This window comes from Sceloporus occidentalis, unplaced genomic scaffold, assembly GCF_023333645.1.
Source record: "Sceloporus occidentalis isolate IW3139 unplaced genomic scaffold, rSceOcc1.0.p SCAF_31, whole genome shotgun sequence".
Classification (NCBI taxonomy): Eukaryota; Metazoa; Chordata; class Lepidosauria; order Squamata; family Phrynosomatidae; genus Sceloporus; species Sceloporus occidentalis.
The window spans coordinates 1,197,788-1,269,876 of NW_028317011.1; the positions used below are offsets into that span (position 1 = coordinate 1,197,788).

The 72,089-nt window shown below is 39.2% G+C and overlaps 4 protein-coding genes across 4 annotated transcripts in view; 3 read left to right on the top strand and 1 right to left on the bottom strand.

Moving 5' to 3' along the window:
* Positions 1-4,165, top strand: part of LOC149298677 (neuronal acetylcholine receptor subunit alpha-3-like) — a 6,767-nt gene extending 2,602 nt beyond the window's left edge. The window contains exons 4-6 of the mRNA XM_089487038.1: positions 237-346; positions 809-1,814; positions 4,043-4,165. Of these exons, the coding sequence (XP_089343164.1) occupies positions 237-346; positions 809-1,814; positions 4,043-4,165 (1,239 nt within the window). The remainder of the gene's footprint in view (positions 1-236; positions 347-808; positions 1,815-4,042) is intronic.
* A 12,023-nt stretch (positions 4,166-16,188) lies between these two features.
* On the top strand, positions 16,189-24,771 carry LOC149298678 (cathepsin L-like proteinase). The gene is made up of 6 exons (XM_089487039.1): positions 16,189-16,222; positions 18,566-18,708; positions 20,107-20,289; positions 20,834-20,996; positions 21,870-21,975; positions 24,663-24,771. Exons 1-6 carry the CDS (start codon positions 16,189-16,191, stop codon positions 24,769-24,771), a joined length of 738 nt encoding a protein of 245 aa, XP_089343165.1.
* Positions 24,772-27,853: 3,082 nt separating this feature from the next.
* Positions 27,854-36,274, top strand: LOC149298679 (17-beta-hydroxysteroid dehydrogenase type 3-like). The gene is made up of 8 exons (XM_089487041.1): positions 27,854-28,022; positions 29,383-29,429; positions 30,661-30,736; positions 32,031-32,098; positions 32,263-32,307; positions 34,588-34,650; positions 34,864-35,013; positions 36,155-36,274. Exons 1-8 carry the CDS (start codon positions 27,854-27,856, stop codon positions 36,272-36,274), a joined length of 738 nt encoding a protein of 245 aa, XP_089343167.1.
* Positions 36,275-37,155: 881 nt separating this feature from the next.
* Positions 37,156-42,775, bottom strand: LOC149298680 (hydroxymethylglutaryl-CoA lyase, mitochondrial-like). Its single transcript, XM_089487206.1, has 9 exons — positions 42,713-42,775; positions 41,744-41,827; positions 40,232-40,339; positions 39,726-39,821; positions 39,121-39,269; positions 38,821-38,884; positions 38,364-38,552; positions 37,636-37,761; positions 37,156-37,257 (listed from the first exon to the last, which is right to left on the bottom strand). The coding sequence occupies exons 3-9, from the start codon at positions 40,298-40,300 to the stop codon at positions 37,156-37,158; spliced, it is 795 nt and encodes a 264-aa protein (XP_089343332.1). The 5' UTR covers positions 40,301-40,339; positions 41,744-41,827; positions 42,713-42,775.
* Between the last annotated feature and the right edge of the window lie 29,314 nt (positions 42,776-72,089).

A 72,089-nucleotide genomic window follows, 5' to 3' on the forward strand; every position in this document is an offset into this window, starting at 1 on the left:
GCTTGTTTTTACTTAACAGTCACTGAACATATTATTTTTCATTGACTGCTCAGGCCAAACACTGATTTAACAGTCTAGTTGCTGTTGCAATGCACAATGTAAATAAAAAAAGAGCAAAAGTTGGATACAGTGCACTAAATGCGAATGAAATACTTAATTATCAGTGAAGAGGCTATGTGATTTCATGTGAAGAGGCTATGAGTTCATCAACACATTAATGTGCGCTTGTGTTCCAGATATGGAATGACTACAAGTTGAAATGGAATCCTAATCAATATGGAGGCATTGAATTTATTCGAGTACCTGCAGATCAGATCTGGAAACCAGACATTGCCCTCTATAACAAGTAAGAATCCTTAGCTGCACATATACACGATACTTCCCATTGATTTGTCAGTTAATTAACAGTATATCTGCTTTTGCTTATAAGTAGGCATTAGTTGGACCACTAGTCAGGTGAAAGTATCTTGTTCTATGAGGTCCCACTGTCGTAACCCATGACATATTTGATGGCATTTGGTAATCTATGACTTAATCTTTTATATTATACTATTGATTTGGTTAATTTGGATCAACCAATGGTAAAGCATTTCACCAGGTTTAAAGTGAATTACTGCTAACTTGGCAGTAGAAGGAGCCTTATGAATATAAAAACAAGACTGTTCTAAGATTATATTTCTCGCCTTGTATATGTGTACGCTTTCACATTCATATGTTTTTTGTGTAAGGATGCCCACTTTTTGCCATCGTTATTTCTCCTGAGACAAGCCTTTTCTGTAATAGTAATGTATCTATTTTGTGTTTCTAGTGCAGTTGGTGCATTTCAGGTAGATGACAAAGCCAAAGCTTTGTTGAAATATACTGGAGATGTCACCTGGATCCCACCAACTATATTCAAAAGCTCGTGTAGAATAGATGTGACATACTTCCCATTTGACTATCAGAACTGCACCATGAAGTTTGGCTCCTGGACCTATGATAAAGCAAAGGTTGATTTGGTAATGATTGGCTCTGCCGTAAACCTTAAGGAATTCTGGGAAAGTGGAGAATGGGTCATTATTAGTGCACCTGGATACAAGCATGAAATTAAATACAACTGCTGTGCGGAAATATATCAAGACATCACCTATTCATTGTACATAAGACGCTTGCCGTTATTCTACACTATTTACATGATAATCCCTTGCCTCCTTATCTCTTGTTTGACCATACTTGTTTTTTACTTGCCTTCAGATTGTGGAGAGAAGGTTACATTGTGTATGTCTGTCCTTTTGTCCTTAACTGTGTTCCTCCTAGTCATTACTGAAATTATTCCTTCTACATCATTGGTCATCCCACTCATTGGTGAATATTTACTTTTTACAATGATATTTGTAACCTTGTCTATCGTAATTACTGTATTTGTGCTAAATGTACATTACAGAACGCCTAAAACACATACCATGCCACAATGGGTGAAGAAGATCTTCTTACAAATGCTTCCAAAAATTATGTTTATGGCAAGACCAGCAAAAGAAGAATCAAATGCAGTGAAACCGCCATTAATCACAGACATATTCAACATTAATAGCATAAGCAGTTCTGAGATCCAGAGTTGTAAAGACCAATTGTTTTATCAGGATAGTACGTGTCCTTGTGGGCACGTGAAAAGATTATATACCTCAGATATTGCATGTAATGTTACAAGAGGTTCCAGCCTGGAATCAGTGGACAATCTGGCTTCGAATTCAGTATTATCCATGGAATTAAGGGAAGCAATTGAAAATGTACATTTCATAGCAGAGAACATGAGAACCCAGAACGAAGCTAAAGAGGTAAGGGGATCTATTGATATTATTATGTTTGCACATACATGGATGAGCCTAAAACTAGGTCAGCTGGCCTGCATATATCTATCTGTTAATTAATTATAATTATTTGATTATAAAGCCCCATAAAAGTGAGAGTACTGGGGTCAGTATATCTGATGTGTATATGTAGATTGTCTTACCCTTCACCATTAAGAATAGTGTGACTTTATTGAACACGACTACACTATTACAATCTGGTAACCAATGTTCCCTTTAATCTTTCTTAGGTGGTGTGCGCAGAAAATTTCTCTTGTGCAAAAATTTTCCCAGAGCAAAAATTTTGTGCGCACAATATGCTTCTGCAAATGTTACATTTAAATTGTTATTCTATATTTTTGGTACAGCTCGCTCATGGTTAATAACACTACATTATAGTGTGATAATGTAGTATTAGTTACACAACAGTATTACTTACTGTAATGTTTTTTTAAAGGTGAAATTCTCACTGCATAAGTAAATTATGGGCGAATCACGAGTAGAGGTTATCCAAAGGATAAAAAAAAATTGGGAAAAACTGTTGTGCGCAGGGGCATACCTAGAGTATTTGGCACCTGGGGCGGATCCTGTACGTGGGACCCCCACACACACACTCTTTAAAACTGTATAGCTTCTATCGTTAGGCAAACATTGACAGGGGTACAGCATAGCTTATCATTATTTACTAAGGCAGACATTGACGGTGGTACAACATAACACCTATCACTATATACTGATGCAGACAGTGACCATGTTACAGCATAACTGCTATCATTATATACTGAGGCAAACATTGACGGTGGTACAGCATAACTGCTATCATTATATACTAAGGCAAACATTGACGGTGGTACAGCATAACTGCTATCATTATATACTAAGGCAAACATTGACGGTGGTACAGCATAACTGCTAACATTATATAGTGAGGCAAACATTGAGGGTGGTACAGCATAACTGCTATCATTATATACTGAGGCAAACACTGACAGTGGTACAGCAGAACATCTATCACTATATACTGAGGCACGCACTGACGGTGGTACAGCATAACACCTATCACTATATACAGAGGCACACATTGACCGTGGTACAACACAACACCTATCACTATACATTGAGCCAGACATTGACAATAATGCAACATAACCCCAATCACTATATATTAAGCAAAACATTGATGAGGTGTAGGCCTACCACTTTAGTGTCTAGCCTGGTATCTATATATATATATATATTTATATATATATATATATATATATATATATATATATATATATATATAGAGTGAAATGAAAATTCTGGACCTGAAAATTTAGCATTTACTTGACTGAAACCGAAAATGACCCCCCCACACCTTCAAAAAAAACAAAAAAACCCACTTTTATTAAAAGTAACACACCAATATATATATGATAAACAGCAATCACACTCCTATCATGTCCAGGTTCTAGCATGTACTGGTTGCTTGGGCATGATAGGAGTGGGATTGCTGTTAGCAATCATATATATATGTTAATATTGTTATCGAATTTTTCTGTCCAATGTTGGTGTGTTACTTACTTTTAATAAAGGTGTGGTTAACACGCCAAAATTTAACAAAAAAATATAATTGCTAACAGCAATCTCACTCCTATCATGCTGGAACCTGAGCATGATAGCAATATGATTACAGCCTCCCTATGCCATGCTATCCCCCCCCCCACACTTACACATCCATGCTATCACACACACACATACTCATTCACAAACATTCAGTTTAAACTACAGCATAACACCCATCACTCTCACACACTTACTAATTCACTCTCACAGAATGTTTTCCTACCTGTCACTTTTCCTCCTCTTCGTTCTTCCTCTTCTATGTCCTCTCCTTCCAGTGCAGTGGAGGCGGTGGGCGTGGCTTCAGTGCTGTGCGTCGGGATGTGACATCAAATCCCGACGCACAGCATTAGTTGCCGCGCAAATCGAAAGGGAGCAGGTCTGCATTAACAGACCTCCCGCTCCCTTGATTTTTTTTAAGACGGTTAGAGGGAGATCCTTGATCTCCCTCTTACCGAGCACCTCTAGTGCCCCCCCCCCGTTCGGTACGCTACTGGTTGTGCGCACAATTTTTGTTTGTGTGCGCTCCCTCTTAAAACTATGTTCGCGTGCACAAGCGCACAGCTTAGAGGGGTAACTAATCCTAATAATACTTATTATTATTTTTTCTTTAGATCCAGAATGATTGGAAATACGTTGCCATGGTAATCGATCGCATCTTCTTATGGGTATTTGTCTTGGTCTGCATTCTGGGGACTGCTGGACTCTTTTTACAGCCCCTAATGTTTGGAGCTTGAAAGCATTTGCAATCTTTCTTGATTATGTTGAGAAGTTGAAATATATTTAATCTGAGTAAATTTACTATGTGTGTGTTAATCTATTTTTGCATTTTGTTCATGGTAAGGTACACCCATATATATGAAGGCCTTCCTGTGGTAAAACTGTGAGCAACTGATTTGGAATGCTCCTCATGAGTCTGCCAAATTGATTCAGTTTTGCCATGATCAATATACCTCCCTTAGATGTAGGAGTGGAACAAGGTCAAGTAGGGCTCAGGGGGAACATTTTTACAGGGCGGGGGCTTTGTGCAGAACTCATTTTTATCCCCACAAAACTGCATGAAAGTTACTTAGCTCACTAAATCCTTTTGGTAATCATGGTTGCAAACAGTGCTGTAAATACAGGGGTCGCAGCGGTCACAACTGCAATGGGGCCCGTGCTCCTAGGTGACCCCATGCGACCAGTTGATTCTGTCTCCTCGTACCAGTTCAAAATTGTGCAGAGGGGCCATTTCTAAACTTTTGAAGGGAGATGGGAACTGTGACAGAATGACCTGTCATACAGGGCCCCAAGGTACCCAGAGATGGCTCCAGTCTGGCTGCCCAACAGGCAGGAACTCCATTGTGTAAACTAATCCCATTAACAGGATGGCTGCCAGGGGGATATTCAGTAGCTAAAGGGGATTAAAGGTTGGGTTGTCTACATGCACCTGTTTATCAATGTTGATTTATGTTAATGAAGTTCTGTGGTTATATGAGTCTATGTTTTACATCAATAAACTGTTCATTCCTGCTGTACTCAATTCAAGGTAGTTGTGTCTACTTATTGGGTACACATAGCAGGGTTCCAAGGTGCGCATGCTGACTGGTGCTGGAAGTGATTCTGGGGACAACAGGAGGAAACATGTGGGTGATCTCTGGGAGTTACTACAGCTCTCTTGGTGAACCCGTTACAGGAACGTATTTGGGTCAGTGTGCGAGCAGCTGGACAGAAAGCTGCAGGGGACGTAAGCGTGTGCACGAGGGAGGGGGTATGTATGAATGTGAGCATGAGTGTCTATGTATAAGCGGGTGTGAGCATGGATGTCTATGTACAAGCGTGTGTAAGCATGGATTTGTGTTAACATGGGTTGTGTGAGAGAGAATGTGTGTGTGTGTTAGAATTAATGTGTACGTGTTTATGTTGGAGAGGAGTTTGCAAGAGGCAATTATGGCACAGACAAACTGTTTGAGGGCAATGATGGCACAGATAAGCTGTTTCGAGACATAAACTAGCTGAGGCAAAGATGACACGGGCAGGCTGTTTGGGGTGTTAGGATTACACTGATAAGCTACTTGGGGCCAGTGGCGTCGCTACAGGGGGCAAGGGGGGGCAATTGCCCCCCCTAGGTTATTCCTTGCCCCCCCTGTTGCCCCCCGCCGAATTTGAAACCACCCAGGACAGTCCTTGACTGCTAACGACGGCATGGTGCCGTCGCTAGCAGTCCCAGTCAGGTGCTAACGACGGCACCATGCCGTCACTAGCACTATCTTACCTTGATGGAGGTCTGTGGACCTCCATCACCACCTACCCCGGCGATCTGCCCCTCACACTGAAGGGCATCACCGGGGCCACCCGATCCGCCCGGTGACGTCTCGCGCAATTACGCGATGACGTCACCGCGCAACTTTATTAACAACTGACAATTGTCAGTTAAAGAGGTATGGAGGCATGCTGCTTAGATGCCTGTATCTCAGGCATCTAAGCAGCTACATACCCCCAACATATACCATTGGAAAGGTAATCGCCTGGTATATAGATTGTAAAAAAAGAATAAAAAATATTAAGTAAAAAAAAATATAAATGTAAAAAAAATGATTTGGGGGCCTCTTAAGGCAGATAAAAAAAGATCAAAATTGCCTAGAGACCCCCAAATTAAATTATTTAAACATAAAGTAGTTTAACTTTAAAAAAATAAAAAAAGTTTAAGTATTCTAGCTAAATGATCACTGTGGTAGCCAATGTTACCACAGCGATCATATAGCTATAAAAAGTCACATTCCCTTTTTAAAAATGGCCGATACTAATTTTTAATCCTATGATCCCTTTGATCATGGGGTTAAATTTAGCGGTAGAGGGAGGCAATTTTTGAAATCCTGATGAACTGCAAATATTATTAAAATCAGCCATTTAGCCTGTGCGGTACGTGAGTAACCATATCATCCCTGGAGCGCCTTGCATTTTTACGGCAAAACGTATTTTTGCTGTAAAAGTGATTTTTTTTCTCCTTTTACCATCATTTCTTTGGGATTTTAAGGGGAAAGAATGGTGTGTGCTACTGTGAGTAAATGTATGGAAAGAATGGCGTGTGCTTCTGTGAGTGAATGGAGATATGAAAGGCGTGTGAATGATCAGTAATTAGGGTTGAAGCCTTGACGTGGCATTACTGCTCACGTAGGAAGTTAAATTATGGCACAAAAAGTACACATTTGCAAAAACGACATCCCTTGGCGCATCAAATGAGGGGCTGCATGTGTTTCTAGTACAAACCTGGAGTGCGCAAGACACAAATGAACATGTCGTTATGGTTAGAAAAAACATATTTTCAAGCCAAAGCGACATATTCCATCATTATTTGTGCACTCAACTTTTGTCCTAGAAATACATGTAGCCCCTCATTTGAAGCTCCAAGGGGTGTATTTTCTTAAAATGGATGAATTGTCTGAATGAGGGAGAGCATGAGTTAATATGTGGATGATTTGTCTGAATGAGGGAGAGCATGGGTTAATGTGTTTGTGTGTATCATAGATGTATAATTGTGGAAGGGCAAAGATGGCACTAGCAGGATGTTTGAGCCTTGGGGAACAGGATGGCACAGGCAGGGTGTATATGGGAAAAAGATGGCAAATCTTATGTGTGTTATCTGGGTGCTCGCCAGGTTCTATGTGGGCAGCGTGGTTAGGATATACCATTAATGCCGTGTTTTTATGTGAATTCCAATTGATCTGTACCTGCAAAGCTTGGTTTGTGTGTTCTTCTGTAGATCCATATCTGCTATGCTATGTTTCCATACATTATTTATGTATACCTGCAAATACAGGGTGTGTATGTCTTGTTCAGTTGATTACTACCTGCAATGCTGTTTCCATGTATTGATTTGATCTATACCTGCAATGCTACATTTCATATATTATTATTGTATACCTGCAAATACAGGATTTGTATGTCTGATTCTGTTTATTTGATATATACCTTCAGTGCTGAGATCACAAGTGAATTTCAATTGATCTATACATGCAAAGATGGGTTTGTGTGTTAATGTGTTGATCTATGCCTGCTATCGGCAGCAGGGTCTAATATTTATATATATATATTTATATATATATCGGCAGCAGGGACTAATATTAGGCCCTGAAATTATTTAGTGGAAAAGTGAAGGTATTGTGTTGTTTTCAAGGATTAGTCGTACTAAATTGTGGCTTCAGGCTTCCCATGTTGAATGATCAAGTATTGTATTGTCCAATAACAAAAGTATCATTCCATAGCACATTACTTTTGGCAATATATATATATATTTATATATGTGTGTGTGTGTGTGTTTTTTCAGTGGTACGATTTAATGGTGGAAATTATTAATGCCCCCCCAGTTTGACTGTGGTATCTTGTATGCCCCCCCCTATATATTGTTTCTAGAGTCGCCACTGCTTGGGGCAAATGCACTTACAAGCTGTTTAGCGCAAAGGTGGCACCATGGGATACATTGCTTGGTGAAGTTGGGGGGCACCGGGGCATTTTGGCACAAGGGCCCTGTGGTTTTTAGTTACACCCTTGATTCCAAGGGCAAGAATATATTTAGCAAATTAGATGTTACCATCACCCATCAAACGAAATGCAAGAAGTAATTATACGGTGTGACATAACATGCAGACAGTTTTAATGATGTATGGATCATTGTAAATTCAATTTTAAACATATCTAGTAAGATATACATTTGTGTGGAATTACTGGAACAAAACCTACATGTAACTAAAACAGGTATGGCCAAAAAGAGTGCCATGTGCCATGCTCATTAGTGCTCTGTGATAGCCCTAGAGAAATGCATAGCCTGCCCAATGTGTAACCCCATTTAGATCATGCTTCTCATGGACAGACATCTTTATAATGTTAATTTGGAAGTGAAATATTTGTCAGAAAACCATGTAATGAGAGAAATAGTTGAGCACTCAAACAGCTCATGCAACGTTATCTTATCATACAAACATCACAAAGATCTAAACTCCTGCAACCGTTTGAGATCAAGTTGTAGATAAATCTAGAGGACATTGAACAAATCATTAACAGCTGCCAGCATTAAAAAAACATATTATGATTGGGTTTATCAATCGACCAATGCTAATAATTTCCTATGGAGAAATAACGGACATGGTCTCCTATTGTACCAACTAATTGCTAACTTGAAAACACTAAAGAAGAAAGGCTCCAGATCCAATAACAAGAAGACCACAGTGAAGAATGCAACAGTGACAACATTCTGTACCCTGAGCAAAATAATGATAGATAAAATGTAACCTTTATTATAGTATTACTAAAATTAAAAATTAAGATATATGTTACAAACTGAGTGGGTGAGCTGCAGTGGGCTGTATCCACCCTGTCTAATACTAGTGCAGTGGGGCTAGCAGATGATTCCCCCAAGAAATAAAAATGTTTTGTAAAATATGTAAAATTTAAAAAAAGGTCACCTCATCACATAATTTATCTAATATGGTAAGTCCCACAACCAGGTTAGGACTTCACCATGTCCATAGACATGTCTAAAAACATTGCTTTTTTGCAATATGAATAGATTATTTTTCAAGCTGGTGTATCATTTTCCTATGTTCGTGCTTTTCAAGATCTCTGCTTGAGGTTATTTACAATGTCTTAAAAGTGGTCTTACTGCTCACATGACCAGTAGAAAAGCTCAGTAAGCAGGAATGAGGCATTGGTGGCTATAATAACAACACATCCTTTAATAGGCTCTTTTTTCTTTTTAGTCATGCACATTGCTGAGCTACTTATGACTTACTGATAACATTTGTTGTATTTGTTTTTTCATTTTTTCAGCATAATAAAACTTATTTTCACTATTTCATATGATGCGCATTAATCCATTCCATTATCTGTAAGCAAGATGATTAGCATCATCCTGTTCTAAACTTGTAAATTGCTGATCACATGCCACAGCAACTGCCCCTGCAATTGTACAATATTAAAACCGTATCATCTCTATGAAATACACATCTGTGCAACCGAGACAGATTGCAGTGCAGTATTCACCTTCACTTTTATATACATTCAGGGCTGGACTAGGAATGAAAATAAACCCTGGGAATAATTTTACACCAGCCCCATTCATATGCCATTTTTTATTATTTATATGAGAGAGAATGTGTGTTAGAATGAATGTGTACATGTTTATGTTAGAGAAGAGTTTGCAAGAGGCAATTATGGCACAGACAAACTGTTTGAGGGCAATGGTGGCACAGACCAGCTGTTTGGGGGCAACGATGGCACAGATAAGCTGTTTGAAGGCACAAACTAGCTGAGCCACTGCTTGGGGCAAATGCACTTACAAGCTGTTTAGCGCAAAGGGGGCACCATGGCATACGTTGCTTGGTGAAGTTGGGGCATTTTGGCAGCAGGCCCCTGTGATTTCTAGTTACACCCTTGATTGCAAGAGCAAGAATATATTTAGAGAATTAGATATTAGCATCACTCATCAAACGAAATGCAAGAAGTAATTAAAGGTGTGACATAACATAAGGTGAAAACTGGCCTGCCCAGTGTAACTGCCAGCTAGATGCACGCTGCCCCATGCTACACTCTTTTGCAGCAGGTGGCTGCACAGTACAGCGTCGGATTGCCTGCATGAGTGGCAGTAATGGTAAGTGGAAGATGGTTTACGGTATTGCCAGTCTTGACCTGCTGACCATGCTTTACCACACTGGTGGAAAACTACACATCCATGGTCACTTACAGTTATAAATAGACATTCAGGCTCACATACACTTTATGTAGACATTCATGCTCACATACACTTATATATAGACCAGTTGGGATCCTCAAAAACTATTAATTCATAGTGCAATATAAAAGAACCAATTTCAGACTATGTGGCCTTTAGACCATGTGACTCAGGGGAAGCACTAAGGGTCCTCAGGTATGGTGATAAATAAATCAAATGAGAACAGTCAAATTGCATTAAAGTGAAATCACAGTTTGGGCTTCTTAAGAAGCACTGTATATTTTTTTTTGAACTTAAAATTTTTATTGTTTTATATTTTTCTTTTCGTACAAAAATGCATAGAATAATACATGGTTACATCATAGTGCTCGCGTCGCAAGACAGATGTTACAATCCGAAAAATCAAACATTGAGAGCAGATACATAAAGGAAAACAATACATAGAATCGATCGAGGAGTCGGCTCGAATCCATACATATGAAGACAATATAACCATGTCGAGAACATAAATCAGTAACCAAAACAGAAAAAAGAAAGAAAATGTCCCAACGGCAGGGTGTTGCGGTTGATTGATATGCGAATAAGGCGCTCGTGACAAATGAGAATGACAGACTCGGATTTCAAGAAGCACAAGCGGCGAGTATGTGGTTGCCACTGAATCATGGAACAAGTGTACCAATAATAAGCAATAAAATAAATAATACAAAATAATGCAGACTGGATTCCATACCCTAGCATAGTACAAGTTAAGAGCGCCAACAAGTCTCCGATCTGTGTTGGATCCATGGGGACCATATTTTATCATATAAAGGAAGCTTAAGCTCGTTTATAAAAGAAATTTTTTCTAAAACATGTACTTTCTCCAGTACTGCATGGATGTCTGACATGTGAGGTGTAGCGGGTGATTTCCAATAACGGGCTATGAGGGATGTCATGGCCAAAAAAATATGAATAATAAATTTACGAGTTGGAGAATCCACATAATCTGGGAACATATGTAAAATAGCTATCTCGGGTTCGAGGGGAAGGAACACCCCCAAAGAGGAGGAGATAAACGTAAATAATTTTTGCCAGGTGGATAATATAGAAGGACACAACCACCAAACGTGTAACATGGAGCCGATATCCTGGCATCCCTTCCAACATGTAGGCGAACTGGAAGGGAATAAATGGGAAAGGCGAAGTGGAGTGAGGTACCATCTGCAAACAATTTTTTTCTGCAATTCGAGGTGGTTAGTGCAATGTGTGACCCCTCTCATAGCCTCCTCAGAGACCAGCCACCTTTCCAGCAGAAAGGAGGAGCCAAGTTCCTTCTCCCAGGCAAACATATGGGGAAGCTTATGGTCCCACATACGGGATACGAGTGCTGAATAGCAGATGGAGAGCATACCTCTTTTAGGAACACAAACGAACTATAGGATGAGATGAAACGATATCAATTGGGGGAGATCTAGATCGGGAATTCAGCAGATGCCTGATTTGAAGATATTTATAAAAATCGCGTGTCGGGATTGAAAAACGGGTTTGTATGTCAGTGAATGTACATATGTCGTGTTTGTGAAATAAATCTCCTACGCGAAGAGGATGTAAAAAATTCCGGGAGTATATGTCGGGGTCTGGAATGAGGCACATGAGCGTAGTTAGCGGAGTGGCCTTCGTGATGGAGGATAAAACAGGTAGAAACAGTGACACTGCAGACCAGACATGGAACGTACATACTGTGGTTGGAGGGAGAGGAGGGAGTTTGGGACGGAGACGAGAGGACAACCATAATAGCTGACTCACTGAAAGTGGGGCTAACATGGAGTTTTCGAGAGGCACCCAACTAGAGAGGTTTTCCCTAGAATGAAAGATAACCGCCTGGGATAAGATAGCGGCCCTATAATATGCTTTAATATCGGGAGCCCCCAAGCCACCTTTAAAGCGTGGTGCAAAAAAGGCTTGTGTGTTGTACTTGTGTAAAAAAACTATGTGGAATGACGATCGGGACTGCTCTGAAGACGTACAACAACTTGGGGAGGACTATCATTTTAACCGAGGCTATCCTACCCAACCAGGAGAGATCGAACGCACGCCAGGCCTGGAGCTCTCCTTGGATAGATTTCCATGTCTGAAATACATTAAAAGTATTAAGTTTAGCCAAATTTTTAGGGAGTTTAATCCCTAGGTAAGAGATAAAATCCCTCCTCCAGTCGAAGTCATAGGAAGAGCGAAGGGAACGGGAGAGTGAGAGAGGCAAATTTAAAGGCATAGCCTGCGTTTTACTAATATTGAGCTTGTGATAGGAAACTTGGGCGTAGTTATCAAATTGTTCCAATAGTGCTGGTAAAGAGGATGAAGGGTTAGTAATCGCCGCTAGTATATCATCTGCAAATAAGCCGAGAACAGAGGAGTCACCACTTTGTCCCGAAAAAACAATGATAAGGGGATCGGACCGTATCTTCTGGGCCAGAGGCTCCAAAGCCAGAGTATATAGCAGTGGGGAAAGGGGACAGCCCTGCCTCGTCCCATTGGAAATGGAGAAAGGGGCAGAAAGAAAACCTGAAAAATTAACTGAGGCCGAAGGCGCAGAGTACAAAGCCATGATAGTTCGAATCACAGAAGTAGGAAAGGCATATTTATGAAGGACCGAAGAAAGAAAAATCCAGTGTAAACGGTCAAAGGCCTTTTCTGCATCCAAAGAAATGAAAAGGCCAGGGGTAGAGGTTCGTGCTGCATCCCAAGATAAAGCTAAAAATTTGCGGGTATTGTCCACTGCTTGTCGGTGTCTGACAAAGCCTACTTGGTCATTATGAAGGAGAGAGGGTAACATTAAGGAAAGTCGATTAGCAATAATTTTGGCATAAAGCTTAACATCCGTGTTAAGGAGAGAGATCGGGCGAAAATGTGCACATTTGTCAGGGGATTTACCCGGTTTAGGTAACGTAACGATGTGAGCATGTAAATTTTCTTTTGGAATAATGCCAGTGGACATAAAAGAGCGAAAGAGTGTTAGAATGTGTGGGCCTAGAATCGGAAAAAAAGTTTTGTAGTAGTGACTAGAAAAACCATCTGGGCCATGGGCAGACTTAGCTTTGATCTGAGAGATCGTAGCCTGAATCTCATCAATGTCTAATGGGGATTCTAGGGTGTGTAGCATATCAGCAGTAAGTTTGGGGAGAGTCAGCGAATCCAAATATCGATTAATGGCCTCATAAGTGGGTTGGGGAGTGTGAGTGTCGTCAGAAAGATTGTAAAGGGAGGCATAGTAAGAAGCAAATTCCTCAGCTATGTGAGAAGGATTTTTTAATATGGAGCCTGAGGCTGAATAAATAAATTGGGGACGAGACAGGGCTGTCACATGCCGGAGCTTATTTGCGAGCATCGTATCAGCCTTATTGCCTTTCGAATAAAAGCGTTGGCGAAGGGAAAGGAGCATTTTGGCTGTCAAATGGGCTTGTATCGTTGCCAATTTAGATTTAACCTGTTGGATGTCTGCGATTAGTTGAGGAGAAGAGGCCTGTTTGTTAAGCCTTTATCTCCCTCCCTCTCCCTCTCCCGCTTAAGATGTGACGCTAGAGATAGAAACTTGCCCCTGACAACGGCCTTGTGAGCGTTCCACAATGATTCGATCGACGTAACCGAATCCTGGTTTTCTTGAAAATATAATTCTAGCTGTGAATGGATTTGCGCGACAATAGTTGGGTCAGAGAGCAAAGAGTTGTTAAGTCGCCAGGAACCTTTGCCCTTGAAAGGGTGAGGATTACTAAAAGATAAACATAAAGGAGCATGATCCGACCAACTAATAACGTCTAAAGAGCAGTCCCGAATTGATTGTAAAAGAAACTTGTCAACCTTGTCAACTTGTGTAATGCGGAGAAGAAGGAGTAATCCCTTTCAGAAGGGTGGAGTAAACGCCACACATCGTACAACTGATAGGAATGCAGGGTGGAGGTGAGAGCCGCGGCCAGGGAGCGCATACGTTTACCATAATTGCCTGACGGGGGAGTCGAGGCATCCAACATGGGGTCAAACATAGCATTTAGGTCGCCACACAATATAAGGGAACCCTTCTTAAAAGAAGTGGCCTTACGGAGTAGCTTCTGAAAAAAAAGTAATTGAGATGTATTAGGTGTATAAAAAGCAACTAATGTGTAAGTGACAGTGTTGATGATGCAGTTGAGGAACAAAAACCGTCCCCGGGGGTCCAGCATCTGGTCCAGTAGTTGAAAGGATACATGCCGGGAGATTAGAATAGAGACCCAGCCCTACAGGATGGGGCCATGGAGTGAAATTGCCATGGAAAATCTTTAGAGTAAATGTGAGCGGGTTTTGAACGTTTTAAATGGGTCTCCTGTACACATAGAATTTGGGCTTGGGCCTTTTTTGCGTCTGAGAGTAACATCCTCCTCTTATGTGGAGTGTTAAGGCCATTGGCATTTATAGACAATAACTTAAGAGAGGACATTAACGTGAAAATAAGTAAGTGCGTAAAAAAAATTGAAGGTTAGAGTGGGTATGTGAGATGTGTGATGGAGATGGCGAAGACCCCCAGAGAAGGCAACACAACATGGGAGAGCCGCGTCCAGCGCCCAAAACAAAATAAACAATAATAAATTACCGCATGACGGGAACGCAATGGTGATAAAGAAAAAGGTACATTTGTGCCAAACATGTGCAGACTGTAGAGACGATGCGCCAGAGCATGACCACAGGGTTATACGTTTGTGGCTGAAAATGAGCTTAAGACGAAAAGGTGCCGCAATCAGGACATGAACAATTAGAACTAAAAATATAACGTGTGAACCGAAAAAAAAAGTGATGTGTAACCGAAGAGCACTAGGCAGCCCAGAACGTGTATGGGCGCCCCGAGGGGGAAGGAACCCCGTCCAGGTGTACCGTAACATGGTACCCACCGAAAGGGGAAGGATAATCCCTTAAACAGTAAAGGAGAACCCCAACTCCAAAAAGCTGAGACGTGAATGAGCGGAATATGTATATATATATATATATATAAAAAAAAATTATAAATCAAAAATGTCAATGTATGTCGTGTTGTAAAAAAAAAAGAGAGTCAACCGTGTATGAATGGTGTGTGAACCGAACAGCTAGGCAGTTACCAGAAAAAGGATACCGGCGGTGTCGAAATCAGGTAAGTGTAACGGGCGCCTTGGTGGGGACTGTATCCCATTCCAGCTGGAGGTGTTTCGGGGAAGATGCAGGAACAGGTGAGCGGGTCCTGGCGGTGTGAGGTAACGAGACAGAAAGTCCCCAGTCCGAGAGAAGCTACAGGCCTTCCAGCGGTGAAGTAATGGAAATAGCAACTCCATCCTTGGAGAGGTTGATGCGCGTGGGGAAGCCCCAGTGGTAGGGAATCTTGTGCGATCGGAGAGTGGAGGTGATGGAGGAGAAGGATCTTCTTTGATGTAGTGTGTGCTGTGACAAATCTTGAAAGAATTGAAGGTGTGAGACCCCTTCACCATTTTCGGGCGAGGTAGCCTGTGTATTCTGTCGATTCGAATGTCTTCAGAAGACGGGAGATTCAGGATTGTCTGAATTAATGTTGTGGTGTAATTGCGCAGTCTGTCCGTGGTGATATCCTCAGTGATGCCGCTAATGCGGAGATTATTGCACCTGGAACGGTCTTCCAGGTCGCCCAATTTGTGTTTAAGCATGTCAATCTCATCTCGTAGAGAGGTGCACGCATCAGCCACTGTGTTATGGGCCGCGGAAAATTCTTCCATTTTGTCCTCTAAGTGGGACGTGCGAGTTCCAAGTTCTTGGAGGTCCACGTGGAGTTTGGACAAGGCGTCAGCCATGTCTGATTTAAAATTACGCCACATCTCGTCAAGGAGCCTTTTCATGGCTGTAACGGTTAGGACGCCTTCGTCTGGATCGCTCGGAGGAGGAGAAGGTGAGTGTGGCAAGGGGCCAGCGTCTGGGCCTTGAGAGGTGTCGGAGTCGTCCGCTTCGTCGCGGATGGTAGGTAAATCGCGGGAAGAGGCCCGATGTCTGGATTTCGGCCCGAAAAAAGCCAGTACAGAGCCCGACGACGGCTTGATTTTGCTCGCCGACATGGTGTCCACGGTAGGGAGAATAAAAATCGTAGGTAAGGTCCCGGTAACTGCCGAAATCGGTTGAAAGTAGCTTAGGAGTTGGAGGAGCTCCTGCACCGCACGTCTTACTCAGCCACCATCCAAACCACGCCCCTCAGAAGCACTGTATATTTAACCTAACTATATTCATCATAGGAAGCGCATCTGTAGGCAACAGTCATTAAATAAATAATAGAATAAAAATGTTATTTGGACCTTGCCCTCTGATAAATTATGTCCAATTCAGTTATTATTTCACATGGCCACCAGTGCTGACAGTGATAAAATGCTGCCATAATCTGATATGATTGTAGATCTGATAATAATAACTATGCATGCCAACTGGCAACAGAATAGTCTTTAAATAGACTTGATAGTACATACAAGTCAAGGCAGTAGAAGAGTGAGCATTCAGGTAAGAGAATGATTACATGCCAGTATCAAATATTAAAATACTAACAACAACTGCAATATAATATGAAACACAGCCTAAAATAGTATTACCCCTAAAGTAACTACAAGGTGTATTACTGGAGTCCCGAGAAAACATGGGCTACTATAATGTACATAATTTCAATATATTTTAATGAAGGAGAAATGCTATAAGAAGTCAGAGGCTTGATGTAATGTATAAAAAAAGTATTTCTTCTCCGAAAGGTTGGAGCATAAGTGAAAATGTTAATGTTTAATGCAGGCAGAGAAGTCATCAATGTATAGTTAGATACAAGGACATCCAGAATTTAAGAAATAGCTAAGGAAAAAGTATAGTTTGAGGTTTTAAAGCAGCTACACAAATGGACACCTAGATTGTCCAATTATCTTTTCATCCTTCATTACCTAATTTTTTTGTAGGTTTTAATTAGTGCAATTTTGATAAGACATTTGTGCTTTTTTGGGTATAGTGTACATTGGTAGTAAAAAAAATAGATATATTATTCCAAATATGGGGTGCATATATAATATATAGGTTGCAAGGAATTTTGGGACATTTTCCTGTAAGGGTGAGCAATGTTTTTTCTTATGGTTATTTCAATGAATACTAAAATCATTAGTTTTGCAGCACTATAGTCCACATCAGAATATAGGCAGAAGACAACAGAGATCCAGAAACAGGGACTATCTATCTTATGAACTCTCTATTTTATATTAAGAAACTGATTCCTTTTTGTGAAAATGAAAATGTGTATTATTATTTCCTACTTATGCACACATTTCATTAAGTGTTTACACAACAATCATTTTAATATTTTTATTATTTTTTTCTTTTAGGATGAATTTGGAAAAAACCCTACTTGTTTTTTCAGCAATATCACTTGTTTGTACGGCTACACATTTTCTTGATGAAGAGTGGAAGATTTGGAAAACAAAATATGGTATAGTATAGAGTGAATGAAGTTTGCTATTGAATAAATCCAGTGATATGGCTGCACACAAAATAAGATCAATAAGACACCACGATAAATAATCTTTCCATTTCCATAACAGACTAACAGGTATTACGTCCAGAAAGTTAGCATGGTGCTCTAGAAACTGACATTTTTGAGTTATAATTTTAGCAATGCATTGATCTCCATATGCATCTAGTGTTCTACATAGCATAGGCTAAATCTCAGAAATGTCAACATAAAGGGACTTAACGTAGAGCATATTAAACAATCTTCATACTGACATAGCAATACTGCAAACAAACGAGGGGAACTAGAAAAAAATATAATCCGTATAGATGTGTTTACTATTTGTTTGTGATTTGTTTACTATATACTAACAAACTTCAGTAGTTTGTTAATATATAGTAAACAAACAAACTACGATCTATGAGTTGTATAACTGAGAAGTTTGTTCCATGTATATATATACATATATATATATATATATATATATATATATATATATATATACACCATATACAGCACATCAGATCTATGAGCTGGTCAGCAATATATGAAAATCATGTGTCAAGGAGAAATATGGCAGATATGGTCACCTTAATTTTGCCCCAGACTTCAAAACAAGGTCGTTGCACAGTTACTAGTCATGTGAAATAATCATTGATAGATCTATGTGGCTATTTATTGTATAATTAGCCGTAAAACCTTCAAACAATGAATCTTCCCTTCTGTCCCCAGATCAGTGTCTGTATCATTTGATTAGTTTGGTTAAAAATAATTAGACTTCTGTCTCATTTTCCTCCTATCTCTTCCTGTGTCTGCTGAATAAAATAGCATACTTAAGTATACTTTTAACACATTTGCTGTAGTATGGGCCCTACTTAGAAGTGCCCATGTGACTATGATTCCTCCTAGTTAGCTAGCTTGCCTATTCATATACAATATATATATCCTTTTTTCTTGATGTAGGAAAAACATACAGCGATGAGAAAGAAGAAAATATTCGTAGACAAATCTGGGAGAAAATCTGGGACAAAGTCCATAACCACAATGCTTTGGCTAAGAAGGGATTAAAGAATTACACTCTAGCTGTAAATCACTTTGCTGACATGGTGAGTGAATATTTCTAGAGAGGTGATATGACAGATCAGCTCTTGCCTCTTTTTGTAATCTGTTCAGCACCCATGTCACAGAAATTCCAGTTGACAGCTAGGGTGGTGTCTGTAGCAGGTGCCTTTAGTCACAAGTTGCAAAGATCTGTCGTAGATCCTTGTATAATTGCACACGTGCATGTAGCAGTTTTGGCACCACTACGTTTTATGTTCTAATATATTAAAACTACCAGATTCATATTGCATTTTCTTTCAGATACCTGAGGAACTCTCCTTTAAAAGAGGAGTGAAATGTCCAAAGGCAAACACTCAAAAAGCATCACCCCTAAAAGCCCCCAAAAACTCCTGTATAAAAAACAGTAATGTTCCTGAAGAGGTGGACTGGAGGAATTCTGGGTGTGTCACTCCTGTTAAAAATGAGGGCACATATTGTGCACCATCCTGGGCTTTTGCAGTGGTAAGCAATACATTCAATCTTTTAGGTGATTTTGTATGTGCATGTAGCACTTAGAAAATTGTGTAAAAAGAGTACATTTATTAGATTTTTTTTTTAATTAAATATTATATTTGGCTTCAAGTTAGACTTTTGCATTCGGATTCGTATGAATTGCAAATTTACCAAATTTTCGTAAATTCGTACGAAACCCCCGAAAACGAGGCCAGACCCCTATGAATCTGACAAAAAACTAAGAAAAAAGCTCAGAATTTTCGTCCGACATTCGTGGGTTCACATTCACTTACACTCTCTTACATTCTCGCTCACTCTTTCGTGCTCGCTAAAGGTTTCTCAATTAATCTCCAATCCTTAATATTCTTTCTTTGTCCTCATCTCTGCAGACATAAACCGGCAACTTCTTATTGGATGATTGGCGAGGATGTCACCAAAAGCACCAACTGAGGGCAATATAGCAGTGCTTGCCATGACCTCCTCTCCTGATCCTCCAATTGAGGGAGAGGACATCATTGCAAGCGCCGCCATATTACCCTCAGTTCTTTCACGTGAGGTCAAAATGACGGCACTTGGGGTTACGTCCTCTCCTCCAATTGGAGGACTGGGGAGATGACGTCATCTCAGTGCTGCCAAATTGCCCTCAGTTTACCTTCGTCATGTGCATATGCTAATGAAGCACTCCCATTGATATCAAAGGGAGTTCATTCCTGCCACTTTTTTGCTGCTTCAAGCAGCCGGTAGAAATCATTAGACCACAAACAAAGTCTTCTGCTGCAGCTCTGGACATGAATTTATAATAAAGTACTCACAATGTACTTAAATGTACACTTGTCCATGTGATTCAGAAGCCTTGGATAAGAAGCTAGATAAGATTAATTGATATCTGAATGAAAGGGAGCGCTCTTTATTTTCTTTTTTATACAGTGTGAAATAATGTTATTTTTCAGGTAGGACATCTTGAAACCCGTTACTGCCTCAAACACAATGAGCTGTTGAGCTTCAGTGAGCAACAGGTGGTAGAGTGTGATCCTGGGAATGATGGCTGCTGTGGAGGGAACCCGGAAGGCGCCTTTCAATATGTGAATGAGCATGGACTCATGCTGAGCAAGGATTATGAATACACTGACACAGTATTGGACCTTCTTTTTCTTATTTTTTTTATAGACATGTTCAGTAAATATTTTCTTATAGGGAGACAGGTCCAGGGGGGTGGCATTCTCCCTGCCTCAAAACTGGGGGGGGGGGGTCAGCTTCTTGGGCAATCTACCCCTCTGCCTTGCTGCTGTTAAATGGACTAGTTTCAAGGGAAATCTCTGATCTTCCCAAATGACTTATGACTACGGGGGACTGTGTCGAGTTGGCACAGCCTCCATAGGATTCATGACAATGTGCTGTATGTTTCTGGTGCCTTAACAACCAATAAGCTTTGATATTAAGGGACCTGATTAATCAAAGCCTTGAAAGTAATTGTTCCAAAGTCATATGTTTAACTTAACCAAATAGCTCCAAGTTATTATAATGATGGTGAATAATTTAGCGTTATAAATTATATCATGCCAATTTAGTTACATAGTTCTGTGTATGTACCTATTTAATACTAAAAATATTAATGCCAAATCATTCCGTTATATTTTCTCACATGTAAATTCTATGTTCTTTATTGTTTTCGACTAGACTTTTTCCTGTTTGTACAAAAATAAAGATGCAGTAAATTTAAACATAACAAAATACTACAGATTGACTCAAAATGAGGACAACATATCTAAGGCTGTGGCGTTTGATGGACCAGTTGCAGTTAGTGTTCGAATCAGTAAAGATTTTCTTCTGTATGACGGAGGTAATTAACCAAGCATGCAATTATAAAAATGTAGGCCTTCCCAAATGCCTTGAGTGGTACAAAGAGAGCACTGAAGAAGTTGGGATGGTCTGAAACTGCAAACAATTAAATGTTTTTTGGGCACTGCCAGAAGCTTTTTTGTGTACTTTTTGTAATTTCACATGTATCCACTTGGGTGTCTAAAGTAACAGGGACTTGAGGCAGCACTTTGTAAATTCTGCTTTCTTGGATAGGACTGGAAGCTGTCTGGCAGATATGTCTTGGGCTGCTTTATTTCTTGACCACTTAGCTGGACTTGCCCTCTAGGATAAATGCTGCCAGGCTTTCCCCTGCCATGTGAGGTTAGACAAAAACATAAGGCAAAAGGAAGCCACCAGAACAAATACACACTATGAGCATTTAGGTCAGATGTTGTATAGGATGGGTGTAGTTGCTACTCATATGTGTTCCTGTGCCTCCAACTTTTAAGTCATCCAATCTTGTTACAGAGACATTCTCTAAATAAAGATATCACAAGACCACAATCAATATGACTGCCTCTAGAAGATTAATGTTTCTAGTGGTAAATTTGGAACCAGTCAATTTATAAAATAAGTAATACAAATAAAAATATAAAAATTTAGTATTTTACAAAGTACAGTAAATAGATTTGCACTGTCTGTATCTGAATATTGTAATAGTACATTGCAAGGCTGATGTTTTACTTTGGGTTTCTTTGGGTGAGATATTCTGGGTTGCCCACAGAACCTAGGAAATATTTTAATTATACGTGCTGCATCACTATTGCTTAATGTCAAAAAAGTATTTTTTCTTAATATTTTGGTATTAAATTAAATTAAGCTTGTCACAGTGATGTTGTTTCTTGTAACTCAGGCATCTTCGGAAGTGATGATGAATGTTCTGAAGAGATATTACAATCAATGGTTATCATAGGGTATAAATCCTACTGTGATACACATTATTGGTTACTGAAAAACAGGTGAGTTTTTTTTCTAATTCTTTCATGGCTAAAATTCATGATTAAACAAAGCTATAAAGGGAACTTGTACCAGATAAGAAAATATCAGCTACTAATGTAAAATGTATAATGCTGCGGTGAGTAAATAGATTGTAGCAACATCCTAATATATATATATTAACAAAAATAGCAAAGGAAGAATACCCTGTAAAAAATTACTTCTTTATAGGAAAACATCTGATGTATGACTATGCATGTATATTTCCATTTTTAGCATCATATACAAATTAGACTTGTGCATTCGTCTTCGGGCGAACATGGAAACGAACACGAAGAGAGGAAGACCCTGCAGGTGACCAATAGGCTCACTCGCACGGTCTTTGTAACCCCTGCCAGCGAACCTATGGATTTCCGCTCCCGTTAACCCCTTCGATGCTACGTTATCTAACACAGCATCGAAGGGGTTAACGGGAGCGGAAATCCATAGGTTAAAGGGCCGTGCAAGCGACCAATAGGCTCACTTGCACGGCCCCTTAACCCTTTAAAAAACAAAGTTAACCCCTAACTAATTGAACAGGGAGGGAGACCAGTGGGATCTGCCGGGTAAGTTGCAGCATTGGGGTTTTAAAACCCCAATGCTGCAACTTACCCTGCCGATGCCACTGATCTCCCTCCCTGTTCAATTAGTTAAATGTCCGTACGAGCGACTTTATTGTTCGCTCGTACGGACATTTAATTAATTGAACAAGGAGGGAGACCAGTGGGATGTGCCGGGTAAGTTGCAGCATTGGGGTTTTAAAACCCCAATGCTGCAACTTACCCTGCAGATGCCACTGGTCTCCCTCCCTGTTCAATTAGTTAAATGTCCGTACGAGCGACTTTATTGTTCGCTCGTACGGACATTTAATTAATTAAACAGGGAGGGAGACCAGTGGGATGTGCCGGGTAAGTTGCAGCATTGGGGTTTTAAAACCTCAATGGTGCAACTTACCCTGCCGATGCCACTGGTCTCCCTCCCTGTTCAATTAGTTAAATGTCCGTACGAGCGACTTTATTGTTCGCTCGTACGGACATTTAATTAATTAAACAGGGAGGGAGACCAGTGGGATGTGCCGGGTAAGTTGCAGCATTGGGGTTTTAAAACCCCAATGCTGCAACTTACCCTGCAGATGCCACTGGTCTCCCTCCCTGTTCAATTAGTTAAAGACCAGTGGCATCTGCAGGGCAAGTTGCAGCATTGGGGTTTTAAAACCTCAATGCTGCAACTTACCCTGCCGATGCCACTGGTCTCCCTCCCTGTTCCATTAGTTACATGTCCATACGAGCAACTTTATTGTTCGCTCGTACGGACATTTAATTAATTGAACAGGGAGGGAGACCAGTGGGATGTGCCGGGTAAGTTGCAGCATTGGGGTTTTAAAACCCCAATGCTGCAACTTGCCCTGCAGATGCCACTGGTCTTTAACTAATTGAACATTTTGGTTTTAAAAGTCTGCACGAGCGACCAACAGAGTGGCTCGTGCAGACTATTAAAACCCCAATGCTGCAACTTACCCGGCACATCCCACTGGTCTCCCTGTTCTATCAGTTAAATGTCCGTACGAACGACTTTATTGGTCGCTTGTACGGACATTTAACTGATAGAACAGGGAGACCAGTGGGATGTGCCGGGTAAGTTACAGCACCAGGAGCCTAAAAGTCTGTACGAGCGACCAACAGAGTCGCTCGTACAGACTTTTAAAATCCCAATGCTGCAACTTACCCGCCAGATCCCACTGGTCTCCCTGTTCTATCAGTTAATAAATGATAGAACAGGGAGACCAGCGGGATCTGCAGGACAATTACGGCACCAGGAGTTTAACAGTCTGAACGAGCGACCCTATTGGTCGCCAGCAGGGGGCTCGTCTGCCATCAACCAATGGCAGACGAGCCCCCTGCTGACGACCAATAGAGTTGCTCATACGGACATTTCAACTCCTGGTGCCAGAGCGGCTTTAACCCCGTTTTAACCCCTTAACCGGGGAAAACGAAGAAAACCCGAACACGAAGAATGTCTGCGAATATTCGCCTGGTCCTGTCTTCTCTTCGGGCGAATATTCGCAGACATTCTTCGTGTTCGGGTTTTCTTCGTTTTCCCCGGTTAAGGGGTTAAAACGGGGTTAAAGCCGCTCTGGCCGAAGACGAGCACGAAGACGAACACGAAGAGCCCCCTGGTGCCCAAGTCTAATACAAATCCTAATCAGGGTATAATGAGCATGCCTTAGAAAATGAGTACATCTTGAGAGGGTAGAACCCAAGTAATGATCCAGCATTTAATATGATTCCAAGATCCAAGATCTGCTAAAGTATATTTGGCTTTTCTGTTTTGGTGTATTACTTGTTATTCCACATGAAGCCATTAGGCTGCCTAGAAGAAAATCTTTTATGTGCTTTGTGTGTTTTATTACATGCAGTCCCATCGGGTAAATACATTTTGGACCATCACTTTCCAAAGAGATATACCCCTTTCCATCACTAATTGTCATGCAGGCTACAGTTTTGGATATTTAACCATCAACACAGCAAAAGCCTATGGTAGCACAAACAAAACCTATGTAGTAGCATAAGGTAGCAAGATGTTTAGCCAGATCTAATAACCCAATGCTATTGATTTGGTTTTTACATTTTAACTAAAAATATGCTTATATGTTTCTAATATTTACTTACAGCTGGGGCAGTGAATGGGGTGAAGATGGATTTGCAAGAATTGATATCAAAGGCAGCTCGTGTATGAAATTAATTGCTGCGGTAGCAGGAGATATTGGTGGCCCCAACTGAAACAGAATTACTCAGCCTTTTGTCCTTTTTATGCATGGTCATCATTAAAGCTCCTACATCGTTTCATTATGGTGGATAAATAAACAATTTAGATAATGTATTATGTATTAGTACATTTCCTTCAGTTTATTTTAATTTGATGTTATAAAAGTCTGGTTGAAAAATGTAAACAATTCTTTCTGTTCATGCCATTTCACATAAAAGTGTATTGCATTGTGGTCATAATGTATTGTTACAATGTGGATGCCCAGGAAAAGAGGCACACGGCGCATTGCTTTCATGGATGACATTATCTCCAATAGCCCATGCATGCTCTGCTAACACATTGTAGAAGCCAATTGTGTAAACTTAATGACTTGGGATGTAGCTTGCTGGCCACGTATCTGTATGATCAACATGTATTGATAATGTGCATTGATATATTTATAAAGCTCTCAGCTTGTTCTTGTTCCCGAGTGAAGCCAGACATAACCTTGTACATTCAGATACTGCTTATCCTGAATATACAAGAATGATGCACAAAATGGGACCCACAAGACGTTTTATAGGAAACTATGTCTATAAATGAATAAGCCAATTAATTACTTATCCAACGCCTTATATAATAACATCTCCAAAGAACTCTATTAGAGTAGTTCTGATCTAAACTGTGCATTCCCATCCTGACACAGTTCAGCTCTTGTTATCCAACCCACACTTCCAGTCTGAGGTTGAAGAATACTATTTCACATTCTGTAGACAGCCATGATTAAATGATTTAAGCATTTTATAGAACTACTGTTTTACTTTATCTATTTCACCAATAACTGACCCCAACCAAAATGCACATTACTCTCACTAAACATAGCTCCATGTACAGTAAAAAGTGAATTCCTTATTTCTTGTCATATCTCTAAATTTACATAAGTTATGGTGGGTAAAGGTGATGGAAACCCCTTCCACTTAAAATTAAGGGGGTAGTAGAAGTATTATTAAACACTCATCTACAGACACCAGACAAGCCAAAAGGCTTGTTTTTCCCTCAGAAATCTCACGGTGCTGCCACAAGGGATTCTGGGTAGGCACATGCAAATAAGGTCAATGATCAAGATAAGGTCAAGGACAAGATATATTGTCATATCTTATATATTGTCATATCTCTGAAACCAATCATGATTACTTATATTCACAATGTATATAGGTAGATGGTAATACTGATTATGTCAATACAATTCTGAACACATGTTGACCTCACAAGAACCATAAAACCCAGTGATTATGCTGTAAAGTTGGATTACCCATTCATTAAGATTAATGGAACTTTACCATACCATGTAACACACCAAAAAATCTTTGAAGGCTTCTAGTGGCTGTGTGTACTAAAATAGGATTTTGTTGGCTCCTTGAATTCACTATAGATTATATAGGGGAAACACATAATAAGCCTTACACAATGCATAGTAAATATTATATCTTCCTAATTTGTAAATGCATCATACAGGGGCAGTCCAGGCTTTCCACAAGAGAAGCTCATAGGATTTCCCCTTTTTTCATATCCAGTATATTGAAGTCAAGAAAGTCCACCAGGAAACACCCTGTTTACAGAATACATGTATATATATCCTTCTCTGCTACATGTGGTAAATGCTCTTATATAGTATTTTCTAGCATATTTTAGCCTTGATATTGGGCAGAAAGTACCTTCCAACATTTCAAGTTTCCCAAAGCAGGGCACCTTTGTTGGACCATTTACCGCCTTATCCATGTTGTCATCTTTTTTTCATTTTCTTTTTACATAATAGAATACTTTTAGAAAGCTGCATACTAGCCATTTGTTTTCTAGTTGTGGTATCTTAGCCTAGTCTACTAGACAAACACCCTGACTCCTTATCATACTGTCAGACTCTGACAAATTAAGGTTTATGGAAGAATGGACTTCAGTAGATATAAATGTTTAGCATTGCCATTGCGAATCAGCTCATTGTGGTGTTTGGGCAGGGAAAGTGACCTAACTTATCAAATGATTGTCTACAATGGCAGCATCATGAATAGAAAAAGGAAGTTTATTAGAGTAAAACAAATTCATGTTTTTATCAATGCTATTAAATGCTCAAAATAAAATATTAATTTTCCACGTGAACGATTTTCCCTTATAAACATCAATGGATGAATACAATTAAGTGGAAGGAGGGTTATATGTAGAAATCATTATAAATAACCTCACTGTATTCTTCTGTATAAGGAATACTTTTTTTTTTTACATAAAATAAAATTTTTGCTTGCCATTGTGGACCCTTTGATATTCATAAATGAGTTATTATGGATGTTATTATGGATCGGTGGGAAACAGGACCATGGTATAACATCGGCCCCTGGAGAGCTGGAGTCTAAAATCCTGATGGCCCCCAAACAATTCTTGGCGCACAAGTGGCACTAGTGACATCAAATCACTTGCTTATGTTTGTGCAAAACTGGCACTTAGGGGTTTTCTAGACCCATAACTGCACATAATGAGGCTCAGGCATCCAGATATAGGCTCTATACTTCTCTGAAATGGATTTGGAGACACCAATGTACTTTTTTGGTTTATTTACAATATGCTGTCGATATCAGGACATAATGAAACAAAGTGGGTTTTATTCACTAAACTGTCAACTTTCTCCCACATGAAGTACTGAGCTGGCTCATTATAAAGTCTAGTTTAATAGATAAGTTATCAGACAAATCTCATGCATTATACAGGACCTGCAAAGTACTTCCTACAGCAGAAGCTCCCTGGGGTGGGCTCTTCCTAATGTATAGTGGAGTCAAGGAAACAGCTTTCCTGCAACCTTCTTTAGTGAATAGACTCCAGAATGTATTTATGTTTTAATGTTCCCAAATAGACATACAATTAAGCTAAAGCTTACTAAACAGAATATAGTTTTATATATGAAGCAAGACATGCTAGTAATTATAGGAAGAGGGCAGAAGATATTCTATATAGTGTTATGTCAATAAATGCTTGTACATTGAGCGGGTTAGTAAACGTTCACCTACGGTCAGCATATAGATTAGGGCGGGGCTCCCACAGTGTCCGTGCGTGGAGCTGTTCTGCAGGAACATGAGTGAGTTGGGATCTCTCGCCAGTGCTCAGGGGTTTACCCTTATTGGGGTGCTGGTAGCTTTATACTGGGTGCTGACCCAGGGATGGAAGCTTGTTCGTGGGATAAGGAATCACATGCTGTCTGAGTGGTGGCAGACAGATCTGAAGCAGTTTGGGGGCTGGGCAGGTAAGAAAACTTCAAGTCTCTTTAAATAACTGGATTGCAAGTTTTTTCACTTGGCTGAAACAAGTTCCTGTGGATCTGGTGTCCCTGAGTAATCATACGCAGCACATACAGCTAATATTCCTTATCTATACATTGTTTTCTATTTCACTTAATCCAAGTAATGATAATACACTATTGTGTAACATTGTATTAACTCAATGTAAACATTACATACAAAAAGCGAAACCAGATTATAAACTGAACACTGGGGTGGGGAGGAAAGAGTAATTAGTTAATGAAGGAATCGAGTAGATTTAGCCTTCGAAAAGCCAAATGATTTTGTATATGGCATACAAGATTAATATGCAATAACATATATATATATATATTTCCAGTCTTCATACTCTGCGGGTGCCAGTTCAACAAATGAACTGGCACTTTAATGTATATGGAAGCTGAGAGGTCAATTTCAATTTAGGGAAATGCATGAGGTGATTCTGCAGAAAATCTGGTAAAAAGCAAAGTCTGGTATGTAGTGACGTCATCACTCTATAGAATGGTCTAATTGGCAGAAACGTTTCAGTGGTTATTGTTATAAGACCATTTTCCATCAAATCACCTTTTAAACATATTGGCCAATGTAAGCACCAGCCTCTACTTATACATTGAAGGCTATTGTCAGTCTATAGTTACCAGTTAACATTCAATGCCGCTGGATGTGCACACGAACCATTACTTGGTGCCATTCTTTTAACTGCCAGAGAATTAAGTTAATATGTAGCATGATATTTATGCAAACTCTGCACGCACGTGTATATACATAAGCGTGTGTGTGTATGTATGCATATATATATTTACTATTTACTAGCTAAGTATCATAGTGTCTGTTGTTCTTGTACATTATATTTACATTTTAAATAAATAAATAAATAAATAAATTGGGCCAGATAAATACAACTGTCAGGTGGTCATTAGATGCATCTCAAGAATGTATTCTGGCCTATGCCAACTAAGCCCAGGGGGATGCTCCAGGGACCTGTTAGACCAACACAGAGGATGGCAGCCAAGTGCTTAGGGACAGCTGGGGAGCTGCCTTGGGTAAGGCCAGGTTCAGTGCCTGGTTAAAATACACAGCATTTTTACAATCCAATTAGCAAGTCTCAGTTCTTCAGTACTAAGCAGCGACATGATATAAGATGTCATTTTCTAGATTGGATTATCGAGATGGCAGCTTGTTTTTCTCATTTTGTCCTCTCAATTTTGTATTAAAAATGCCTAAAAACACATGGCCTGTGGTTCTGCTGCCTGCCTAATCTCCAGATAGCCATCATATATTCTAAACTTCTACTAAGCTATTCTTCTGTGGTTTCTTTCCTTATAGTGATAACAGGTGCAACAGATGGAATTGGAAAAGCATATGCTCGAGAGGTAAAACCTATAGATATCCCACTTAATGGTTCTAAGCTTGACATCCATAGCATCTGTACCTGTATAACCCCTCAGTTGTGTTAAAACAAACAAACAATTACAATTTCTAATTATGTAGATATAACAAATGTACACAAGTGTTCTCGGAAAAATATATGGCACTGGGTTTTAAATTGCTTTATAGATATTATTTTACATTGGAAATTGTTTTTGAGGAATACGTTATACCTACATCTTATCATATATATTTCTTGTAAATGTATGAATAAAGTAATTTTAGCAGATGCTCTCCATTTATATCTTCAGGATTACCCATTAGGCACCATCGGTCCATAGGCTTGAAGGGGACCAGCCATGGGGCAGTTAGATAGATCAGATGAAGTCCCCAAACCAACCCACCCCACTCTCTATTATAGTAATTGCTTCATCTGGCCGAGACTTTGCTATGTTGTGCTACCTCACAGGATGTTCTGGGAGATTATTGTTATACTCGGCCTCACCCAGGAACACACAAGAATAATAGAATTACAGGAGTCACCATCTTCTAGCTCCACAGTAACATAAGGGCATAAGAGGAGTGTCTGAATCCTTATGCTGTCAGGAACCATGAAGTGAAGACACTTCGAATTCTGCCATCAGGGGGAAAAATTCCTTCTTGACTCCAAAAGGCAATTGGATTTCTCTTTGGATCAAGAAGCTCTAAAATATTAATTTATAGCCCTAATTAAAGGAGAACCATGTTTTGTACAATATATTGTATTCAGGCAGGAGCTATTGGCCTTTTGTATGTGTTCTAGCTCTGCCGTTTCAACCCAATTTTCCAACCAGATACCATGACTAATGTAAATCTATGGAGAAGCAGACATCATTTGGGTTGTCATAAGAATCAGCTTAGTGTAGCTTCCAAGTCTACAGATAAAAAGTTATATGTGCATTTTTTTGCTCAAGAAGAGAATTTTTCCATTTAAGATAGGCTGGAGGTGGATGATTTTACACTAGTGAGAAATTTCCAGAAACTAAATAAAAACTTTGGTTTTGTTGGCGAATCTTGTTAGCCCCGTGATTGATTTCCATATGTTCAGAAAATGCTTTTTTTTTTTTTTTTTTTTTTTTTTATATTTGTAAAGATGTAAAGCACAGGCATATACAATAGCATGTATTTAAGCCATGCCAAAGGCAAAGTTGATCTGATTACGGCTAACAAACCATCTCTTATGGTTCCTGTTCGCAGCTTGCCAAGAGAGGTCTAGATATTGTGCTGGTCAGTCGTACTTTGGAGAAGCTCAGGAATGTGGCAGAGGACATAGGTAAATAGTTACCTCTTTGGAAGGAAACTATGTACCAAGAACACCCTGTGACATGTATGCAGTAACTGCTAATTTATGAAGTAATGCATTACCTGCCTGCAGCAAGAACTTTGCTTTTTAGCAACGCAAAGCCTTCTTAATCATGGCCGGGATATAATCTCATGTTCTGATAAGAGGCTCACACTGTGCAGGTAAGCGACAAAAAAAGGCTGCAGAATAGACACAAACTTCCATAGAGTTAAATGTGTTGGTTTCAAGGGAAACCTAGACCGGTCAATTGAGCAGTGGCGCTCTGGGAGTTTTGTCTCCCAAGTTTAACCCCTTAATGACAAAGCCTGTACATGTACGGGCTCAAAATGCATTGTTTTCAATGGGTTTAGGGACCGCTCACATTGTCCTTAAGAAATCCTGTATAGACTACTGTGCGTATTTTAACAATCTTTCCCTTTTTACAGAGCAAGAATTTGGATGCAAAACTAAAGTTATCCAGGCAGATTTCACAAGAGGTTCAGAATTATACCAAAAAATTCAGGATGCATTGAAAGGGATGGAAATAGGAATTTTGGGTAATATATTTCTGAAATCTGTGAGTGTTATTAAGGCAATCTCCAGAGTGCTGGATTTAGTTCAGAGAACTCTACTGATACAATATTGTACAATAATCTACTCTACAATATTGTACATAAACTCAGACTGTGCTGAATCAATATGTAACTCTTAAACACAAGTTGATAGTGTGTGTGTGTGTGTGTGTGTATATATATATATATATATATATATATATATATACACTAATTATATTAATATATCTCACAAAAAAACTGATTCACATATGCACCAAATGTCACATACACATATAGAAATTAGGAAGCCTTGGGAACCATGTTGATTTCAGATTTAATATATTTATATTATAATATACATACAGTCATGACCAGACATTGGCAGTTTCAGACAATTAACCCCTCTATTGCCAGACATGGCTAGTTTTCAAAAATTAACCCCTCAGTTCCCTAAACAACAATAACGAGGTGACAGATTGTTGGACCTCAGAGTCACCATTTTATAGCTAAAGCTCACCTTTTTAGGAGTTGATTTTTCATTATTGAAGACCTTGGTAAGTGCTTGTTTGCCACAAATAAACAATCTTTAAATTCCTTCTTGTCTCTCAAAAACATTTTTTGTAAGCTCTGTTACAATTTTGTTCCCAATCCGCATTTTATCTTTTTATCTGTTATTTTTTTTTTTTTTTTTTTTGTACTGAAAAACAGAGCCATTCCCTTTTGTTTCACAGTGAACAATGTAGGTATGATGATATGTGATTCTCCTACAAGTTACTTGGATACTCCGAATATCGTCAAGGTTAGTTTGATGACATATTCCCTGTTTTACTTTCTCTCCATATTTACATAGTTCAAGGTGAGAATAACTTTTAGATAAATTATATTTTCAAATGTTACCATAGTCATACCCCTGTAATTATATGAATATAGTAAATAGTCATTATACATTTTCTTTTCTGACAGGCTCTTGTGGACACTATTAACTGTAACATGCTATCGGTATTGCAGGTAAGTGCTTGTCCCTTAACATTACTTTTTGTTAGGATGTACAAGAAATGGCATTTAAGAACATAAATTCATTTGTAAGAAGTTGGCACACCCTGCTAAATATCACACCTTCTGTAATTCTAAAACATTTGTACCATATGGCTACTTTACCTAAACAATAAATCTTTGGGCTATAATTCTGCTAACTCTTGATAGCAGGTAACATGTTACAAAATATTTTTTTTAACTCTAAAACAGTCAGGGTTTTCACAACATAAAGTAATGATGAACATTTAACCAAGTAGATGTTGTTAATGATAATATTGATGAAGACTCAAAAGGTTAATGACCCTTATATCTTTTCAGATGACTCGGATTGCCCTTCCTCAAATGGTGGAAAGGTATTTTTTTTTCAATATTTAGTCAGGGACCTGATAAGTTATATAGGTTATGTATTAGTGGTTGTCACTTCAGGCTTTCTGTATGGCAGAAAATATACGGTGTAATCACAACGGGCGACAAAAAAAATGCACATTCAAACTGAATATTGGTAAAATAGTTTTCATTACATTACTTGTACCTGTATGCATCTAGTCTGTCACCATGTCTATATGTTACATTGTTTTTATGCTGTATGCTTTGTATTCTCCATGTAATAAAGAAGTTATAAAAAAAAAAATATATATATTTTTAATTAAACAGCAATTTAAGTTAGACTCATCCTGTCCTCTGTTTTCCAGAAAGAAAGGTCTTATTATAAACTTGTCTTCAGAGATCGGGAACCATCCTTATCCAATGACCTTGGTATATAGTGCTTCTAAGGTATGGGTTTTGTAAGTTTAGGTTTTTTTTCCTATACATCAGTGAAGTAAAATAACTCTGTTTACTTAATGATACTTCTAAATCAATCCAATTCCAATAATTAACTGTTTTTGCAAGTTGTTGATCAAGCTATCATGAACTTATATGTATAATAATACCCAGTCCTTTTGGTTTCACACACTAACTCAAACTACATAAATCCACAGAGTATACAGTTAAAAGCTCTAGCGTAATATGTTATCTTTGAATCACAGACTTATGATTTTTAATCATGGCGTCTCTTGCTGCTTTTCTTGTCACAGGCCTTTGTGGACTTCTTTTCTCAAGGACTCCACGCAGAGTACAAGGCGAAGGGGATCATTGTGCAGGTTCTTAATTTAAAACATATCTTTCTTCTCAACTGCACACGTACTTAATGTTTATTGAACAAATGCTATCATTCCTAGTATGGCCGTTGAGTATGCCAATATATAAATAAATAGTATATAAAACCGCAGAGACAAGCCTTGGAACTGTTAAAGTGCATGTGATGGCTAGAATCTCCCTTTAATACATATGATTGCTGAGTGTTCCATTTAAATTAACACTTTATCCCCTTGCAAATACATGTAGGCTCTTAAGAGAAATGCGTATGGCGGCTGGAGTGCCCCTTTTAATTTATACACAGTCATCTTAGAAGAATCTTGTTTGGACCACAGGTTGAGAAACTTTGAAGCCTATCTCAGTATCATCATAAGCTTTCATTAAATTAGGCACAAGTAAAATGTGAATGCAGAAGTAAAACGTAATTTAAAGAATGTATTTTTATGAATTCAGCGTGATGCGGAAATCTGTTCTACTATTACTATGCACACGTTCATGAATATGTATGATCTTTTAATATTCTGATTAAATGTTGAAGTATAAAAGAAATGTGTTTTAATGTAAAGAAAGATTTTGGCATTTTGCTTTTAACCTTGCTATTTGGTAGTGTTCAGCAAGAATATGGGTAATAGGGTCTTATTCACTAAAGAAAGAATGGATGAGGAAAGTTTGCAGAAGAGTTTTAACTTGACTTTGCTATAACTTGTAATAATGCAACTCATCTGGGACAAAAGAGCTTGTCTGGCTCTGTATGTTTAGTTAAATCAGTGTCTACTAGCCTAGAGGATTATGTAGGATCCTTCTTGCTGGAGAAAATTACCAGGGTTGTCCCTTCATAATGAAACGAGGGAGTAAAATCCAGAATTCCTGCCAAAATACAATGTCAGGGTGTACCTTGCTTGCAGTTTTTTTTTCCCTCCATAGTGAAAAGTAAAAGCAAACAGCTCATGGTTACTTAATGTTTTACCTATAGCACAAGATAAGCGCGTTTACTGTTGGACTGTGTTACTCTGTAACTGTCTGTTCTGTCAATTTAGATTTCAAAGTGCCGCAACAGCTGAAAAAAGTAAAGCTTGTAAATAGTCTGATTTAATTACTTTATTTTTTTTTTTTTAGTTTACCAACAATGACAGGATATCTCATTCTCATGAAGTTGTAGAGAGAGATTATTCTGAACAAGTACCCTATACAAGAACTAAACCTGTCAGATTAGTTCACTATTTAGGGAGTTCATTTTACATGTGACCATCTCATATGATCACATGTCAGGGCCTTAAAGTCTTATCTCAGTATCATTAATGGGACAGGTTGGAAATCTATACCGTAATATGTTACTTAGTAGATATATGGATACACCATTCACTTCCTGGTAAACGTTGTTTTATCTTCCAGTGTGTGATGCCACTACTGGTCTCAACATCATTGACTTATAAGATGAAAACCAATATCTTTGTCAAGTCCCCTGATGATTTTGCCCGTGAATCTCTAAATACTGTTGGTTATACAAGCAGAACAAGTGGTTGCCTCTCTCACTCGCTCCAGGTATGTATTCTGCTGCGTGAAACAAGAATTAAAAAGTATTGCTTAGTCTTAGACATTAGCTTGTTTCTTGCAAAACACTTTCCTTTGACCCCTTAGGGACCAGGTTTTTTTTTTTTTATACCCTAAGGATCAATGTTACCTTGTTTAACCCTTGATCCCCCGTTTCCATATTTGATGAACCCGCACAAATTATACATACTAAAATAGGAATTCGTCAGTACTACAGCTGAACAATGGCCCAATTTATGTTGACCAACATATCCTGATTAGTCATATTATATACACAAGAGGGCCACGTCCATGCTTCGCATATTACCCTATATTACTATTTTTAATACTGTTTGCATAAAGAGTTCTAGCAGTGATTATATATATATTTTACTTATAGTGCATGGGCCAAGGGCCACTCTTTTTTTGGCACTGTTTTCAGGAAGTGCTGTTAGACACAATTAATCGACAGGGAGGTGTCTCTGTGGCTGCAACTAAGTCAGGAAATAGCAGGACTTCCTAAGGGACTGAAAAGGTTAAAGATCAAGTTGTTTTTCCCCACACTATAGAACTATGGTTTTCACTCATTCTTTGTAATTCTACTTTTTTGTTTCTCTCTTCATTATGTTCAGTAATATCCTTAGTAAATTGCAACCCATACTTCTTGGAGATGGGAAAGGTTTTTTTAATTATATTCATATAAGGGTACTTTTTACTTAAAACAGCTTTTACTTTAACCCCAGGGATCCTATTAGCACAGGGAAATCCCTGTGATGTCTCTGGCGATATCACATGTTAAGGTCCCACTGTACAGCAGTCACAGGAATTCTACAAGATTGCTCTGTGACAGATTGATCGCTGCAGGTTTAAAAAAGTCTATGATGTAGGGCATATGTCCTTGGTCCTACAGGACCAGGTTTCTGTGACTTATCCCCTTTGGTCTCGAAAATGATAGCTTTTACTGTTGCCATCATGGAGCTTTTTTTTTTTTTTCTCTTCACTGCTTAAATTCTAAACCTGAAAAGTAGGCAACTTTAAAAAAAAAAAAAAATGTACAAAGGGTATTCTCTATACACCACACATTTGTAGTTGAATAATGTAATAATTACAATATTACAAAAAGCTAATTTATGGTTTTTTTGGTTTTTTTTAGAGTTATGCTTTGGATCTTCTACTTCCTGAACCTGCTTTTAACTTTCTTCTGTCGATGAAAGCCGTAGGAAATCACTTTGAGAATGTGAGGAATGAGTACAAAAGCAAGAAAGATAAATAAAACTATTCAGTTTCCACACATGTATCTTTACATTAAACATGTTGTTTAGCTTTTTATGTCAAAATGTAAAGAGCTGCTTGGCTGATGGGATAATAAACAGTACATGAAGACATATTAAAGATCAGTTGCCAGAGGTAAATTGTGGTTTGTTTTAAAATTTCCTGACAGTTAACATGCTGCGAGGAGCAAAGGGCCAGTCCTTGAATTCATATTCTTTTTACATGCCCTACGCGTGGTGGTACCAGACACACATTGGGGTCTTTTCTGTGATGACTGGCTGCACTCCGGCAGCTGCTTGAATTGTACAAAGACTGCTGATGTGATATACTGATTGAAGGGGAACTTGTCAAACAATTGCTATGGATTATACATTTCTCTCACAAATCAGGTCAATTTAAAAAAAAAAAAAAATAAAAAAAAAATCACTTAAGCATAAAAATTATTTCTCTGCTTTTTTCTCCTTAAACTTATGGCCATCCTGAATTTAAGACAAGCATGAGGATCAAATAATATTTGATGTGTTTATGGCAGGAAAAAAAATTACATTTAAGCTTTGAATGATTGTTTAACCCGTTTATGCAGTGTGAGCCTGTACATGCTTTGTCGTGAAAGGGTTAAAATATTTAAAAAGCATTAGTAGACAAAGTTAATTCATTTGTTATATCCTCATGAAAAATGAGTGCATAATGCCATACAAAAAGCTTAGTCTCATCAAACTTTTAACCATTTCTGGAGGTAGAAGAGTAGTTAGTTGCTTATAAAACAAGACAAGCACACTGAAATTAAGGTGGTCATGGTAACTACATATTCCCAGAAACAAATACGCTTGTTGTTCATGCTCCTTACAGGAGTCCCTTATGGAAAAACTGATGAGCATCTGGTCAAAGTTTGCACTTTGCCTGGGCCACTTTAGAGTTGCTCTTCCTTCCCAAAGATTTACAGATAAAAGCTCCAGCTTCGATCAGCTTACTTAAATCAACACCCTATATAAAACAAGACAATACCATAATTAGCAAAACATCCACTCACATATCCTTAGTGCTACATCTAGGGACCTATTGGGTGATTGTGCTCTGCTGTTTAAAGGGCTGGTTACAAGGGAGATATCTGATCAACCCAACCAGACAACAACACTATGGACCTTGATAGACTGGATATGATGCTCCGCAATGGAGGGTCAGCTGTGCGGCCTATAGTCTGTGTTTCTACTCTCTAAATGCCTCTAAAGGAGAGATCTTTGGTTGACATTTTAGGATAAACATTTCGAAGAACCCAAGAACAAGTCTGTAAATAAATTAATGATCTCTAATATGATTTTTAAAAGGCTGGGACTATGCAGAACAGAGTGAAAAGCTACATACCGTGTGAATACCAAGACCATGAAGCATGTAAACTACATCTTCTGTGGCCACATTCCCTGATGCTCCTTGTGCATAAGGACATCCTCCAAGACCTGCTATGGAGGAATCCACCACCTGTACTCCCATCTGTAAAAATCACCAATATGCAAATGCAACAATCTGCCATTATAGTGCCATATAATCACAAAGGATGCTTGTAGTGACTTGCTAGGATTGATACGGTGTAGCTATGCATGAAAATTGAATTACAACCTGAAGCAAACATGTCTGTCTATCTTAAAGAAACTATATATTACTTTATAAACAAATACAGTTTTAGAAAACATAACCAAAATAGTGTCTAAAATGAACTGCAGGTAAGATGAATGAAAATACTAGAAGTACATAATTCACTAGCTTCTAAAACCATAACATATGTATATGATCTAGTGCAGGAGTCTCCACTCTTTCTTTTAATGAGAGCTCCTTAATATTATTGTATAGGTTTCACACAAACTACATAAAAATAATGAAAAAATGACACTTTGGAGATAAAATATATATTTTAAACATTGTATTCACCTTGCTTAATGTTTTGTTATGTTATCCGTATTCCTGGTTGTGCTGCAATTGATACCTACATTACATCCTCCTCTAGACATGAGCTACCAGTTGGAGACCATTAGTCTACGTTCACACATATAATAAAATACATGGATATGTATACACGTTAACATGTAAAAAATTACCTGTAAAGCCACGAGTATATTTGCCAGAGCCTGCCCATAAGTATCATGGCAATGTACAGCCAGAGCTTCAGCTGGGATCACATCTAGTACAGCAGACAACATGTCCCGCATGCTGCCTGGTGTCCCCACTCCAATAGTGTCACCTAGAGAGATCTCATAGCAGCCCATAGAAAACATCTTGTGTGCCACCTGATAGTAAAAAGTAAAGTTCAGAACATGTATAAGGATAATCATTCTTGTGCAATAATAGTAGTTGATTTCAAACAGATTCAGTTCTTGGATGTGACTGGGTAGTGTTTGACTATACACGTATAGCAGATAACACTGTTATGTTAATGGTACAGAAAAGCAGTATGTTGCTTTATCGTTTGAGTAGGGACTAATCAGGGGAGAAATATCCAAAAGCCTTGATTTGTAGTCTGTAACATAAAGGCCATTTAGATATTTGAGTACTAACCTCAGCCACTTTACTGGGTGATACCTTCCCTTCATACGGACAACCAAGAACACAAGACACATACCTGAAATAATTTCATGCGGTAAGAAGTCAGGCAGAAGTAACACAAGGTGAAATTAACAACAAGCGGCAGGTCACATACATTAAAAAAAAAAAAATAAGTGACTTAAATAACTAATGTAAACATCAAGGTGCTTTATCTCCAATAAGGTGAGATGAAAAACACTAAAGGCAAAGCAGGGTTAAACAAAACATGGTGAAAACACAAGATACAAATAACGTAAAACCCTTATTTCTTACCCTCGTACAGGGATTTTAGCTTCTTTTGCTGCAGCTGTTACTGCTTGGAATCTGTGCAAACTTTCCTCTATAGAACAGTTAATATTTTTCTTACTAAAGAGCTCAGATGCTGCTCCAAAAATGGCAACTTCTTTAGCACCACACTTGACCTGTGATAAAACAGACAATGTAGATAAAACAGATCGAGAAGGCATTTTAGCAAAAGGTGGAAACGGTGCCATTTCTAGGTTTAAATAATAAACATATGAGGGTTTATTCACTAATGTTGACGCGAGAGTTGTGGTTTCAACACTATTCAGGTTTCTCCAAAAGGGGCTGAGCTGGCTAATCAATGGGTAAAGAGATTTTGATGAAATCCCTGCTTTAACTTTCTGTTGCCTAGTATTTTAAAAATATATGTTGAAAGACTGCATGAAAAGAGTGGTACATAGCAACATTGTGGTTATTTATATAACCCCTAGTAACATATAGTACATATGTACTATATGTTACTAGGGGCATCTTCAGATCCAGCAACAAAATGTAGAACATACACTCCATACTAATGTAAATGTTGTGACACCTATTAAAATTTAGGTTTAACAAGCAAACTAGAAGGTTCTTACCGCAGACTGAAATCCTGTGAGATTTGGTGTTAGGACTGGGTAAGTGACATTAGGTAACTTCTTAATCCCCTGCATCACACTCACATGATCTGCCATCTAATCAGAAGATCAAAACATATATTTTTAAAGAATGTGTTGTTTTAGTCCCACACTTACATTCAGAAATATGTATAGGATGTGCTTGATATCTGTGCATACCATCACTTTACTATACGTTCCACATCTGAACCCATACATACCTGTGTACTGTGCCTGCTTCTGGCTCAAAAATTTTTTTCTACTATACCACTCAGCAAAGCATGCACACTTCTAAAACCAGACCAATTCTTTTAGCCTGTGAACCCTTGTAGTGTGGCTCATACACAGTATATTCAAATAGACATTATATTTTGCAATATAATGGTTAAAGAACTCCCTTGTAGCTGACTCCTGTACTTGAAAATTAGATGCATTCTGCTATGTAACTTATAAGCATTAAATAAATGCCCCGTGCTCTTCTCACATACCTGAGGTACCCATTTCGGAGACACAAAGCTGGTTGCCTCTATCGATTGCAGTCCTGCTTCAGACAACATGTTAATTAGCTGGACCTTAACTTCAGTAGGAACAATTGCCTGAAAGACATGTTACTTATGAGTAAATACACAAGATTCTATATGCTGCACCAGGGCTCGAGAAACCTTTGGCACCAGGTCGCGATGGTGACTAGAAACCACTCTCCGGAGTGGCCACAGCACTATCGAGGCATTTCAGAAACACCATTGAAGTTTAGGAGGTGATTGTTGATCGCCTCCTAAACTCTTTTAAAAACGGGCCTCTGTCACCATACAGTGTATGGTGGACGATGACTCCCCAGGGAGAGGGGCCAGACATGGAGGCATTATAGCAACACCATTTGGGTGCAGAAATCGAATGTAGGTGGCTTTCTACACCCGTTTAAAGCCGTGACAGTCCTGGCACGTCAATTGTCACTAACTGGATGTTTGTGCATGATGTGCCTGGACCGTCAATTGTCCTCAAGGGGTTAAATTGGTTTGAAAAGAATAACAAGAATTGTGCAATTAGGCTCACCTGTGATACATTGGTAGTGCTCACATGGCTTGAATTAACCAATTAATGACGGCTTTCATGCTTAAAATGACACTTTTATTCTCTGTTTCTTTTTCTCAATGATGAAGACAAGAGAGCACTAAAAGCACTTATCATCAAACATAAGATTTCTAAAGGTTATAAGGCCATCCTTGTAGATCTTGGTTTCCCTGTTAGACATCCACCTAGCTTAAGGCTAACCTGTAGCGACCTGGAGTGATGGTTTCAACCAGTACCACATGCCACACACTAAAGAAGGGCTTTGTGTGTAAAGTCCAAGGAGAACATGGCTGATCTTTTCCAAACCCTGCTTAGTAAAACCCCATTCATTCTGACAAAATGAACTACGGACAGGTGAAACCAAAGCAAATGCAGACCAGTGATTTGTTTATAGGCAACAAATTGAACCTTATAATAAAAAGAACACCTTACTTTTAGTTAAATATAGTGGAGGATCCATAATATTGTATGCTTTGTTGCCTCTGGTACTGAAATAAGAGTATTACCAAGGCATTTTACAGCAAAATGTGCTACCCAGTGTCACAAACTATATATGGGGCAAATATTATGGGTCTTCAAGCAGGAAAATGATCCAAAGCATACATCCAAAAGCACAACAGAATGGTTCAAAAGGCAAAAAATGGACTGTCATTAATGTGTCCTGATTGAAAACCTCTGGAAAGAGCTAAAATCTGCAATTGGCGAAGTAAATCATGAATAGTTTGTACATTATTTTTATCTCTGTTGATCTACCACCACTTTTTTATGGTTTCTATTCCTTTAAACAACACCGGGAGCCTGTTAATTTAAATTATATATATATATATATATATATACACACACACACGTTTTCGTTGTAAGGCTATTGTCTGGGACAACACATAGACACCACCCCACATCATAATATCCCGCAAGATCTTCCTTTGTACCTTTTCATTTTGCAGTCCATCGCGTGGTCCAACCTCCACAATTTTCACCTCTTTTGGTAATGTGTAATTGGGTAAGGAACTGATCTGTAACATCCAATTTTCTAGTTAGCCACGCCATGAAAATTACAAGAACACAAGAAACGGGGGGGCGGGGGTATGAGTTCTATTTCATCATTGTACTCAGCAGAACCCAGAACCAATAATATATAGGTGATGTCCCTCTTAACTAGGAGTGGGAAATGGTTAGTCCATCATTTTGACCAAACCATCAGTATGAGATAGAGAGCCACCACTGCAGGTTAAAGATGCATTCCACTGCGTCTCGCAAACACCAGGGTCAACAATGAAAGAGGATTTATCATTCACAATGTACGTGGTCCATAGTTAAATAAAATTGACCCACTTATCCAAATGTTCATATTTTCTATCTGCGTCTGAGCTCAGCAATTTAAAGGTTTCAAAATACCGGTATATATTTTCTTCATAGATATGATTATAGTTTTCTAAATAAAACCCATGAATGCGCAACCAGACATCGGCTGTGGCGACCTGCCTTTGTCATTTTGGATGACAGGAGAAGAGGGTCATCGGAAGGGTAAAAAAAAACATTCATAGGTTCTTCCAGTTCCTCATTGCTTAAAAATGGTTATATGTCAACAGTACGCGCTCAATAACGTCAGGTAGTGTTCTCAAGCCATGTTCCAATATTATTACGACAGAGGACACCCTTCACTATGTGACTTCGACTCATCAGACGTTTCTGCCTTAATGTGCAGGACATAAGACGAAGGACAGTACAAATAAGTACATAGGTTGTCGTAAACACATGTCGTTGTTCTGTCAACAATATGATATTGGAGAACACAATTGCCATGTAATTGTACTTTAAACAGACGTAGCTTCATAGAAATAAGACTCGTAATACTCTCTGGGAGCAGCGAGCGAACTGCAAATAGTTTACTCTCTGACCTGGCGCAAGACAGCTGCGGGTACCCGCCTTGCACCCAAACCCCAGGGTACAGCTCTCCTTGCAGTAACTGCTATCATGGTCCTTCCAGTAACAACCTGCAAACCCCAACTTCCGCTTCCGGTATGGTAAGAAACGCGAATTTGCTACAGAACAAGTCGGAAGTGTAAGTCAGATGTTACAGTTTCTGTCGCCATGGCAACCAATACATTCCGCCGAGTCTCTCCTTTTACGCCTGTTTTTTCTAATCAGTGACCATATTGCATAACGACGGCTTAACGTCATTCATCCGATATGAAACTCGAATTTACAGGAATGCATTTCAGTAATAAATAAGGTTTCTAATGGTAACTCGTTTTTGTCAGCCAAGTAGTGTACTGTACAGTTGACTGACCGCCTCTTCTGCCCCCACGGTCTCCCCCATCTAGCGAGTTTATGGAGTGTCGCTGAGTAGGTATTGCGAAGTGAGAAATATGAAACAGGATTTAAAAAAGCCCATACAAAAAAATTACTAAAGCGACATATTAGAGCATAGGGGGTTTCGCTTATTAAATAATTGTGGTGCAAATTGTAAGTAAAAACAGAAACCGCTGGAATATTATTTCTAAGTGGACAATTTAACTTGTTGCTGTGTCACGTAGCAGTAATCGATGTCTCGGTTTTGTATAAATAATTCACGAATGCCTTGGTTTATAGCAGTATCCTTTCGAAGTAACCGTATTTCTTTCGTAAACCTGTATGAATGAACTAAGAGGGGGGGTTTTTATACACACAAAGTAGGTTCTTTCATATCTGTCTCCCAGCAGAACCTCCCAGTGCCATGGAAAGTACAACTGAACTACAACTCCCAACATCCCCCGCGATCAAAAAAACAACCGGAAGTGACTCTGTTGCAAACTCTGGCTTACAGGCTGCTGTTATTTGTCGTAGAAAGGTTTGAGAAGCTATTTGGGTTAATGTTACGCTGTAGGTTGTTTCTATTTATGTAAATATTTATGTCCAGTTAATCAGGTCCGTTGTTTTAATATTTAAATGTTCAATAACACGTTTTGGAAATGTATTGCAGGTACTGTGTTAGTATGTAGTGTGTAGGTTATGGTGTGTTGCTAAACAATATTTCTTGTGGTTTACGAAAATTCCAATAAAGCCTACCCTGCACTCACGTGATATAAACAGACTGGAGTGTGGATGATCAAAAATAGCACAGTTAATTTCATCATTGTAAAAAATGTAAGCATAAAATGGACACACAAAACACAGTATAAGGTCTGGCGCGCTTCGCTCTGTTTAGGACAAAATGTGTCAGACTGTATTACTTCATGCTGTGTGTCCATGCAGTGTTTACATTTTTAACAAGGATGAAATGATCTTTATTATATATTTGATCATCCTCTGCCCAGTTTACGTTAGTTTTCTGGTGATCCAGAAACACTTGTTTTATACACATTGAGCACCGTAGCCCCTTTAGTTTGTCTGAGAAGCTAGTTAGTTAAAGATGAGGTTGCCTAATTTAATGCCTAATGTAAAAAATGTAAATGTGCATATGCTTTTTTTTTCTCCTTCCTGATAATTCTTTTTTTCCCCTGTTTAATTATAATGACTTTTACATTTCAGAAATAGAATCTCTTTAATGTCATCTTAGTTTACGCTATCTCTAGCTGTCATGGGTGTATAATGCACACTTTGAATAGGCCCACCAACATTCCAAATGTCGTCACTGGCGGTGGGGGTCATAAATGAAGATGCTTTTTTTGACCTATTGACGGCTATTTATTGGATCAAGAAATATTTTCAGAAATAATGTATTAAAATAATAATGTTTTCAACTTTTTATTGCAGACATCAAAATAAGGGTCGTAACTTTCATGGAGCAAGAGGGGCAGCTGCCTTAGGTGTTGCGAGGTGAGGGGCACACATGGGCTGCCTGATGGTAATGCCCCTATCCTGTTTAATCTCATCATCATGAAGCAGATGTGACCATGCCCCTGGCACTGAGATCCTTATTAGCTCGGTTCAGGGTGATCACAGTTTGCTCAATAATGAAGTATTCACACCATAACTCATGTCTCACTTTTACTTTTGTTTGTGTATTGACAGGATGAAGATAGTACAATAGAGAATGATTTGAAGCCCTATACTCCACTCTATTTCATTCACATTAATGGGTAATCCTATATTTTACATTTATATACACTAAATAACTTGCGTTTACAAATTAAATTAAGCTATATTCTCTCCCTCTCTCCATATATATATATTGTTTTTATATACATAGCACTATATGTTTCCTGACTTAACTTGCTTTCTCAGGATTTGCATGATTATTATTCCCCATTATGTTATCTTTCACTTGATTTGTTGTTGACTAGTTCAGACACATACTACGTATAATTATTTTCATAAAGAAAGATACCATCCTGGTTGGATAAGTTATTAAACAAAAACCTCAGAGTCTTCTGGCAAAACTGTTAGCAGACTTTTTTAACCAGCTGTTATTGATGGAATTAGTCTAAGAAGATTGAAAGTGTAGTGCCTTTTCACAAAATAAAAAGCAGCAGAGAAGACACAGACAGCTACAGACCAAGTAGGTCCAGTGGTTTAGAAATTAAAGAAACCATGTTAAAGGAGAGGAAATGTCTTGGTATAAGTGGTTTGCTAAATCCCTGGATTACTGCAGGGAGGTCTTGTAAAACCAAGTAATTTTTTTTTTCTGGGTAGCTAAACAATAGACCGGGGGCAAGCCTATCTAGATTTTAGTAATACATTTGACACTGTCCCTCATAAAAGACTCATAAATCAGTGTTGTTAAAGGTGAACTGAATAAGGCTATGATTGAGACACGTGGGGGGGGACAAAAAGTTGTACTTAATAGTGTAAAGGAAGGTCTTGTTACTAGAGCAGGGGTGTCCAAGTTTTTTCTGCAGTGGGCCACTTCATCAGAATTGTAAACGTGCGAGGGCCGCACTCATTTTTCACTGTGAGAAAACATGGCCTTTAATAAAATATGCAGATGAAAATAAAGTAAATGACACAAAACCTTTACTTTTCCTCTCACTGATTTCTGGGCCTAGAAAGGTTTGGGCCTAGAAAGGTTTGTGACTACAAATTCAGGATAATTAAGAATGAAATACTTCTATTTATTCTAGGGATGCACCAAAATGAAAATTCTGGACCAAAACATTCACAGTTCACTTAGCCAAAACCTTTATAAATAATAATAATAAAAACTCACATTTTTAATAAAAGTAGGAAACACACCACAATTGGACAAAAAAATTTGCAATATGACTTGGCATGATAGGAGTGTGATTGCTAACAGCAATCACACTCCTATCCTACCCAGGCAACCAGTAAATGCTGGTACCTAGGCATGATGGGACTGTGCTTGCTGTTAGCAATCACACTCCTATCATGCCAAGTCAGCCAGTACATGCTGGTACAGGGTGGCTGTAAGTGATGTGTAGACCCCATACTGCTGGCAGCATCAATACACAAGGGGGGCAGCTAGCTAGGTTTCAGCATGTACTGGCTGACTTGGCATGATAGGAGTGTGATTGCTAACAGCAATCACAGTCCCATCATGCCTAGGTTCCAGCACTTACACATCCATGCTATCACACACACACTCATTCATTCATATACTCATTCATTCACAGATTAATTCCCTCAATCACGCATACTCATTCAAACACCCTTCCCACCCCCTTACCTGCACTGCAGCTCCTCGATGCCGCTCACAGACTTCAGCAGAGGGTGCGGCCTCCCTCTGCGTTCTCTGGTACTGCACAGAGGAAGCAGGACTGGAGCAGAGTCATGTGATGTCACGTGAACTCTGCTAGGTTCCGCTTCCTCTATGCAGTACAGAAGACCCTCCCACAGGTAAGTAGCAGGGGCGGCCCGCGTAAGATCGGTTGCCGATTTTACGCGGGCCGCACCTCGAGGTCTCGCGGGCCGCATTTTGGATGCTCCTGTACTAGAGGGTACCTTTTTTATTTACCTTATTTACCTTGTAACTAGAGTATATACTAGAGGTATGCTTTTAAGGCAAAATTGTAAATTATTAAGTAAATAAGAAGAATGGTCAAGAGTGTGAAAGCTACAGTTTAGCATTGATAAATGTAAAATAATTTAATTGGGATATAAAAATTCAAAGGTAAGATATAACATTGGGAGAACTCTTCTGACAGTGACAAGAGAAGAAAGGGATGTGGGAAGTTTATTTCACATGAGGAAAAATGTTAGAACAAACTCCTTAATAAAGATTTAAGGATGTTTTTCTTTACTGAGAACATTTTAGGTAAGCGGAACAGCCTCCCAGAGAAGTGGCAGAGGTTAATAAAGTGAAGGAGTCTGTTCTGAATCTAAAATACCAAGGGCTGACTAAGGTCTGTGTCTTTACATCATAAAAAATGGGCAGACTAGATGGACTGAATAGTTCTTAGAAACTTAAAACTCAATGGCAGCTATGACATTATATTGCTTCTATGTGATGGTGGCAAGGAATCCTTAATATTTTGTGAGAATCCCTAAGGTAATGTCATAAGAACCCCTTTTTAGTCCTAAAAGGGTTTATATTATAGCTGTAATTACCATTTTCCCCAATTGTTTCTAAAGTTTAGGTAAGTTTTGCTACCTTTAGAGCAATATATTAAGATTTTCTAGTATCATACTATACAGTATACAGTATTATATGATCTGTTGGGCCACCATAACTATACCAGAATGGTATAGTTCTATGTAGCTCTTTCTTTAAAGAAGAATAAACCTACTAATAATCAGAATTGTGTGCTGAATGTATAAACTGCTTTATAAATGCAGATTACTCTTTTAATTGGAGTATTTCTAAAACTTTTTTTAAGCCCACGGAATCAGTCCCATTATAATTAAGAATGAGTGCTACACAGAATCACTTCCAGATGATTGGGATACAGAATCAACTGCTTCTATATCTATCCATAATGAGAGAGAAACTGGGAAGGGCCAGAAAATATGCGAGAATAAAGAAAATCAGTTGGCAGACACAGAAGAATCCAGGCCAGACAGGGTAAGCAATAATGAATATATCGAAGACTTTTGGGAAAGACCTGATGAAATGGATAAAAAGACTGTCAGTGGTAAAAAGCGTTATCATTGTATCGACTGTGGGAAAAGCTTCACACGCAAGTCATCCCTTATTGTCCATCAGAGGATCCACACAGGGGAAAAGCGCTTTATATGCATAGAGTGTGGGAAGAAGTTTGGCTTGAAATCCTCACTTGTCAGGCACCTGAGAACTCACACTCCAAAGACCCTAAACATATGTCCTGAATGTGGAAAGTGCTTCACTCGATATTCCAGCCTTTTCCAGCACCAGAAGGTTCATAGGACAGAGAAACTTTATAAATGTTCCCACTGTGAAAAAAGCTTCTCTCGGGCATCATCTCTTGTAGTTCATCAAAAAACCCACAAGGAGGAGAAATTGTCTAACAAAACGGAGAGTGGTGAGAAGATCAATGATCATGATAAACTAATAACCCACCTTTCAGCCACAGAAGAATCCTGTGTATATGTGAAATGTTGTAAAGACGTCATAGAACAAGGATCCCCAAAGAGACTTAGGGGAAAACACACAGGTGAGAAATGATTATTTTCAGTGATGGTGATATTGAATTGAATTTCTATTCTTATGTTGTTAAACTAGATATATCAAGCTGGCTGTAATCACAGTCAGGCAACTTTGTCTTTTTTGTAAGAGCAAACAAGAAAAAGGGGCTTCGGTCATCTCCTAAAGTGTGACATGTTCAATTTTGGGGCAAGAGGGCTTCTCTTATTTACATCTGCGTAGTTTGCATAAATGTATATTTTGGATTTAATGTTATCACTTTCACTTGATAAGTTTAATCTATATACGGTTGTCACCAGTATGCAACAGTATTTCTGGGTTCCTTGTGAAATCCTAAACAGAACAAATGAAGCTAGCGTGCTGGTAGGGTTTCATGGCCTCTGAGCTGTAAACGTTAATAGCTTTATTTTTTATAATTAGCATAAACTAACATGACATCTTTCAACTATTACCCTGATATATTTGATTGTACACAGCTGGAGTCAATGGGAAAAAACATACCCAAAATGTATTCATTAATTTGTCCTGATGTGGAAGCAAGCCTATATGCCTAGAACTTCCATTTATTTTGTCATTTATACGGCACAAGGAGAACATCACTTTTTTTTCAAATTTAGTATTTACATGCAATAGTGGTCACATATCCCAAAACCACCCTGTAAAATCATACGTTACTCAAAAGAAGACAACCTGGGATATGTCACTAGTACCATTTTGACACTTGTCAGGCAGCCATTTCATCAACAATCTATTCCAACTTTTGAGATAACTTTGTCAAGTGGCTTTAGACTTCTTGTAAAGAAAGAAGCACTAGTTTGTGGTCACAACAGCTCCCACATGCACTGATTATGATTTCAGTTTTCAAACGTGGAATTTTTAGAGATTCATTGGCCCATGTCTGATTTCGGACAGTTTAGCAGTCAAATTATCCAAATAAAAGTATGTGTTTAGGAATAGTAGACAACTCAGAATCCTAAAGTAGGGTAATTTTGACTCTTTTCGTGCATTGACAAAAGATGTAAAGTCACACAAACATTTGCAACCACAAAGGTCTCTTATTAAATGAAATAATTTGGAATTTTTACTTTAATTATTTTTCTATGTTCATCCAATAAACAGTATCAACTTCGACTAAAAACTCAATTTTCATTGTGTTAATGTTTTCTTTTCCTTTTCAGTGGCAGATCCAGTGCGCAAGGATAATGCAGATAAAGTATTTTGTACACACAACAGTTCCCTTGGTAGGGAAAGGGACCGTAATACTTGTAAACCATTTAATAACAAAAATAACCATGAAAAAACATGCTGGGAAAAAGGAGATTGTGCAAGGGGCAGAGAACAATCACATTCAAATAAAAAGTGTGAATTCAGCTCGATAGAGAGCAGAACTCTCTGTGGTGAGAAGCGCTATCATTGTATTGACTGTGGGAAAAGCTTTACACGCAAATCATCCCTTATAGTCCATCAGAGGATCCACACAGGGGAAAAACGCTTCATTTGCACAGAATGTGGGAAGAGATTTGGTCTGAAATCCTCTCTCGTTAGACATCTGAGAACTCATACCCCAAAAACATTAAATATTTGCCCTGACTGTGGCAAGTGCTTCGCCCGATACTCAAACCTTTTCCAGCATCAGAAAGTCCACAGAAGGGAGAAACCATATAAATGTTCCCAACGTGAGAAAAGAATCAGTCGGCCATTACAGCTTTTAGTTCCCCACAATGGGGAGAAACATCCTGAAAAAGTAGAAAGTGGTGAGAACATTGGTGAGTCAGTAAAAATTTGTAAATTGCATATTAGTTAAACATCTGGTGTGTGTGTGTATATATATATATATATATATATATATAATCATATAAAATGTAATAATACACAAGCGATTGTGCCACCTAGTTCTGAATCCATATATCTCTGTTAATATGACATTAAATCTCTACATTAATATGAATTTAACATTTACATCATCCTCGTTATGTAATATTTGTGTTTCTTATTGTGGAATGTTTTAAGTCTGAGTTGTTCTTTGTGGAGTCAAGACAATATGCTGAATGAAAGGACATCTGCTCGGCCCTTTCAGCATATACTATATACTATAAAATATTTTTGTGCCGTTTATCAGAATATTTGGTGCAATAACCCAGGTAAAATAAATCTTTACGTTCCATATAATAACCACCATATTAAAACACTGAGATAAGTGACACTGGGCAATGTAGAAAACAAATTGTTGAGGTGTGAAAAGTGACCTGCAGCTCAAGTTGTAGTCCATAAACTGTAGTTATTCTTTGTTTTATATAACATGCATTTTTTTGATGAAATTATCCATTTTAATGAAACAATTATTCCTCCAACCCAATAGGTGCCAAATGTCTAGCTAATAACCAGAACATGCTGATGGAACATGATTTAATGGAGGAGGAAACATATTCCAGTATTCCCAAAGAGGTGAACACCGGAGTATGTTGCATAAATCCATTGCGAAAGGATGAGAAACCTGCAGTTGAAAAAAGTTGCCTGGAAGTTGCATCGAGCAATGAATGTACAGAAAGCTTTTGGGGTAGATCTGAGGTATTGGGCAGGAGAACTGTTAGTAGTGAGAAACGCTATCTTTGTATCGACTGTGGCAAAAGCTTTACACGCAAGTCATCCCTTATCGTTCATCAGAGGATCCACACAGGAGAGAAACGTTTCATGTGCACAGAGTGTGGGAAGAGGTTTGGACTTAAGTCTTCTCTTGTTAGACACCTCCAAACTCACACTCCAAAGACATTAAATATATGTCCTGAGTGCGGCAAGTGCTTCGCTCGTTATTCCAGCCTTTTCCAACACCAAAAAGTCCACAGAAGAGAGAAACCCCATAAATGTCACCATTGTGAAAAAAGCTTCTCTCGTACTTCACAACTTCTTGTTCATCAGAGAACACACAAAGGAGGGAAGCTGTCTTCTAAACTAAAGTGTGAGAGTGTGGGTGAACATCCTAGAACCAACAGAACTGAGCAGTTCTTTATGTGTGTTGAATGTGGTATGAGTTTCTGTGAAGAAAACTTATTAACAACACATCAAAAAATTCATGAAGGTGAGTGTTGCTATAATTATTTACAATCAGGTGTAGAGGAACTGGAAACTTTTTGGTGGACTCTAGAATGGCACTGGAATCGGTATTTTACCCGGTGGATGTTTTTGACTGGTTATAGGGAAAGACATGGAAAATGGTTTTCTTTCCATCTTAAAAACCTTTTTGTTCTAAGGTAATGTAGCATTACAATAAAGGAAAAACCGTTTTTGTTTCTTATTATTGCATATAAATTATTTATCTGCAGACCTTGAGGCCTCCATTCTAGGTAATCATGTGATATGCAAAAGAATTATATTTTGTTGTGCACCTCTGGATATGAATTCACTCTACAGTACTCTTGAAATTTAGAAATAAATATTTGTAGTAAACTCATTAGGTCTTATTTGCAATACCCTAAAGGGACACGCCAGCTACCATACGCACTTTAATTCACGTGATAGCAAAATGTCCCATTTCAATTTAATATTTTTCTCCCTTTAAAGTACATGGAAGGTATTCGCAGCCTCCTCCCTATGTATTTGCCATATTTCTGTGCCCCCCAGTTTCTCGACTTGCGTTTAGCTGGGCATATCTGCTGGCAAAAACGACATTATCAATATTCTTACCGTCAAGCAGCTTCTTTGGCTGTTTGGCTTCTTATTTTTGCATTTTAATTATTTATCTGCAGACCTTGAGGCCACCCTTCTAGGTAATCTTGTGATATTTGGATACCACCACTACTCACAAAGCACCCTGTGGTAATGGCAGATCGAATTCAGTTTTATTTTTCCCCATAGACCTTCACAAGTTAGGCATTCTACGTAGGCGTTAAACATTCTCTAATTTCTGCAACATATAGTCAAAAAAATCTATTTTGTGATATTTAATGTGTTGTGCACCTCTGGATGGAAGTCCTTCTCCATGACTCCTGAAATTAGAAATACATATTTGTATTGAACTCATTAGGTCTTATTTGCAATACCTTAAAGTGGCACACCAGCTATCATATGCACTTGATAGCAAAATGTCCCTTTTTAATTAATATATTCTCCCTTTCAAATACATGGAAGGATTTAGCGGACCATATTTCGCTGCCTCTTGGTTCCTCGACTTGTAGATACGTTCAGCCAGGCATATCTCCTGCTTGCAAATACTGCACAAGCGATATTCTTACTGTCAACTACTACATGTGCCCGTTTTCTACGAGAGCTCTGGGAGGTCTAAAAGCATCCACTATGTGCATATGCAGAAAGCAATCCCATGGATTTCAGTGGAAGTCCTTTCCTCCCAGTGACTGGTAGCTTCAAGCAGCCAAAACCGATGTGAAAATAAGACAATGGAGGGGGTGGTGCGCTGTAGCTACTCCTGAAGGAAGGTGCGTTGATTAGATGGTAGCATTAAGGTCTGCGGAGCGTGATCCATAATTGATAGAGTAATATGGCAGTTACATGACTAGAGAACAGGACATTCTCAATGGTGGAGATTTTTTAGTGTGATGTTGAAGGCTGTGGAAAAAAGAACGCAGGGTGTTGAGTTGTAAATCTGTTAGCTGAGAGAAACATACAAATGGTCGGGTTGAGGGTTTGGTACTTTATTTTAGTGACAAGCCAATATGTTAATATGTATATTTGTATACAGTATTTAACAATCAATAGGCCACAAACCGTCCATCAGCATTACAGATTAACAAAATAATGTTCTTCTTTCTTCCAGCTGACTGTATCGTTCCAACAAGCCTTAAAGATGGAGCGTCTGATGTTCTGGAATGGGATAGAGTGCATGATAAGTCATTTCTTGTTGAAAATAATTACACCACCCATAACAGCAGCCCTGTAAATATTAACCCTGACTCCAGATCAAGAGGACATAACACAAACAGTGAATGTGTGATAGACGTGAAACACGAATCTAGTACGAAAGCTCACAGTTGCGAGAAACGGCATAATTGTAATGACTGCGGCAAAAATTTCACACGCAAATCATCCCTAATTGTCCATGAGAGGATCCACACAGGGGAGAAACGCTTCATGTGCACAGAGTGTGGGAAGAGGTTTGGACTTAAATCCTCTCTTGTTAGACACATAAGAACCCACAGTGGACGTGTACTCAACATCTGCTCGAAATGTGACATCCATTTCAGCCGATATTCAGACCTTTTGCTGCACTTGGAAATTCATAATTGTGAGTACTCTTCATCTGTTCCTTGCTAGATTAGATCTTTACATAAGCAAAAAGAAAACGGAACTGTGCAAAAAGACACCCTCTCCTATCCATGACTCAATCCACACAAGCCTCTGTATTAACAATTAAGAAATTAAAGAGGTTGTTGTAAAACAAGAAGGGAAAACAAGCAGCTTCGCTCACAACCTCTTGAGTACTATGTAGTAGATCTAAAGCAGACAAATTTGAAACTTCTAGTTGTGAATATCATAGGATGATTGCAGTCATATGATTACTTGAATCCATTATATATATATATATATATATATATATATATATATATTCATACTATTTCAGTAATGTGGATATGTGATCAGCTCTGGTTTAATATGGAGGTGCAGCATATGTCCTGGAAAATAAAACAAGAATGTAAGGGTCAAAGACTATCGATGTCTTTTCTTCCCAGTCATGAAGGTACCTAGGAGTCATTTGATGTATTATGAGCTTATTCTACCTGTTATATTTGTAGTTGCATTTATTTCAAAAAACAGGTTACAATAAATAATGTACTTATGTTCTCAGGTGAAACACAAATAAAATCTGATGTTTCAGTCTCAAAAGTGGAGCCGGTTGTGAGCCACAGTGTCATGAATCTAAATGGATCGGTGAACGTAGGCAATCTGCTAGCATCAGTACCTGTACAGAAAGATTCGGAATCCTGTCTTTTAAGCAAGGACCAAAGCTCGGAATGTGAGAAGTCACGGCCTGTTGTATCAGAATATATGAATGATTCTGTGCTTATTGGATATTCGGATAGAGGAGAAAAAATAGGGCAAGATAATCAGGACCAAGATTCTGTGAACATAAAAAAAGAGTCACCAGAGAATATCTGTACAGGTGAGAAGCCAAATTACCGTCACAATTATATCAATACTACCAGTCATTACTTATCAGGTGGTTCACATTTTGCCCTTAATTTGTGAACCAAAATACACATATAGGGCTGTACAAACAAATTAAAATGCAATTAGCTCAAAAACCAGACATTCATACAAGTTTACAACATGATGTATAACATTTGGCATCTGTATTGTACATGAATATATTTAGAGTTTCAGGTCAAATTAATCTTCTCAATGCAATATAATAAGCACAAACAGCAACTGAAGCTGCACCAAAGCTGCTAGTGTCTCATTACTAGCGAAAAACATCAAAATACAAAATTTACATCTACACACCAACATAAAAGTAGTGCACAAGATCTGTATTTACAGTTCCCTCCTCTCATATTGACACCTTTGTCCATTGCCCTGTGATCTTTTCTTAAAAAAATACACAAAAATACTCTGCTCTCATGGATATCAAACAACTGCAAACACAACACAGGTTTCTCAAAAAAGGGAAATGGGTGTGTGGCAAAATTATTGGCACCCCTATGAAATCATATGAGAAAAGTATATTTGAAGTATATTCCCATTGATGTTTTCCAGTTTTTAGTACACCTGGATGGATAAAAACAGGAAATTTTTCAACTCTGACTTACTGTTTTACAAGGGTATAAATATTAGGCAACATATAGGCCAAATTCCATTAGTCATCCATCACAATGGGTAAGACCAAGGAATATAGCTGCGATGTGCGGCAAAAGGTTGTTGAGCTTCACAAAATGGAAAGTGGCTTATAAGAAAATAGCAAAAAAGCATTGAAAATGCCCATTTCTGCCAAAAAGGGTAATAATTAGGAAGTTATTGTCAACTGGAAATGCTATGAATCCACCTGAAAGCTGGTCTATAGCATCTCAATGCACTGTGAAGAGGATGGTTCGAGGGGCCAAAACATCTCAAACGATCACAGCTGGAGAATTGCAGAATTAGTTGCGTCTTGGGATCGGAAAGTCTCCAAAACTACAATCTGACCTCACCTACATCGCCCCACGTTCTTTGGAAGGGTTTCAAGAACAAACAAAACTCTGCTGTCAATCGTCTTGTTTGCCAGACGCTACTGGTACTTAAATGGGATCGGGTTCTATGGTCAGATGAAACTAAAATAGAGCTTTTTGGCGATAAACGCCAGTGGTGGTTTTGGTGAACACAGAGAGGTAGCCATATAGAAAAGTACCTCATGTCCATGGTTAAATATGGTGTTGGCCCAGATAACCTAGATATTAGGATACATGACATCATCGCCTACATCAAATATTATCAGATATTAAATAAAAACCTAACTGCCTCTGCCAGAAAGCTTAAAATGGGCCGTGATTGGATCTTCCAGCAGAAAAATCATCAAAAACACATCTAAATCAACATAAAATCAGGGTCCTACCCTGGCCATCCCGGTTCCCTGACTTGAACCCTGTAGAAACCTTTGGCTGAACTGAAGAGAAAAGTCCACCAGCATCCACCTGGAAATTTGAAGTATCTGGATTGATCCTGCATGGAGGCATGATCTCAGATCCCTTGCCATGTATTTGCCAACCTCATCAGTGATTATAGGAGAAGACTCAGAGCTGTTATCTTTGCAAAGGAAAGTAACACAAAGTATTGACTAAAAGGGTACCATTAATTGTGCCACACATATACTTCAAAATGTTTTTTGGGGGATAAACATGTGTTGTGCATGCAACTGTTTGATAACCATGAGATATTTTTGTATACTACTCTTATTGTGTTTTCTTTTCCATGTTCTTGGATTCCCTGAATTATGTAATAAGCTTTGTATTAATATTATGTTCTACATGTTGATGTGTAGCTTTTACCCGCAATTTTGTATTTCAAAGAATCTTCGAGCTAAATCTCTATTCACTAAGCTGGTGCATTAGATGTTGTTAGAAAAATGGTGATTAACCTATAAACTCATTCAAGAACCTCCTGCTCTGTAATATCTTCCGATTGAATAATACAACTTCTACTTGTCAGTTTTTTATGCCCATTCTTCAGGGCTACATATATTAGGAGGTTTCATATCTGTGTATTTATTGTTGTCGTTCTTCGTATTCAACCAAAATTCAGCATGGCCTTTCTATGTTTAACTCGGCATTACTGTGAGAGTATCTTGCAGTCTTTGCATAATACGTATTTTATTATTGCAATACTCCTTCTGACCTTTATAAGAAAGCTCTTGTTTTGATGACCATATGCAATCGTGGATTTAACTGTTGATGTTTCTGTCTGGCTAAAAACTCTTCGATACAAGAAGCATTAGTCTTATTATAAGGTAAAGATAACAATGTATCTGACCAATATTTTTTTGGTTTGGTGAGATATTTTATAATAATAATAATGTGTTTATATGTGTCAGACTTAAACCGTTTTAATTCAGTATTAGGAGGCAATGTCATGTTTCTAATCTAATTATTTATTTATGACCATAGCAAATTATTTTGTACCCATATACAATTGCATTGCAGGAATTATGTTTTTTATGGCTATATTTATATTTACTGAATATTTTGTTTCTTTGAGCAGATGATGGACATCTAGATGGAGATAAGATAGACGAGTTTCCCTCTTACCCTTATGCACTAGACTGGGGAGTAGAATTTGACATTTCAAAACCTTTCAATGGCAAAGAACATTCTGGCAAACAACAAACATCTAGGAGAAGAAAGGAAAACTGTAGTGAAGAACCCCACTTAGATGTGATGTTTCATCAAGACTTTGGAATAAATGTGTGGAATACATCTAATGCCGTAGAAAAAGCAAGTGGTGAGAAGCGCTTTCTATGTATTGACTGTGGGAAAAGCTTCACACGCAAGTCATCCCTTATAGTCCATCAGAGGATCCATACAGGGGAGAAACGTTTCATGTGTACAGAATGTGGGAAGAGGTTTGGTTTAAAATCTTCTCTTGTCAGACATCAAAGAATTCACTCTACAGAGTTTTTTAGGTGTATTGAGTGTGGGAAAAGCTTTAGGGAATATTCAAAGTTTTTACATCATCAGGCAAGTCATACTGGTGAGTGGCCCTACAAAAAGAACAATCTAACTGTGCGCTAATAAGCCCTCATAATACTCATGACAAAAGAATCTCATGCTATAGTGCTTCAACAAACTGTAGCAAAGTAGTTACTCCAGCAAAACATCATATCATTCTCATACAGTTGCCCAAAAAGATAAGTTAGGGATGTTTTTCCTATACATTTTTTTTTAAGACAAATTGTCAGATATGAAATAAAATTGTAACTGGATTCAGCATTGACATAAATCAACTGAGCAGGAAGCTCTTGGTCTACGCGAACAGCAGAGAAAACCTGAACATCTAGCAGTATTCCCCCCCCCCCAATTACGCAATATCAATAAACAGTACTGGAGAAATAAAGCACATGGTCTGAAGCTGTTTCTGTCATTTAAGCAAGAAAAATAGAAATATTAATAAATAGCAAAGTGCGGCATTAAAAGCCCTGGGGCACAACAAGTGTAGTGTATGGTTTCATGTATAACATGTTTCATTGAAGAATCAAACTTTCGAGTGGAAAACAGAGGTTGTGGTGATGGGAAACAAGTTCATGAGAGCCCAAGTAGTGCGCTCAGCATGAAGGCATCTGTCAGACTATTTTTGCATTCTTCAGAATAACAGCCAATGGAGACCGCTATTAAGGACATATGTCAGAGGCTTTAAGGTCTGGCTCCCCTATAATCCAGAGCTTCTAGAACATTTAATAAAAGTTCCATTTTGTAGTCTGGAGAGACGAGTGGTATGTGTTTCAGGATCATGTTGGCAGGGGGCGACTATGGAGGGTGGATTTGCTGTTTTGCCATTATATCATGTATAGCTCTCCATAATGAGGGTACCCCCACAATTTACATACTAGAGATTATTTACCTCCTTCTAGCTCATCTATAGTTATTTTAGTGACTGCGACAGAGCACATGATGTGGCATCTAGATGGCAGCTCTCTACAGATACTTGAAAGTAGCAATACACATTTTTGTACCATTGATACTCAAGGGAAATACATAATTTGTATTGTTACACAGGTGTAAGTATTATGAATGAAGAAACACTGAAATGTAACTTCCAGAGCAAATCCATGGCAAATCATTTGTGTCAAATTAAAGGCATACGTTGTGGGGAGATGGGGCATTAGTGCAGAAGGTGTCCACGAAAGATATTCTGTCAACTTCCACCGCTTGTAAAATTCACCTGTTAAAACAATGAACTCAGTGTAACGTTTGCCAAATTTGAATGCTGTTTGTACTCTCTCACTGTTTTTTAATTTCATATTTTTTTAGATTAAATCTGTAGAATGCATGGGAAATGTCACCTACTGCTTTCACGTGCATCTGCCGATTCTGATATATTGCCCAGCATTAAAACATCTCTAACAAAAGCACTAATAGTAACATGTTCACTGTTATGGGGTAATTAACTTATTCAGTGATTCTTCAATACTCCTTATAATTGTTTCCATGGGTATGCCATCCAACACATACAGATCATATGTACTGATAAAATTGCATTTATAAAGTAACGCATCAACTCTTAGTCTTTTAGAGATAGAAAATGTGACACATTAATTTTGGAGATTCTATTTTTTTTATTCACCTATCAGTGTGGACTGAAAATAGTCATGCAGATGAAGAGCCAATGGTGGTTTTAAAAATAGGTAAAATGGTGGATCTCTCAAAGTAGTCATCAAGGAGTATTACAGTAAAGAAGCAGGGCAAAAAAAAATATTTGATGGTCCATTGGTCCTATCTTTCTAAACCTCCTGTTTCCTGTATCCCACACCTGACGTATAGATGATTATGCTCTGCTGACTTAATGTCAAATTATATTTAGGTGACAGCTTTCATTTAAGGTAGACCTATTACCAAAAGTAAACCTGATATTAATCCTGAGTACAAAAAATATTTATACAATGTCCCTAACACCATATGTTGTTATATATGCAGAATACGTATATATATATATACATTTTATATTTGTTAGTGTTCCCAGGTTGCATCAAGCCTATCACTGTGACAGCGCTGCAGACTTCTTATTTATTGGTAATAAAATAGCAAAACGGAAGGTGTGTTAGATAAATACCTGAAATGCCCATCACAAAATACGATGCACCTAAAGCTGGATAAAATCTCACATCTTCTTAACAACTTGCCATATGCATGGTAAAAATGTTAACTCAACAGAAAGGCAGTTTTTAATGTTTTATTCATATAAAGCATATTTTGGTAATAGAGCCACATAAACGATGAAAGAGAATGCATTAGATTGCCTGACACAATGCCCAGCTCTGCAGTAATACATTATCGCTTATTCTTTATTTTTTATTATCTATTATTTACTAAGCTTAGAGGCTATTGCTAAAAAAATATAAATTCAGTGCTAATATTCAAATACAATCAATAGCCCTGGGATTAGATTTCTTGTTTTACTTTTCAAATGGCATTGAGTCATATGAAAACACTAAAAATAATGTTTGATGAATAATGTTACTTTGCATTATTTTATCAAGAGCAAGATTCTGGCCTAGGCAGTAAGCCTTACCTTATGTCTTAGCATATACAATGGGGCAAAAAAGTATTTAGTCAGCCACCAATTGTGCAAGTTCTCCCACTTACAAAGATGAGAGAGGCCTGTAATTTTCACCATAGGTACACTTCAACTATGAGAGACAGAATGAGACAACAAAGTCCATAAATCACATTGTCTGATTTTTAAAGAATTTATTTGCAAATTATGGTGGAAAATAAGTATTTGGTCAATAACAAAAGTTCATATCAATACTTTGTGATATACCCTTTGTTGGCAATGAGGTCAAACGTTTTCTGTAAGTCTTCACAAGGTTTCCACACACTGTTGCTGGTATTTTGGACCATTCCTCCATGCAGATCTCCTCTAGAGCAGTGATGTTGTGGGGCTGTCGCTGGGCAACACGGACTTTCAACTCCCTCCAAAGGTTTTCTATGGGGTTGAGATCTGGAGACTGGCTAGGCCACTCCAGGACCTTGAAATGCTTCTTACGAAGCCACTCCTTCGTTGCCCGGGCGGTGTATTTGGGATCATTGCCATGCTGAAAGACCCAGCCACATTTCATCTTCATGGCCCCATTCATTCTTTCCTTTACACGGATCAGTCGTCCTGGTCCCTTTGCAGAAAAACAGCCCCAAAGCATGATGTTTCCACCCCCATGCTTCACCGTAGGTATGGTGCAACTCAGCATTCTTTCTCCTCCAAACACGACAAGTTGAATTTCTACCAAAAAGTTCTACCTTGGTTTCATCTGACCATATGACATTCGCCCAATCCTCTTCTGGATCATCCAAATGCTCTCTAGCAAACTTCAGACGGGCCCGGACATGTACTGGCTTAAGCAGGGGGACACGCCTGGCACTGCATGATTTGAGTCCCTGGCGGCGTAGTGTGTTTCTGATGGTAGCCTTTGTTACTTTGGTCCCAGCTCTCTGCAGGTCATTCATTAGGTCCCCCCGTGTGGTTCTGGGATTCTGGGATCGAGGGAGATTATCAGTTTGTCTTCCATTTTCGAATAATTGCTCCCACAGTGGATTTCTTCACACCAAGCTGCTTGACTATTGCAGATTCAGTCTTCCCAGCCTGGTGCAGGACTACAATTTTGTTTCTGGTGTCCTTCGACAGCTCTTTGGTCTTGGCCATGGTGGGGTTTGGAGTGTGACTGTTTGAGGTTGTGGACAGGTGTCTTTTATACTGATAACAAGTTCAAACAGGTGCCATTAATACAGGTAAAGAGTACAGGACAGAGGAGACTCTTAAAGAAGATGTTACAGGTCTGTAAGAGCCAGATATCTTGCTTGTTTGTAGGTGACCAAATACTTATTTTACCGAGGAATTTACCAATGAATTCATTAGAAATCCTACAATGTGATTTCCTGTATTCTTTCCCCCCATTTTTTGCCCCACTGTAAAGGCCATAGGCAAGTCTAGGAAAATGAAACCAGCTTGATCTTAATATTTTTTTGCATGCCAACTGAACTAGTCCCTGAGGACTTTCTTTGTTGCTCGTTCACTGTGTGGGTGTCAGGGTATCAGTGTTCTACAGCTATAAAACGCTCAATAGTGTATAAATATACATTGCAGAAAAGGTGTTTAGAAATTTTAGTAATGCGTTAAATACATAATTTTTTTCAGAATATCTTAATTACATTCTATGCTGCCAATAGGTAAGAAAAGAGCTCTGTACCATACTCAAACCTCTTACTGTACCCCATAAAGCAAAAGTATTACTTATTCACCATGTGAATAGGAATGTTAGGAGGAATGCTTCAAATATAGACAGGGTGGTATACTTTGGTTGATTACCTGGATGTTATAATCACTATTGTGATAACAGGCAATACATAATTATAATTATTTTTGTACAAAATGTCCAAAAACACAATGGCAGTTCAGTATGAAAACATGCTTGGGTGAGATCATTTAAGTCAGATGTATCTAGTTCAGTAAATATCACTTGAGAGTTTGTTTTGATGCAGCTTTGGGTCCCGCAAATCTGCTACTTATATTCACTTTATATAAAGTGAAGAACTTTGGGGTGCATTTACCGCAGAGAGTGCTGGCAGGAGAATTCAACTTTCAACACCCTAACTTCACTATACACTATTAAAAACCAGCCCTCTCAGAGATTGGCTGGTCCTGTATAATTTTTTCGTAAACCGGTAAAACTTTGAATTATTCATTATATAGGGCCAGGTCAGTCCTTCATGCTAGAGAGAAACTTTGCCAGTACTAGCCCTTCATAATGAATAATTAAGTGAGAGTTGAAGCCCCTTTGTCTTGATGAAGCTGCTTTATATTTTATTCTTGCTGCTCATGAAGTCATTCTAGGTGGCGGTGCCAGTGCCAACCAGAGAAAAAGGGTATACATTTTTGAAAGTGCAAAAACAAATGGTTTCACAAACCCATTTAACTGCTTGTCAAGTCCCATGGAGCCTTACTTGTTTAATAGCAATAATCATTGTTTCAAGGAATAGTCAGAATATCTTATAATATACTAATATCACATCCTGCAATTTCCAATCTGTGCTAAAGGGAAGTTCAGCATATACATCTTGGTGTGTTCTACATATTGCTTTTTACAGAACATCAAGCCTAAAAAGGTACTGCTGGTTATGTTGTGCACTCAGAATTCAGTTTATACAGTATAACATAAAACTGCAAGAGCTTGTTTAGAAATATATACTTTATTACTCCTACTTTGTTCTCTCAGTTTCAAAGAATTCAAAAAAGGATGATTAAATATTCAAAGCAATTTGTGTACCCCCCTGTTGCCATTAATGTAAATGCTTCCCAGGAGAAGCACTAATCCCTCTGTAAATTTGTGTAACTTGCAACTGTACACGCGAAGCCTCTTAGTTATTCTTTTGCATATCTGAAAAACAGCTTCATAGCAATTTGACCGGAGGTGAATGTTCCGTTTAATATTTGTTTTAACCACCTGACACAATCACACAGCAAATATTTTACTAAAATTTTTATTTAAAAAATTATTTATTCATTTAATTACATTTGGCAACGAACAAAAATTACCACTGCTCAGTGCTGAGCCTACAGACATCTCGCTGATTTAAATATGTGTTACACAGGGCCAGCCAAGCTCTGTCCATTGCATGTACATATTAAGAACTTAACCAATAATTAAAAGAAATTAAATTAAAAACCCCTTCAGTCCCAGGGGTTTTTGGTACCTCAAAGCCCAGAGCAATTTTGCCATTTTTGCGCTATGTCGGTTCGGCGATTATTCTCTTTTCCTGTGAATAGTGTACCCATGTAAACTATATATATATTGTTTTTTCAAGGAGAGATATAGCTTTCTTTTGATACCATAGTTAGATAATTAGCTGAAAATTTAGGATGAGGAATTTAGTAAAAACCTTGCGAAAATTAGAAAGAAACCCCAAATTTTTTCTATATTTTCCCTCTGAATCCTCACAAAATTAGGTAAAGTGACCGAAAATCCCCTCCAAGTTTATCAATTCAGGTGTCCTGATTTCAGAAATACCTAATTTATATAGAATTTCCATACTTTCCCAGCACTTCTAGGGAACATACTATAAGGTGTACATTATTCGTAGAATTTTTACATTAGGTATGATGGGATTGCAACTCTAATTTTAAACAAATAAACCAAAAATACCCACAAAAGTATATAGTTCTGTAAAGCAGACAACCCAGACTATCTTATCAGGGGTATTTTTTTCTCTCTCTCTCTAGAGGGCCATATCAATCCCTTACATATAGTACCTTATAGGGTAGTATTTTTTATACTTATGGCTTAACAGGTTTGGGGTTTGTGAACGGGGGCAGGAGGGTTATACCTTTTAGATGTTGTGTTAGGGCAATGGGATGTAAGAGTATTTTCTTGTATTATTTTATATATATATATATATATATATATATATATATATATATATATATTTAAATTGCAGTATGGTTAGAGGTCCTCTTAGGGACCTCCTGAACATATTATTAATGCCAGTGATGTTACATCACTTTATTGTTTTTTTTAATATTATTATTTATTGTAATATTTTAGTGATTTTTTTTTTTATTGGGTCATAATAGCATCCCCAAACATACATGACATACAGCCAGTGGTGAGATTCAGCCGGTTCGCGCGAACCGTTTCTTAATTACCCTATTATAGGCCGCACTTTCCTCCCACTTAAAGTGGTTGTGCAGCCTATAGTTAGGTTTAGGATCCAGATCCCCCGCGGCGCTGCAGGGGACTTGGATCGTCCTATCCGGCAGCAGCGGACGTCTGTGCGATGCAGACAACCCCGCTGCTGCCGGCGGCTCCGCCCACCCTCCTCACTGAACGGGGCTGTCACCGCCCACAAAGGTCACTGAGTCGCACTGGCCAGCTGACTCAATTCTATTTCGGATCAACGGGGACGGCTTCTTAAAATGCCACCCCCGTCGATTCGAAATAGAAGTGAGTCAGCTGGCGCCGCTCAATAACTTTCGTGGGCGGCACCAGTGCTGCTCAATGACCTTTGTGGGTGGTGCCAGCCCCGTTCAGTGAGGAGGATGGGTGGAGCCCCCAGCAGCAGCAGCAGCTGGGTTGTCTGCATCACACAGATGTTTGACAGCGGGAATCCAAAGGAGTGCACATCGGGGTCTTCAGTCAGGTAAGTTTAAGTAACTGGGGGCATGCTTGGCAGTGGGAGGCTGGGACAAAGATGCCTATGGGAGACTGGGGGCAAAGGCAAACTCTGTCCTCAATTTCCTATAGGCATCTTTGTCACTAAATAGCTTCCCATAGTCCCGTGTTTAGTGACAAAGAGGCCTATGGGAGACTGGGGGCAAAGGCAAACTCTGTCCTCAATTTCCTATAGGCATCTTTGTAACTAAATAGCTTCCCATAGTCCCATGTTTAGTGACAAAGAGGCCTATGGGAGACTGGGGTAAAGGCAAACTCTGTCCTCAATTTCATATAGGCATCTTTGTCACTAAATAGCTTCCCATAGTCCCATGTTTAGTGACAAAGAGGCCTATGGGAGACTGGGGCAAAGGCAAACTCTGTCCTCAATTTCCTATAGGCATCTTTGTCACTAAATAGCTTCCCATAGTCCCATGTTTAGTGACAAAGATGCCTATGGGAGACTGGGGGCAAAGGCAAACTCTGTCCCCAATTTCCTATAGGCATCTTTGTCACTAAATTGCTTCCCATAGTCCCATGTTTAGTGACAAAGATGCCTATGGGAAACTGGGGACAGAGTTAATTAATGGGATTAATTAATGGTAATTAAAAGTATGCACTGGTGCTTTTTAGATGATTGCTTGAGATTTTTTTAATGTGACAAATGCAATTGATAAAACATCAAAGGAGGCATCATAGATTTGTAAAAAAAAAACTTTTTGAAAAAAAGGTGAAAACAGCATATACCAATTTGAGTCAAATTGTTTCTTGCAGTTTTCACCTTGTTTTCAAGAAGTATATTTATAAAAATGTTTAGTGGCTCTTTGTTTTATTAATAGCATTTGTCACATGAACAATTCACAATCAATTATCTAAAAAGCACCAGTGCATACTTTTTCCAGACTTCTATTGAACACTTTGATTAACTGCTTTTCATATATATATATATATATATATATATATATATAATTTGCTAAACAGCTTGAAATTGTTCAAAGTGCATTTTTTACAGTATATTTTACTTATTTATGTGTGACTGCCTGAGTCTCTGTGTGCGAGAGAGACTGCCTGAGTCTCTGTGTGCGAGAGAGACTGCTTGAGTCTCTGTGTGCGAGAGAGACTGCTTGAGTCTCTGTGTGCGAGAGACTGCCTGAGTCTCTGTGTGCGTGTGTGAGAGAGACTGCCTGAGTCTCTGTGTGCGTGTGTGAGACTCCCTGGGTCTCTGTGTGCGAGAGAGACTGTCTGAGTCTCTGTTGCTTGTGAGAGATAGAGACTGCCTGAGTCTCTGTGTGCGTGTGTGAGAGAGAGAGACTGCCTGAGTCTCTGTGTGCGTGTGAGAAAGAGAGAGACTTCCTGAGTCTGTATGTGCGTGTGAGAGAGCGAGAGACTGCCTGAGTCTCTGTGTGCGTGTGTGAGAGATAGAGACTGCCTGAATCTGTGTGCATGTGTGAGAGACTGTCTGAGTGTGTATGTGTGTGGTGAGACTGCCTGAGTCTGTGTGTATGTGAGAGAGAGACTGCCTGTGTGAGTGTACAAGAGACTGCCTGAGTCTGTGTGTGTGTGCGAGAGAGAGAGACTGCCTGAGTCTGTATGCATGTGTGTGAGACTGCCTGAGTCTCGTGTGTGTGAGACTGCCTGAGTCTTTGTGTGAGAGAGTCTGTGTGAGTTTTTCATTTTTTAGTACGAAATCTCGGAACTGGTTACTAAAAAAATTGAATCCCACCACCGCATACAGCATTGTTGGGTACTGTCCCACCAGGTGTCCTGCTTTGGCTTCTTTCACAAAGAAGGTCCCGCAATTTGATAACATCAAAATTGTTATTTTATGTCTAAGTATATTAACAAAGTACCAAAAGTTTTACTTAATCATCTAACCAAGGTAACCAAATTTTGAAATATCTGTTTATCTGATTATTTTGTATTTAATGGCTTTTCTACATAGAAGACTGATAATCTAATTACATTTTTACTTCCTTCCAAGAAGGGGACTGTTGCGTCCGCCACCGCACCTTACCTTTGGATAGCCGGGTGTTATGAGTGATATTTACCTCCGCGGTGGGTAGTCCAATGCCCACCAGGTCTCCCTCCCATGACGCTCTGTCCGGCAGCATAGAGTGAGGCCATATGCGGCTTGGACATATGCTCGCCCATGGAGTGGGCTTATAAAGGCACCACTACCCAAATCAAGCTGTGTTTTCACTAAAAACGCAGAGGAGAGAGTAGCGCCGAGAGGTCACTCATGAAGTTTTCAGCAACCGCTCGGCATCCCTCACTCTCCTCCGCGAGGCCTCTAGCTTGGACACGGTGCCAGCATTTCATGCTGAGCGCCGGAATATGACGTGATATACCAAGGAGACAGAGGCCTTGCTCTCCCACCGCAGGACTCCTGAAGGTAAGTGAACTTCAAAGGGGGGAAAGGGTAGATAGTGAGAAAGAGGGGGAGAGGGGGTAGATAGTGAGAAGGGGGTAGTAAGAATATTGAAATAAATAAAGAGTGAGAGAGTGAGAGAATGAATGAATTAATGTCTGAATGCATTGTGTGAATGAGTAAGAAAATGTAAGAATGAATGTGTGAATGAGTGAGAATGAGTGAGAGAATGAATGAATTAATGTGTGGGTGAATTGTATGAAGGAATGAGAGTATGAATTAATGTGTGGATGAATTGTGTGAATGTGTGAGAGAACTGTGGGAATGAATTATGTGAATGAAAGTGTGAATTAGTGAGTGACTGTAAAAGTGTTTGTGTGTATAATAGATGTTTAATTGATTTGTAGAAAGGCAAAGATGGCACGAGCAGGGTGTTTGAGACTTGGGGACCAAGATGGCACAGGCCAGACTGTTTGGGGACAAAGTTGACTCCTGCTGGACTGTTTGGGGACAAAGATGACAAGTCCTGTGTGTGTAATTTGGGTGCTGGTCAGGTTCTATGTGGGCAGTGTGGTCGCCAGGGGTGTGCCAAGACCCCGCTCCCGGAGGATTTGGGTCTTGAACCGGAGGAGCGGCGCTCATCCGGCGATCTCCGGGTCAAACCCGGAGAGTTCCCAGGTATGGACATGACCTTTTCGGTGTTCAGTCATAGAAGCACCGCCGGCACTAACGCCGGCCTCCACCCGCTGGCCACCACTGGTAAGTCGGGGGGGGGTGTTATATGGGGGGCAGTGGTGACTCTAGAAACAATATATAGGCACACAAGATACCACAGTCAAACTGGGGGGGCATTCGTAATTTCCAAAAGTAATGTGCTATGGAATTATACTTTTGTTATTGGGCTAAAATAATACTTGATCATTCAACATGGGAAGCCTGAAGCCACAATTTTCCACTAAATGATTTCAGAGCCTTGAACGTTTTGTCCCCTGAAGTCACTACAACTTCAGGAGGGCATTTTATCTCTGGATAAATATAAATTAAATAATTCCTACTGTAAATTAAGTGCCAGGAAACAGATGACCAAACACATACACCAACACAGGCTCTGTCACACCGACACCCAGACACACACACCAGGACAGGCTCTGCCACACCGACAACCAAACACACACACACCAGGACAGGCTCTGCCACACAGACACCCACAGACATCAGGACAGGCTCTGCCACACCCACATCCAAACACACACACCAGGACAGGCTCTGACACACTGACACCCAAACACACACACCAGGACAGACTCTGCCACACCAACACCCAAACACATACCAGGACAGGCTCTGCCACACCAACACCTATACACACACACACACACCCGAGGACAGGCTCTGCTACACTGATAACCAAAAACACACAAACAGCAGGACACAATCTACGTCACAGACGTCTACATCACACTGCATTTTTCACACTGCATTGTCGTTTATACCCCCCTTAGTATTGATGCCCCTGCTGCCCATATATATTAATATTAGCCCCAGTTGCCGATAGCAGGTATAGATCAACACATTAACACACAAACCAAGCTTTGCATGTATAGATCAGCTGAAATTCACTTGTGACCTCAGCACTGAAGGTATACCGTATTTGCTCGATTATAAGACAACCCCCCAAAATCAAAATATTAATTTAGGAAAAAAACAAAAAGCCTGAATATAAGACTACTAAAAGTTTTACTAGTAAATATTAATTAATGTAAACATTTTTTTCATATTTAATAAAAGCTAGGATATATATATATATTTTTTATTTCCTTTTATTTGCCAACCTGCCCCCCCCAGTTATGCACATCTGCCCCCAGGCTTGCCACTCTGCCCCCAGAAATGCCTTATACCCCCTATTTGCCACTCTGCCCCTTGATGTGCCTTTTAACCCTCTATATGCCACTCTGCCTCCAGAAATGTCTTCTACCCTCCTATATGCCACTGTGCCCCATGATATGCCTTTTAACCCCGTATATGCCCCTCTGCCCCATGATATGCCTTATACCCCTATATGCCACTCTGGCATATAGGGGGTTAAAAGGCATATCATGGGGCTGAGTGGCATATAGGGGGTTAAAATGCATATCATGGGGCTGAGTGGCATATAGGGGGTTAAAATGCATTTCTGGAGGTATATATATATATATATATAACTGCTAACAGCAATCACAGCCCTATCAAGCCAAGGCAGCCAGTACATGCTGGAACCTGGGGATGATAGTAGTATGATTACAGCCTCCCTATGCCATGCTACCACCACCACCCCCCTTACACATCCATGCTATCACACACACACACTCATTCACAAACATTTAAATACTCATTCATTCCATTAATCACACATACTTCACACATTAATCACAAAAACCCTCCCCCACCCCCTTACCTGAACTGCAGATCTCCCACTCGCAGACTTCTGCAGGGGCCCGGCTGTGCGAGCAACTTCTCTGGCCCCGCCCCAGAGGAAGAGGGGGGAGGCAGAGTTATGTGAGGACTGTGCTAGCTTCCTGTTCTCCTGCAGCTAGTAGGAGCCACGCTGCTCGCAACCAAAGCCCGGTAAGCAGCCTGGCCCCAGCAGAATGAGGTCTGATTAGAAGACGACCTCGATTATAAGACGAGGGGTATTTTTCAGAGCACACTGTATTTGCAGGTATACATAAATAATGTATGGAAATATATAGATATGGATCTACAGAATAACGCAAAAACCCAGCTTTGCATGTATAGATCAATTGGAATTCACATAAAAACACGTCATTAAAAGGTATATTTAAAACCCCCTAAATTACAGGCATAGATCACAGGTTGCACACCCCAAAGCCAGCCCTGGTGTCCACACTGCCCACACAGCAATCACACTCCTATCATACCCAGGCAACCGGTAAATGCTGGTACCTAGGCATGATGGGACTGTGCTTGCTGTGATTGCTGTTAGCAATCACACTCCTATCATGCCAGGTCAGCCAGTACATGCTGGTACAGGGTGGCTGTAAGTGATGTGCAGACCCCATACTGCTGGCAGCATCAATACACAAGGGGGGCAGCTAGCTAGGTTTCAGCATGTACTGGCTGACTTAGCATGATAGGAGTGTGATTGCTAACAGCAATCACAGTCCCATCATGCCTAGGTTCCAGCACTTACACATCCATGCTATCACACACACACTCATTCATTCATATACTTATTCATTCACAGATTAATTCCCTCAATCACGCATACTCATTCAAACACCCTCCCTACCCCCTTACCTGCACTGCAGCTCCTCGATGCCGCTCACAGACTTCAGCAGAGGGCGTGGCCTCCCTCTGCGTTCTCTGGTACTGCACAGAGGAAGCAGGACTGGAGCAGAGTCATGTGATGTCACGTGAACTCTGTTAGGTTCCGCTTCCTTTATGCAGTACAGAAGACCCTCCTACAGGTAAGTAGCAGGGCTCGAGGTGCGGCCCATGTAAGATCTGTTGCTCTGGCTGCATCTCTCCTCAGCATAAAAAAAAAAAAAGACGGGATTTCAAGTTGCATTGCGACTTTATTCGAATTTGGAATAAAGTCGCAATGCAACTTTAAATCCCGTCTTTTTTTCGGCAGGGGGTAACGGGGGCAAGGATTAACCTAGGGGGGGCAATTGCCCCCCTGTAGCGACGCCACTGATGGGTAAGTTTTAAAACAAAGTAGGCCTACTCATTCCTAGTTAGAAGACTGGAGAGACCACCACTGGACTCTGGAGAATTAGAAATGTCTTCTCTGGAGTAATACATCAAGCTTCACCATCTGAAAGTCTGATGGACGCATCTGGGTTTGGCGGATGCCAAGAGAATGCTACCTAATGGAATTCATAGTGCCTACTACATACTTTGGTGGAGGAGGTATAATGGTCTGGGGCTGTTTTTCAGGGGTTGGGCTAGGTCCCTTAGTTCTAGTAAAGGGTAATGTTAATGCTACAGCAAACCAAGACATTTTAGACACTTGTATGCTTACAACTTTGTTGGGGAAGGCCATTTCTATTTCAGCACAACTGTGCCACTCTGTACAAAAGCAAAGTCCAAAAAGATATGATTGGATGATTTCGGTGTGGAAGAACTTGACTGACCCACACAGAGCCATGACCTCAACCCCCAACTGGAATGGAGATTGCGAGCCAGGCCTTCTCATCCAACATCAGTGCCTGACCTCACAAATGCTCTACTGGATGAATGGGCAAAAATTCTTACAATTCTTCTACATATTAATGTCTATGTATTTAGAATGCAATGTCATAAAAGTAATGGTGAGATGTCCCACTACTTTATTCCATATAGTGCATATGAGATTCTTGGTTATCCCATTCCAAAATCATGGAAATTAATATGGAGTTCCCTTTTGCAGCAATAACAGCCTCTTTTATTGGAAGGCTTTCCACAACATTTTGGAGGTTGTGACTGTCAGGATTTGTGCCCATTCCATCAAAAGAGCATTCAAGAGGTCAGGCACTGATGTCGAATGAGAAAACATGGCTCATAAAAGGCATTTTAATTATCCCAATCATGTTCAGTGGGCTTAAGGTCAGAGCTCTGTGATAAATGTGGAGTTCCTCCACACCAAACTTGTCAAACCATGTCTTTGGAACCTGCTTGGGCACAGGGTCACAGTCATGCTGAAATGGGAACAAGCCTTCCATAAAAGTATGCCACAAAGCTGGAAGCATACAATTGTCTAAGGAATGTTTGTATGCTGTAACATAACCCTTCCCTGGAGCTAAGGGGCATAGCTCAAACTCTGAACAACAGCCCCAGACCACTATCATTCTTCCACCACTGTGCATTTTGCTTGGTAGCATTTTCCTGGCATCCACCAAACCCAGATTCGCCCACCAGACAGGAGAACACTGACACTGTATAGGCAGGTCTATAGTGACATGGGGTTTATAGGAGTCTTTTTCAGTCCACTTTTAATTTTTCTTGACCAGGTCTTTAGACCTGTATTGAAAAATGTAACATTTTTTGATTGACACCACTTATTTATTGTTGAAAGTTGAAAACATCAGAGTAAAT

Coding starts and splice junctions, on each gene's coding strand:
- LOC149298678 (XM_089487039.1), top strand. CDS start 16,189: ATGGTGTCCACGGTAGGGAGAATAAAAATCGTAG. Junction 18,709..20,106: donor TAAATCACTTTGCTGACATG/GTGAGTGAATAT, acceptor GTTATTTTTCAG/GTAGGACATCTTGAAACCCG. Junction 20,997..21,869: donor TTTTCTTCTGTATGACGGAG/GTAATTAACCAA, acceptor CTTGTAACTCAG/GCATCTTCGGAAGTGATGAT.
- LOC149298679 (XM_089487041.1), top strand. CDS start 27,854: ATGAGTGAGTTGGGATCTCTCGCCAGTGCTCAGGGGTTTACCCTTATT. Junction 34,651..34,863: donor AGAGAGATTATTCTGAACAA/GTACCCTATACA, acceptor TTTATCTTCCAG/TGTGTGATGCCACTACTGGT. Junction 35,014..36,154: donor GCCTCTCTCACTCGCTCCAG/GTATGTATTCTG, acceptor GGTTTTTTTTAG/AGTTATGCTTTGGATCTTCT.
- LOC149298680 (XM_089487206.1), bottom strand. CDS start 40,300: ATGTTGTCTGAAGCAGGACTGCAATCGATAGAGGCAACCAGCTTTGTG. Junction 38,885..39,120: donor GCTAAAATCCCTGTACGAGG/GTAAGAAATAAG, acceptor AAATTATTTCAG/GTATGTGTCTTGTGTTCTTG. Junction 37,258..37,635: donor ATGGTCTTGGTATTCACACG/GTATGTAGCTTT, acceptor TGTTTTATATAG/GGTGTTGATTTAAGTAAGCT.